This window comes from Denticeps clupeoides, chromosome 1 (genome assembly GCF_900700375.1).
Source record: "Denticeps clupeoides chromosome 1, fDenClu1.1, whole genome shotgun sequence".
In the NCBI taxonomy this organism is placed as follows: Eukaryota; Metazoa; Chordata; class Actinopteri; order Clupeiformes; family Denticipitidae; genus Denticeps; species Denticeps clupeoides.
Window position 1 is genome coordinate 22943948 of NC_041707.1, and position 72089 is coordinate 23016036.

General features: G+C 41.8%; 2 protein-coding genes across 8 annotated transcripts in view; one reads left to right on the forward strand and one right to left on the reverse strand.

Annotated features, from left to right (window-relative positions):
* Window positions 1–2192: 2192 nt before the first annotated feature.
* LOC114800454 (dachshund homolog 2-like) lies at window positions 2193–60036 on the forward strand. Of its 7 annotated transcripts, none has more exons than XM_028997851.1 (12): window positions 2193–2892; window positions 29682–29800; window positions 40646–40774; window positions 47555–47698; window positions 47842–48014; window positions 48314–48455; window positions 48887–48961; window positions 52469–52596; window positions 52937–53084; window positions 54261–54401; window positions 55753–55824; window positions 58849–60036. In XM_028997851.1, exons 1-12 carry the CDS (start codon window positions 2399–2401, stop codon window positions 58884–58886), a joined length of 1803 nt encoding a protein of 600 aa, XP_028853684.1. In that variant the 5' UTR covers window positions 2193–2398; the 3' UTR covers window positions 58887–60036. The 7 variants fall into 7 exon arrangements, with proteins under 7 accessions (XP_028853684.1, XP_028853721.1, XP_028853701.1 ...); XM_028997888.1 differs by having other exon boundaries at window positions 52511–52596; XM_028997868.1 differs by having other exon boundaries at window positions 48317–48455.
* A 9224-nt stretch (window positions 60037–69260) lies between these two features.
* cnpy3 (canopy FGF signaling regulator 3) overlaps window positions 69261–72089 on the reverse strand; it is a 5768-nt gene continuing 2939 nt past the window's right edge. Inside the window, exon 6 of the mRNA XM_028982756.1 lies at window positions 69261–72089. This exon is cut by the window's right edge and continues 116 nt beyond it. Within this exon, the coding sequence (XP_028838589.1) occupies window positions 71943–72089 (147 nt within the window). The 3' untranslated portion in view covers window positions 69261–71942.

Consider the following 72089-nt stretch of genomic DNA (forward strand, 5'->3'; position numbering starts at 1 on the left):
TAAGGTGCTGTCACAACCATACAAAGCTGTAATTAGTTGCAAGGAAAAAGGTAGAACCGGTATCTTAATTTATGGAATTACATGTGATTACAGGGAAGTGCTGCAGAGCTGGTGTTGAGGATCTCTAACTGAGCAGAATAAATGGTAATGAGAACAATCATACAGAATATACGACAATGCTTCTTATACCTGATACGTTTATTATAACTTGCATTCAGGGGCACTGGTAGAAAATGTTCATCTGCCTGTGCAAAAAGTCAGACTTTTCATTCTCATATTTGTTTTATTTTTGGTTATGTAAAATTTGTTGAATTTTGGCTTCTCCTCTACAAAGGCATGCATGACGTTTCATATAATTACTGTAAACCTTAATCTGTGTTCTAAAATTTCACAGATTACATGACTTTGTGTCTTGTAAGGTCATCGCAACATCGACAGAAATGTTGGAGGAGGTCTCCAGGATGTAGTCGAGACAGGGGTCCAGTTTATGCTTTCACTTTGCATAATTTATATATATTTTTTGCATTTGTTGTCCTTTATTACTGCTGTGTGCAGTTCTTTAAAATGTTTTACTGTTACTATTAAAATGTACTGAAATTTGTGTTTTAACATATTAAAAATAAAATTATTCATAAACAAGTAATAAGTGGTAACAAATAACTGTATCATTGTCATGTTTAATGGAACAGAACTAGTTTGCCACCTTTACAGCAAAACGGAGAGGTGTCTTAATTGTGCTCGGCTATTTTTCCAGCTGTATTCAATGTGAGTACATTTGTAACAGAAAAAAATGTGTTTACACCCTGAGCAAGACACGTAATCCCGGGTTGCTCCAGGGTGACTGTTTCTGATACTTACTGTAAGTCACTCTGGAAAAGGGTTTCTGCATTACTGCTAAATGCCATTAATCAATTGTAATGAAGTATCAAATAATAATAAAACATGAAATTGCTGAAAAAAGGGTGTGCCAACAATACCTGTTCTACCTTAATATTAACAAATATTTAATAAACCGGTTTAGACCTCCATCATTACTGGACCACTATAATTGGTCTAGCCCCTCCCACAACTCCAACTCTCAACGCATCGATTCTTGTGTATATAGACGATTCCGTCATGTTGCTCTGTGCAAGAAAGCCACCACAGTATCAATGTAATTTTCATATTTTTCATATAGCATTAATTTAATTTATTCATATGGCTTTTTGTGAAATGGTGCCATTACCCTCTCCGGCCGCCAGAGTCCGCCTGGGAGCTTCTTACGCGGACGCGCGCTCCGGGCTCGTATTGGACCGCATTTACAGGGAACAGTTCAGCAAAACCTGCTTTCACAATACGTACCTGCCAAAACCTACACGACAATTACAGTAAATTCCCATCAGCACAACACAAGCTGTATCCAGCCCACGTTCCACTGCTTTTCTGAAATTCTTTTGATATGCGTTTATTATTACTATTATTATTAGTAGTAAAAGTAGTAGTACTCGTTGCTGTTGTTGTAGTATTGCTCGTTGTTTGCGTCACACACAGACCCACACACACCCTCCCATCGCATACCGGCGTGGTCGCGGTGTTACACGGGGCGTCCCGCGGCTCGCATTCCCGAGCGCTCGCCGTGAGGCAGCGCGAGTCTCCTCGTTAATCAACCGGAGCGACGTCTGAATAGACGCGCACCCCGCTATTACCCCGCAAAAACACTCACACATACACAATGGAAATGATTGATGAGGCCTGCACAACACAATTATGTTAGCAGTATTAATAACAATAACGGGTGGTCAGGATTGATAGGCGATATGATTAAACAACTTTCCAGCTCTCTTGCCCTCGATATTTCTCATGTTCTGTCGTTCTACGCAAATAATCTAAAGAACCAAGTCTCAGTGTTGCCAAACACTTTTTTAAAAAGCCGGAAATAAACCCCGTTTTGTCTTAAATAAAGTTAGATTAACTTTTCTATATCGGGAACGTTTCGCCTGCGCCTTGAAAGCGACTATTTTGGAATGGGGGGGGGCAGATTTGACTCATAATAAGCGCACATGGCGGCAGCGCCGACGTCGGCTTCTTCTGATGGGACCCATCATTTTCCACGCTGAAGTCGGATCCTGCCTCCCCGGAACGCCGCTGTCCTGATTGGACGAGGCGCGTGTCAATCAACAGCGGTGGGCGGGACCAACGGCACGCCGACCGCGTCGCATCAGTTCTGCCTTCACACTCTCACTGGCGGGATAGTGGCGCCTGTCCTGGTAAGTTCCCAGAGAGAGAAAGTGGGAGAGAGATAGAGAGGTGGAGGAGGAGGAGGAAAAAGTGAGAAGAGAGAAGGCGCTTAAGAGGGGCACAGGACGAGAACGAGAGAGAGAGAGAGAGAGAGAGAGAGAGAGAAGGGGCAAAAGTGACCATGACCACCACCATGGGCGTCTCGGCGACTCATCCAGTCCTGTCCCCGACTTCCACGCCTGGTTCCGGCGGGCTGTTCCGCACCGACCCGCTATACTCCAGCCCTGCCGAGTCTCCGCGGATGTCGGGCGGCATGATCAACTCTTACATCCCCGGAGTCGGCGGCGGAGGGGCAGCCGTGGGAAACGGGAGCCTGTCCACGAACGAGTGTAAAATGGTGGAGGTGCACGGGGTCAAGGTGGCCTCGTTTCACGTGGACGGCCAGGAGCTGATCTGCCTGCCGCAGGTCTTCGACCTTTTCCTCAAGCACCTGGTCGGGGGGCTGCACACGGTGTACACCAAGCTCAAGCGCCTGGATATTTCCCCGGTGGTGTGCACCGTGGAGCAGGTCCGCATCCTGCGCGGACTCGGCGCCATCCAGCCCGGCGTGAACCGCTGCAAACTCATCTCGCGGAAAGACTTCGAGATCCTGTACAGCGACTGCACCAACGCGAGGTGAGCCGGGCTCGTCGAGTCGCTTCGCCGGCGTGTTTGTTCGGTTTAAAGTTAAAAAGAAGCGTAAATGTTGACAGTAGCCCGCGTCTCCTGCGTGTTATCCGAGCCGAAACCAGGAACGAATACAGAGGGCAAATAGATATAAAGTTTCAGCAACAAGTTCTGTCGCGGGGAACCACCGGTTTCTCTCCACCACACGAACCGCGGAATAAAACCACTTGTCGCGCTGCGCGTTGACGTTGTTGTCCGTGCGCGCGCCGTGTCCCCCCCAGAATAAAAGTGGCTGGGGGGTCCGTGAGGAGTAATTAGCGCGCCAGGGGGTCCATCGTGTGCTGGCCCGTGGGTTTTGGGCTCTTAAATGAAGTGAAATTGAGTTTTTTGTTGTTGTAAAGACTGTCTCTTCTTTATCGTGACTTGAATTAAGTAAATCTTATTCCTATATTCTTATATAAAGTAATTTTTAGTTTATTTATTAACGCGCAACAGAAATGCCGGTTGCAGCTACATAACTACTGAGCAAAAAAAAAAAAAAACTTTCTTCGACTTCAGGCGAAAATGCGTGAAAAAAGCGGACCTGGCAACACGTCGTGCGGCCAGAGGGGTCCCCTACAGAAGTTCTGTGGGGTGGGGGTCTCTGATCTCGGGTCATTCCGTATTGAGCGCATTACACCACACAGGTCCCACAGACTCTCTTTTCCCTATTGAAGGTGATAAATAAATAAAAAATTAATTTTAAAGTAAGTTATCTACATGTTCTAGAGTCTGCATTAGTATACTTTTCTACCCTGTGTGAAATTAATTCCTGGCTATGCTGGTGTAATTGCACACATGTTGACGCACAGTCTAAATAAATTAGCCGTTTGTAGTCATAACCCCTTTATGCTGGTGTACATTTGATTAGCCAATTTCCATACAGGCGGAATAGGATGTTTGTGCAAAAAACTCCGGAGGGTCTCCACAACACCCTGCAGGGTGAACTGGGGGGTTTTACGTGCTGCTGAATATCCTCCTCATCTTCTGGATGAAGCGACCACTTCACCACAGGAGAGCTACTCTATCCCAGGAGAATAAAGAAAAGGAGAGAAAAGGAGCAGGCCACGCTTGTGGGATCGCATGCGGGATTTATCCTTTTACCCACTCCCCCTCTTTCCTTCTGCCCCTTTTTGTGTGAATAGATAGTGAATGAATGCCGGCTGGTGTTTCAATAAATCAATGAGACAGATCAGAATGAATCACTTCAGCCGGTCATCATCTCCTCTCCTCTCCTCTCCTCTCCTCTCCTCTCCTCTCCTCTCCTCTCCTCTCCTCTCCTCTCCTCTCCTCTCCTCTCCTCTCCTCTCCTCTTCTGCTGGATGTCTGGGTGTTATTCTTAGCTTGTTATCATGACAGATGCATTAGTGGCCCCTGCGCTCTGCCAGCAATGTCAATGAGGAGAGGAACTTAAAGGGATACGAACCCGTTACCCCCACAGAAGACGACTCTTTTCGTGTGCTGCACCTATTCGATGTTCCGTAAAGAGCCTGTCAAGTGATATGTTCCTTCAGACATGAAATAGGCCATCTATTACTGAAAGAACAGAATCCACTGCATAATAATAGTTTCTCAATTAAAATGTAGAACAAAGCATGAGAACGTACATCTGAGCAGCTTGAAGTGAACCTTGACATTTGGCGCGGCGCCTTAATTTTTATCTCCCCATTAAAGTTTCCTTTAACTTAAGCGCGGTGGTAATATTACTGTTAAAACACACCGTAAACATGAAGATTCCGTCCCCACCTTCTTTTCCTTCTCGCTCAGAAACCTATCAGTTATCATACGGTAATTCAGAAGCTCATTACACAAACCCCGGCAGCAGAATTTTCCACGTTAGCGGCAATAAGAAAACAAGAGATCGAGTTTCCTGCCGGAGTTGAGTTACCTTCACGCTTTGTCCGTAATTGACAAAAGGTTAAAATGTGTCGCTTTGAACTTGACGTCCTAATCCCCTGCCATTGTTCTGCTCCATTTGTTGAACAGAAGGTAATTTTGTTGAATGGCAACAAGGGCGGATTGTCATCTTAAACCGCGTGTGTGTGTGAACGAGGCCTGTTTATGTTGCATTCTGTTTGCGCGCTTCACGCAGTGTTTTATTCGCCGCGTTTCCTGGAAAGTCGGGGCTTTGAGGCGGCGTGCGTGTTTGCGTTTGAGTGAAAACGGTGCGGGAGGGTGTTTTGTGTGCGACAGCGAGAGCGACAGAGGCGGCCGGTCCCTCGGGTAGTTAGGTGGCTTCATGCCTCACTACGTCCAACCAGACGCGCCTGGTCAAAACCAGCCAGTGGAAAAAGAAATGGAAGGAGGGAAAGGAAAGAAAGGGATAAACGTGAGACAGTGAGAGATATTACAGCCGCGCAGATGAGGGGTGTGCAGTGCGCGTGTGTGCGTGCGTGCGTGCGCCATACGGTGTGGAATTTCATTTAAACATTTTAGCTGTCTGGTCTGTCCCTCCTTCTCTCTCTCGCTCTCTCTCCCTCTCCAATGCAGGAAGATAAAAGATCGAGAAACTCTGCTTACATTAGAATCACTTAGTGTCCCTCTCCATATGGGCGCATTTGTATGTGAGAGACGGAAAGAACATGAGAAGAAGACAGAATGCATCGCGATGCATCGCCATGTTTACACGAAAACATTTTTAACACAACAGTTTCCTCATCTGTGTCAGAAATGGATCAGATGATCATCTAATTAATTATAAAGGACTTCATCCGTCTGCATAGCTTGCTGTGTGAAACGGGCAAAAATGACATATTTTCTCCATTTCCCACGCAATAAAATGAAAGATACTCACTTGGCTTTTACATATTTACAAATATTTAACATATTTTAATAATGCTGCATAATAGAGAAGAAGCAGCAGCTACCTAGAACTGCTTTTCATGCAATAAATATTATACCTGTTATATTAACATTGTTCTATAATTTCCTGTACTTCTGACAGTGTCTTGTCAGGCTAATAAAAGCTTTGTGAACTTAACACTTACAGAGAGAGAGAGAGACAGAGAGAGAGAGAGAGGAATGGTGTTTGTCTTGATGAAGAGATAAGAAGTTAATGATAAATGGACATGTGGAATGGATGGCCTTTAATGCAGCCCTGGCTCTGATTGGCCAATGCCATCACCTTGGTGACAGGCACACGGTGTGTGTGTGTACACATAAAGCAGCTGGCTGTCATTAGTACAAAGTGTCTGTATGTGTGTGAGTGCGTGTGTGTGTGAGAGGCTTGTTAGTATGCATGTCAGAAACATCCATGCATTCATAGATGTATTTATGTGTGTCAGATCCAGACAATACTTTATATCAGTACACGATTGACATATGTATTATCAGAATTCTTATAGGTTTCAAAGCTTTGCATGAATGTGTGTGTGTGTGTGTGTGTGTGTGAGAGGAGTTGAAGTTTCTGAATCAGCAAACACAGTTTGGCTCATAGGGCTCGGCCGTTTATGACTTCCCACTCCGTGAACACAACGGCAGTTTTTTTTTTCTTTTATTGCCTTCATTATTTATTAAAAAGAATTTGCAAGCCAAACAGCAGACTAAACTAGTTTGCACTTGGGGACTGCACTTAGGAAATTGGCTGGAAATCGCATTAGAGGAGAACATCTGTGCTGCTTTTCTCGCTCCTCTGTTTGCGCCTCCCTCCCTCCCTCTACCCATCTTTCTCACACTCCTATTTCCTCACCTTTCTGGATTGGATGGGACTTTTGGATTAAATCGGCCGGATAGATTAAGATTTAAAAATACCATGGACAAACAAGAGCCTTGGGGGAGGAGGGACAAGGTTTTATTGACGAGGATCTCTGCCGATTACAATGAACACAAAGTCCAGGCGACTCGATGATCCGCTTTCTGATTTCCTGTCACTCTCCACCTTCGATGAGGAACTCACGACTGGTGTGAAAACAGCACTTTATTCATTTCGTTAATCATTATTAGTGCCAATCTATCAATCTGGGGCTGAGTTAAGCACAAGGGCTTAATGGAAATTTCCACCAGCGCTGATTAACTTTAATTATCAGCTAATGTAAACCTGTTATGTTTTAGAAAGCCGTTAAAAATGAAATCTTTCCCTTTTGATCACCCTCCCCCCACCAACCCCAGCGGCTCCCCTGTTTTTTTAATCACTCATTAATTTAAACCACATGCTTAATTCTGCTGGTTGCCAGGGGTGCTCTTCCTGTCATCCCATAATGATTATTAAGAGACGAGCCACGTTTAAAAGATTAGATTTTTCAAACCACACATTTTAACATTTTAGCAGCACTTAAGTTTTAATGACGCACCCCCGCCGAGACCTGCGATTGGACTTGGCCCCTCTTCATTAAGGCTGTTTAATGTGCGTCGGCCACAGCTACACTGTTTCACGCCGCAACAGGCAAAGTTGATGTCGCACTCGAGGGCAAGTGCGTCTGTGTGTGGGTCTCACTCTTACTAACCAACATAATTGAGCACCACTAACACTGGAGAACCCTTCAGTGTGTTTATGAAAATGGATGGAGGACAAGTGTGTGCCTATTTATGGAGGCTGCTGTGCGTTTAAATATGTTCAATGTGTGTTTTAGTGTTAACCCACTTTGCAAAATTTTAGCATTAATGACATATTATGGCAGCATATATTTGACATATTAGTGGGGAAACATCAGGAGGATCACTCCATTCTCTGTCGTTATCGATTAAATGTAGTTAAGGAATTAATAACACAGGAGCTGTCTGGGGTGCTGATTTTTTTAAGGGTTTGAAGGGTTAATGTCAGGGTTGCTGTCGTTTTCTTTTAGTGTTGGTACTTGTTCTATGCCCATTGGTCTGAAGATTTAAGAAGCACCTTTGTCCTGGTATTGTAGCTAGATCAGGGTCAAGGTGACCATCAAATTAGATAATTTTACATATACTGTGATTATGAACTAATTATAAACACAGTGTCTGATATTTCTAGGATAAAATTGACTGCTTATAGGAAAAGCAGTTGGAGCCGGAGATGACATAACTTGTCACCACACAGCGATTACTTTTATTTTAACAAATCCTATTCAAATGGTTGTTCATCAGGTCTAGGCATGATGATGATGAGACTGTTTTATTCTGCCATATTTTATCCTACCTTATGATACACAGGTTTACATTTGAGGTGCATCACCTGACCTCTTTTCTTCCAAAAAAAGAAGTGTTTTTCAGATTTGAGAGTCAGTTTGAAGTAAGCGTGCGAAGCAGGAAGTGTGTTTCTGGGTAGCTGGATCTGAGAGCCAGGAGACATCACTATTTAATGATGTGATCTCACTGTTTGCAGACACATAAATGAATTATCACGTCTAGACTAGTAAGTGAGCGATTTGTTTTTCAGTTTGGTTTTCTTTTTCGTCCCTCCCCTCTCTTTTACATTAGTGTTAGGATTTCTTCTATGTTTCCATTGTTCTTCACATAGGCAGCGACGTATGAATGGCGTTCTACAGTATATTTCATGCTTGTTAATTTGATCTCAGCTGTGTGTTAAGGAGCTGTCTGTGTGTACTTGTGTGTACGTGTGTGTGTGTGGGGGGTATTTTGATGCTGGGGTGTGAAATCCGCCATTGATGTTGATTGCGAGCTTTTGCTCTGTAAGTGAGCCGATGCGTAACCAATGAATTTGAAACACAACAACAAAACACGTCATCCATTACCTACAAGCAACTGCTCTTCACAGCTTCATCTCACACATACACACACGCACACACACACATGCTGTTTTGACATTGTACAGATCCCCCTTGTGTCGGGTGACACATCTGTGTCCTGGCTAAATTTATCCCAGTCTGGTCTCGCTGATCACTGTGGAACCTGTGTTTGTGTGTGTGTGTTTTGGATGTGAGATGTGTTCATTGCGGGGATGATATGCCTTTTTATGCGTATGTAACGCAGCGACTTTGTGCTTCTCCTTGTTTTCCGCAATATGCTCCTGGTGATGGTATGGTCCTGTGTGTGTGTCTCTGTGTGTTTGTCTGCCTGTGGCAGGGTTATAATAAATGACACCAGATTCAGTACAGGGCCATTGCTTAATCACATCAGTATTACAGGCCCCAGGTCTGTGTCTGTATATGTGTGTGTGTGTGAGTGTGTGCACACACGCACATGCAAACGGGGCCATTCTTTAATCACGTTAGTATCAGAGCCCCTAGGACAGGGAGATAATTTAACCACGAACACGGAAATATGTATCTCTAACTTTTATGATTGAATTATGCAAATGCCGCTGCTCCTGTCCTTTGCCGTTCTAAATGACTAATTAGGAGTGATGTTTTAAACGAACGCGTGGTTTGCTCTGCAAGCCGCGGAAAATTAAAAGTGACGTTAAGAGAGAGTGAGCGAGGTTGTGAGTGTGAGTGAGAAATGAAGGGAATCTGGAGGTGTTATGGTCATTTCTGACCCTTCTGATCTTGCACTTGATGTTCATTAGTGCTTAGAATATTTTAGGCTGATTTTGGTAAATTTGCTTCATGGAACACAGTTATTATATGTTAATTATTTACTTTAATTTGTAATATATGACATGAATATGTTTGTATTTCAGATTGGACAACTGCACCTTTTTTATTCTTTGGGAAATTGATATCCTGCCTGTGAAAGGGAAAGAATGATTGATAACCTTAATATGTCTTTATCAGTTTTAATCAGTTTGTAAAAAAATTTAACGCTATGGTTGTGAACAGGACTGGGCTTCATACAGAAGCATAAGTGATGGCTGAATACTGAATAACATAAAAAGTATGCTCTGCTTGGGTAATTAGTCTTTGATTTGTACTATGATGACACATGAGTCGAGGTTAAACACACAATTTACATATTAATTTCATGATTCATTTGTTCAGAAATTTATGCAGATATAGATCACATTTGCACTCCTCTGGCTATTCTATGTTACCCACCCTATGTAATGGCCACGAGGATATATGAATATAAATATGAAATGTACACATACACACACAGTCTGTGAAACAGCCTACCTGAAGACCTCCCTGTGCAGGATAGCTGAGCGGTGACGGTGGCAGGGAAGACGACACAAAGTGGATGGCAGTTGGAGACTCCATTTTTATATATATATTTGTGTGTGTGTGTGTGTGTGTGTGTATATATATATATATATATACAAGTTTGTTTTTTGTTTTTAAAAATATAATTAATTAAACATAAGTCAACCTCTAAAATCGCCAGTAAAACTCCTCGCGTATCGTATTTCACTTCTCCATCTCATCTCATCTCATCTCATCTCATCTCATCTCATCTCATCTCATCTCATCTCATCTCAATCTTCTTACTAAAAACGTATAGTCTTTATAGACCTGGACCCAACAATTTATCAAACAATAAATTCATTTTCTTTAAACCAACATCAAAACATTTGAATTGCACAATCATTAATTTCTAAATCATTTTACATCTTTACCTGTAACCCCCTCTGCATCAACACCATCTTGGTACATTCTTAGCTCCGCCCCTTTCCCAGCACCCGGGAATTATATATAAAACTCACCACCCTCCTTTACTATAACTAAACAACCTGGTTAGGGTGAGAACTAAACATCAGTAACAATAGTTACATTTAATGGCATGTCGTTACAGGTAACAGACTCTGTTACACTGACTTGTAGAGTGTGCAAGTGTGTGAGAGTGTGTGTATGTGTGCGCCCTGCAGTTGGCCGGCACCCGCCATCTCCAGGGGTGTATATGGTAGGGCACGGTAGGAATTTATTAGAGTTTAGGTTGCTGGTGTGGGTACATAGGACCGCAGCAGATGTTACGAAGGTAGGAAGAGTTAATATGTCGCAGGTAGGGTGGAAGTGTAACTCCCTCACTGTCTCTAATTATGTGACTCATGGTAGTAAAGGTGTTGACAGGTCTAGCAGTGTCTCTCTCTCTCCCTGTCTGTCTCTGAAAGAGTAATGGGCTTTGGTGACATGGCTCTTTGACTCGTGGTCCAGGTGAATTACTTAGGTGTTATCGCTTGTTTTGGGTGCCTCCCCTCTCTGCGACTCTTTTATCTGCGGTGGAGAGAGGGGCTGCGGGAATGGTAATGGCCCCTTTTATCGCTGTCTTCCTCCTTGTGCACTCCTGTGTGCCGCAAATGAAGATTAAAGCATCCACAAGTGCAGGGGGGAACAAATTGGAATGATTTATTATTGGTGACATCAATATGTCACTGCTCAGGGGAGTGAAAAGGGGGCAGAGCAGCTGAGAGAGAGAGAGATTGGTGGAATGAGGGAAAGAGAGAGAATGGAAAGGAAATGACATGAACGTTCCATAGACAGCAGTTAGATCTTTGTGCTTGAGAGATACAGAGAAAGGCCCGGGAAATTAGTAATCGACTGTGTTATCTTCATTCCTCAATAGAAGGGTGGCTAATGGGCTGGTGAAAGACTACATTACCCAGCATCCCATTCCCACCTTCTGAGGACGGAATACATGAACCTGATGAATTAGTATTGTTGCAGTGCTGAACAACAATGTTCAACAAGTTCTACTGTCCCAGTTGGGACATCGGATCATAAATCATTTAAAGGGAAAGCGAGCAACCGAGGGAAAGAGAAGGAACGGAAAGGGTATAGAAATGGTCAGGACGTGAAATGCAGACCTTGTCACGGCGAACAGGCTGATGCTATGTTGTGATAACATTCTCAGGAAACACAAACTTCACTTTTCATCGTTATCTTCCAGGCTTGAACAGCCTATCGTAAAATACTCAATTTCCTCTTTTATGAGAGGACACACACACACACACACACACACACACACACAAAGTTTTTAGGACAGGGTCTGCTGTACGAGTGCTGGAGGAGGATTAAATCTGTGTTGATGGATCCATCAGTTGGTTGCATCACATATGCCTTAAACACACACACACACACGCACACACAAATGAATTCTCTTTTTGACTTTTCTCTCTCACTTTTCTTACGCTTCCTTATCTCTTCCTTTCACTCAACTGAATTTGCTGTCTCTCTGTTAGAAACGAGGGTTCCTGGGTTACTGGTGTTGTGTTCATATTGAAGGAGCAACACATGTGACAGGGAGCAACATGAAAATAATAGCAGTGAGGAGCAGCCAAAGGCTTTCGTGTTGATATGAGAGGGAGGTGGTCCGTTGATTGGTTGCAGTGCAGTTGAGGTGCAATGATTAATCAAATAGGCCGACCATAATCAATTGGCAAATTATTTGGCAAGTGATTGAACAGTTGATTATTTGTTTGTGTCATTGTGTGTTTCCTCATACTGAGCACGCCACAGGCTCAGCCAAGCTTCAGTCATTATGAAACGTTATTATCTGTTAACTTTACTGCAGTATACTGCGTAAACGTCTTTTCTGCTTTTTTATGTTTGACAGAAAAATGAACATTGCAATTGTTTTAAATCTTTTTGAAACAAAAGTTAATCAAAACACTGACTTGTTGAATTGAGGATTCAACTTCAAGTCTTCAACATTAATAGGAACTGGTTTTCGAATGGCCGATGTTTTGGCTCAGTAATTTGTTTCAAATTAGGCATCATGTAACTCTTTTCCTGCATATCTGCTGGTGAGGGGAATATAACTTTTTTTATTTGAGTTTACAAAATGTGCTTCTCTCTCTCTTAGGCTCACATTCATACTTATCCAAATGATCTGTACTCTTGTCCTACTAACCTATTATCTATGCCTGAAAGATAAATTGTGTGAGAAAAAAGGGAGGTGTGTGGTATACTGTATATTTAATATAATTATTAAGCTCAGTGTGTAATATTTAAGCTGGCTTTATGTCTCATTTCCACCCATTACCATTGGACATACTTCATTCATTTCGCTCGAAGCCATGGATGCTGGAGTTTAACCTGCAGGCTGTGGCTGATAAAGGTCTTCATTTGTGGGATGATTACTCTGGTGCCAAAATACACGAAGTAGCCTGCAGATAAATAAATTGATACTGATAAAAGTTATGCTATTGCATTAAAACCAACACATACTAACACATTCTTTTTTTACTGAGATTATAGCTATTGCTCCAAATTAAATAAACATACATTTTTGGCTTCTATTAAACCATTCATCAACAACCACAATTTTATGTAAATAGTTTATGGCCCATAAAGAAGCACAGGATCAATAAAAAACTTAAATGGCAAAATATTGAGACATGAGACTGTTATTTAAAAGAATAATTTTTAATGAGATAATGAGATCCCCAGGTAATGAGACAGTTAAGAAAAGTCATCAGTTAAAAAAAGAAAGTAAACTCTCTACATCTTTACTCATCTTCCCCCTGAGTGAGCCATCATCTTCACAAGCTCCAGGCTTTTTGCTGAAGGGTCCGGATATGCGATGGGAATATTTTAACTCTGTCACTCCATTAGTCATTAATGCTTCTTAATAACTATTAATAAAAAAAGGGATTTAGCCAGAAAATGACTCTTTGGGCCTCAGTCTATTAATTTGTCCATGTGTCCTTCTTGACTTTCTTCCCCTGGTCTTCTTCACCGCCTCCTTGAGGAACATGTGGAGTGACTGGGGGTTGATGTGAGGTATCAGCGCCCGTTGTGTGTGTGTGTGTGTGTGTGTGTGTGTGTGTGCGTGTGGGAGTGACAGATATTTCTAGCAGTCACACACAGTCATCTTAATTGTAAATTGAATAGTTGTGGATGTTCTCAGCCCTCTGTCAGGCAGTGTATGTGTTGGTTTATTAACATTTATGTGTGGTGTGTGTGTGTGTGTGTGTGTGTTTTGTATGCATTGTTTCCTATGAAAGCTAAATTACAGTAGCGTCCTCAGCCTTAACGTGTTATCCTCAAACTTCCTCTGACAAACCACACACAAGGCCCGTCGCCCATCAGATAAAATCCCATCCTCTCTGCAGCGCAGGCTTTTCATGTTTATTAAAACGCTTGACGTTGCACTTTGTCAATCATAACCTTTATTGTTCTCCTGTCTTGCGTGTTCCCATCATTATGACTATTATAATGATAATGATTTATTTTTTGTCAGTAGAAACTTGCAGGGATAAGTGCGTATTATGTAGTCAGTTCTGAGCGTGCTCAGTTCCTTTAAAGGTGCTGTTTTTCTGTTGCAGTTGGGCTGTGTTAATCACTCGTCCTCAGTTCTTTTGACCTCCGCCCCCCCCTTCTCTCTACCTCTCTCTCGCGCTTTCTGTCAGGATGGGGTCAGTCGCATAAAAGATGAGCTGACAGTGAGACATCATCCCCTCCCGTTTCTCCCTCCATCCCTCCTCCACTCCTCCTCTCCTCTCTGACACTCTAATCTCCGTTGGCCTGTCTGTGCTGCTCAGATGGATATCTGTGTCTTTATGGATTTATCACTGAAATAAATAGCCGTGCCTGGTCATGACACACAACTTACTTAGAGTACACACACACACACACACATACACACTCTTCATCCTCTCCCCTTTTCTTCTTCTGCTGTTTGGGACTGTGCCCAATTGTCTGCAGTGAAGGTTCAGGAGATAGTGAGCTGCACACGCTGCCGTGGGATTAGTGTAGATGTTACACTTATGACACTTCATGAGAAAAAAATGATGTCATTGATTTGATCACAATTCGCTTATATATTTACAATGGTGCATTTAATTAACTGATTCTCTTTCTCCTTTTTTCTCGTTCTTGATGGTGACCTTTGGCCTTGCTGTGACGTATCCACAATTTTTTTTCAGGTAAGTGTATCATTGTCTGTGTTTTAATTAATCACAACTGGTCTAGAATGAAAGAGCCAGTGCTGCAAACGGATGAGTGGTAAATAAGAGTGTGACTCTTTGTGTGTGTGTGTCTGTGTGTGTGTTCAAACGAGCTGCCCCATGGCCCTGACGTGTCACTCAGAAGCTCTACCCATAATGCCACTGGGTTTCAGGAAGACAGGTGGCAAGGGGTTCTGGGACAGAATGAAAAATTGAGAGAGAATTGAGAGAATGTGTGTGTGTGTGTGTGTGTGTGTTTGTTTATCAAAATGGTTCTTGCTTGTCTATGTGTGGCCAAATAAAGACGAGCGTATGCAAACATCAGTGCTTCACTGGGTAAGGAACATATGTGTGTGTGTGTGTGTGTGTGTAGCGAGTGTGTGCACGAGTGTGTGTGTGTAGCAGTGCAACAGTGTTTTCCTTGATTAGGCCCATGAGTGGGGTCAGTGACAGGGTCATCTCCTCAGTGACAGATAAAGGCGTTAAAACCATGGCAACCACCCTTTGCTTTTAACCGTCGCGTTCCTCTAAAACGCTTCTGTTTTAACCTCACCCGGACCTCCAAGAAGGAGGGAGGAAGGGAGGGAGGGAGAGCGGGAGCCAGGAAAGCAGATACTCCGTTGTTGAAAACTCTTGGACAAACACAGCATAATTGGCCAAGGCCATGGGGCTAATTGGCTTGTCCAAAGAGAGAGGAGTGGAGACAAATGTAGAGAGAGGGAGAGGGAGCGAGCAAGAGGAGGGGGGAGAGAAAGTGTTGATTTTGCACACTTTCATTAGAAAGATGATGACATCAGCAGTCCAGGGTTTTAATAAAAGGGGACCTTAAAAACAATAAACCTGGAATTTACTCGGCTGCGGTAAATAAGCTCCATATTAATGAAGATAATTAATATGCACTCCCAGTGTGTGTGTGTGTGTGTGTGTGTGTGTGTGTTTTGCGTTTAATAAATCAATATTTGGCTGAGTCAGAGCCTCGGGTCTTTAGGTGGTAATTGTGTCAATATTCTCCTCCTTTGCATAGACAGACGGGCTCACGCACATCGACGGATGGACAGACAGATTGACCACGCTGGTGTTGAACTTTGATTGGCGGTGAAGTCCTCGTGTTGACCAGCCAGTTCCCATAATGCATCAGCCACGACTGATGCCTGCACGGCTCTGTGTGAATTAGTGACTATGACGGGTGGCAGATGTGAGCTGTATGGTGAGAGTTAGAGAGCGAGAATGTGTTTTGTTCTTTATTCATTTTTAAAAGGCAGTCGGCAGCCTCGCTCAAATTCAATGATGCCGTGTTCTCTGAATGGGCGTTAATGAGGCAGGGGGCTTATGGTTGTTTAATGTTGCTTCATCCACCGAATCATATCGCCATCGCGCATTCTTCACAATTAACTCCCTGTTCTAAATAAAACACTGGGACCGTTACCTCACAAACAGGTAATCAGCCACACACTGAGGTGGGACTTAACAAGAGGGGTGGTCTTTCATAGCTGTGGCCAGGTTTCGGTTTGTGGTGTGTGAGGTGGCCTCAAGGTAGTCGTCACTTTCTAGGCAGATTTTTATTGCAGCACTCTAGCAAGCAACATTGTTTGGCCAATAATTTTAGCGACTAGAGTTGACCAATTACAGGTTCCAGGTTCCACCTAGAAGAACACGAGAGTAAAGTGTGTTGCTCAGGGACACAGTGGATTGTTAGAGGTGGACAGCCGTGCTTTTGGATCACAGCTGACAATGAAGACATAATCAGAATTCACACTCAGTAGTCATTTTTTCATACATGTTTACTCACACAAACACAACTGGTTATTGTCTGTACTGAAAAGCAGAGCCATTTTATCCTTTTTTAAATTATTGGCTAAGTGCACTCACAGTGTTTGGCCAATCAAACTTTTTCCCTGGGGAGCGATATGTCTCAGAGGTTGACCTTGTTCACTTGAACACACACTTGCACGCACACACACACAATGCATTGCCATTCAGACCCATTCCATTGTGTGTATTTGTGCCTTTGGCTCTTTTTTATTTGAACAATGAACCACCAGAGGGAATTTCAAACTACTGAGTGAAAACAAGGAATATGGAAGTGAGTGAGGAGAGGACAATGTGAGAATGTGGAATTTGTAAAGGAGAAATGGGAGAAGGGTGGGCTGATATTATATATATATGTGTGTGTGTGTGTGTGTGTGTGTGTGAGGGAGAGAGAGAAAGAGAGGGCATGAGATAAACAAGGGATCAGGCCAGTCAAAAAAATTAACATTTATTTTGCTGAATTTTGTGCTTGTGTCTACACCAAAATATAGTTTTCATGTTTCAAATAACAGGAGCTCATTAACAGCTCTCACACACCTTACTTACTCATTATGGATTATTAGAACCCACTCCCATCAATACATCACAGACACAAATGAAGAGCAAGATGCCATCTGCTCCAGTCCTGCATTGTTTCTCCTAGTTTTATTTATTTTTTGCTTGTATAATACACCTTGTACCAGACAAACACAATCTCTGCATCTTGGCACCCACATCCGCACATCTCAGGACATTTAATTAACTAGTACATGGGACTTCTACAAACTAATGTATATAGCACCTCAATGCCAATGGTGTTACCATAGTGTTATGTTTTTCAACGATTACTGTCAATCAAATCTGTCACATACAAGTTTGCACTTGTACACTTGAGACATGAGAAGCATGAGAACATAACATGATAAATAAAAGTTTGTTTAACTAATTTAACTGCATAATCAGGGAAATAATGTGTCCTCCATGACTCCACAAGACCTCTTAAGGTGTCTTGTGGTATTGGGGACCAACATATTAGCAGCAGAACTTGCGTTGGGAGGTGTAGCCTCCATGGACCACACTTTTTTTCTTTCCAACACAGCCCATAATGCTCAGTCACATTCAGGTCTCAGGAATTTGGAGGCCAAGTCAACACTTGATCCCGTGAAGGAGTGTTTGTGGTTTTCAGCAATCCTTAGGTTGGATATATAAAGCAGTTAGCTACACTTTGTTCCTGTCTAGGGTGGTAGTAGCCTAGTAGGTAACACACTCGCTTATGAACCAGAAGACCCGGGTTCGAATCCCACTTACTACCATTGTGTCCCTGAGCAAGACACTTAACCCTAAATTGCTCCAGGGAGACTGTCCCTGTAAAACTGATTGTAAGTCGCTCTGGATAAATGCTGTAAATGTAATGTAAATGTCTTCTCACGCCTTTCTGAGCCTTGGGTGCTCATGACCCTGTTGGTGGTTCACAAACCATCCTTCCTTGAACAAAATTTGCTTGTATGAACCGCTGCCTGTGCAGTGGCTCGTTGTAGTTGCTGTTTTAACAGCTCATATTACAGGAAGTTGGATTTCTTTTTTTTTTTGTGAAGTGATTGTCACATGTGATACACAGCAGCACAGCACACGGTGCACACAGTGAAATTTGTCCTCTGCATTTAACCCATCACCCTGAGTGAACAGTGGGCAGCCATGACAGGCGCCCGGGGAGCAGTTTGTGGGGACGGTGCTTTGCTCAGTGGCACCTCAGTGGCACCTTGGCAGATCGGGATTTGAACGGCAACCTTCTGATTACGGGGCCGCTACCTTAACCACTAGGCCACCATTTCTGTTTATGTGTGTTCACTCACTCACTTTAAAAGATGTTTTGTATTGTAGACACTAGTCCACTCCTGTTGTTGCTTATCTAGTGAATTGATAACTCTCTCTCTCTCACACACACACACACACACACACACAAACACACACACACCCTTTGTATTAGTATCTTTCTACTAATTAGTTTTCCATCAAAGATTTACAAGCAGACTTTGGGACTCACCAAGCACCCTTCACCCCCCTTCCATACTCATGCACACACTCTCTCAGTCCCCTATCGCTGGCTCTTCAACAGACAGACAATGAAAACAATGACCGGGTAGTTTTCTGACCCCCCCCTCCTCTCCCTCCCTTTTTCTCTCTGGCTCTCTCTCTGATTTCATGCCCCAGCTGTTGCATTCTTTCTGCTCCTACATTTATTTAACCCTGCTGTCCAGCCACGCACAGCCATGTAAGGCCCCGATTCATTCATTTAACCACAGTCTGCTTCCCCTCTTTTTTCTGACCTGCTCCAGCATGGAAAAGAGTGACCTAGTGAGAGATTTCTCTTTCTGCCTCTTGTTGACTTTTGTGTGCTGCTGAGCTTTACGGGGTTAAACCATGAGAGCCTGCCGTTAGTAAGTGAACCTGTATGTGTGCGAGTGTGAATAAGACGAGGTTTTATTTTCATTAGATCAGGAACACACAACTCACTGACAGGCTCTGGGTGGCGGTCAGGGTTCACGGGATAAATGAGGAGGTCTGTGAGAGTGAGAGAGAGAGAGAGAGGGGTTATGGGTGGGAGGAACAGGCTTTGACCCAGTGACAACTGGCCTCTTCCCTCTGAGCCGACACAGACCAAAACCGAAGTGAAATTAAACAAAGAGCACCACGGATGCATTTCCTGCCTTTGAAGATGAAAGCAGTTTATGTCTGATTTAATTGTTTTTCATTCTTCTTCTGGATCACCAACAACGGCATTCATGAATGTTTCATTTTGGTTTTACTTAAAGTACAAAGAAAGACTGGCGCAAACACACTGTTGAGCTTCTCTTCCTTTTTTATTCTTGTTTTCCCTAAATACTGTGAATTAGAGACCCTTTCTCCCTTCTTCATTTAATGTAGCCTTGGAGTAACACACTCGCCTATGAACCAGATGACCGCAAAGTCACAGGTTCAAACCCCACTTACTGAGACAGACACTTAACCCTGAGTGTCTCCAGGGAGACTGTCCTGGTAACTACTGATTGTAAGTCGCTCTGGATAAGGGTGCCTGCTAAATACCATAAATGTAAATCAATCAGTATGCATAGACTAGGGTTGGTAATACTGCAAGTTTAAACAACAGGATATGACGCATTACTGTACGCTACTGGGAGCCATGTACACAGAATCTTTCTGTGTTGTTAATATTAGACCTTAAAAAGTCTAATATTACTTTTTAAACTAATAAACTTTGTAGATTTCTTTGTAATTCTTTGCAAAATTATCTTTTATTGTCCTTTTGAAATTTCTTTAGAAATTTCTGAAATTGTTTTAGGCGTGTGAACATGATTGCATGATTGACATAAACTGCTTTTATACACATTGGCTTATATACAGCAAACATGTTTTGGGGCTTTGCACCAGTCATAAATACAGTACACACACACACACACACACACTCTGCCTTCCCTCTCTGCCCTGCTTTAAGTGGAGCGCTCGGCCTCTCTTCAAACCGCCCACTCGCCTGAGATAGGGCCCATGCTCCAAGACCCCCTCCCCTGCCGGCCTCCCCAGGCCCCCTGCCTCTGGCCCCTTCATTACCTCCATTCCACTGAGGTATTTATTTCAAAAGGAATCAATTAAGACTTAAGTCCCTCTTGAAGGAGCGGCTTTGTGGGAGCAACACGGGGGCCCAACGTTAGCATTCTGCAGTCCCAGCATATTCCCTCCGACCCCCAACTCTTGCTCTCTCTCTCTCCAGTTCTCTCTCCACCCTGTGTTGTTTTTTTTGGTAAATGTAGACTTAATTGGTTTTGGGCTCATGCATTATTTTTCTTTTAATCTATTGATTTCTTCCCTCTTCTTTCCATTAGCTATGTCCTTTTAAAGCTTAACCTTTACGTTACACCCAATGATTCTTTGCATTGATGGATGGCAGTGGGTGGAGTTGGAGGACGATTTCTTCTTCAGTTGGGTGGTTACACACACTGTCCGCTGTCGCTCCGTTAGAATGGCTGCATGCAAGGTGTACTGAACAGTTCGTATCATACTTTAATAAATGGTTACAGGAAATGGGCATACAATGTTCTTTATTCCCGTTTTCCTGACATTTATTTCTGTTTGTCTTTGTAGACTCACGTCCTCTTTTTTCCCCTCTGTCTCGCTTTTTTTCTCTGATGGGTAGAGTGGTCGTAAACAAGCTGCCGGTGAGGTTCAAAGGCTCTGCTGAGATTATTGACATTTAACTCGACGAGCTTTGAGCCAATTTCACGGTCCCTGTTGCCATGGCAGCTAATGAGAGCAGTAGTATTTACTGTGATGTGTGAGTGTGTGTATTTGTGCACATAGGGAAAACGTACGTTTGAGTCCCCCGATGTGTGTGTCATGGGACTGAACAATGATGAAAAGTGTGAACAAATAAACCTGTTGTCCACTGAGAGTTGCGTTTCTGTCCAACCTTCCAATGCAAGAGAGCTTTAATCACATCCAAGTGGATTCCACAGACATTATGTTTTATATGTTGAACACGGCGTATACTTCTGTAAAAACATTTGTTTTGTGACAGTACTAAAATGTCTAAACCTAACCCTAGCTGGTGCTAAGGCATTTTCTAAAATAAATAGATAAAACAAGAAAGATACAGAATGAGGAAGTTCGTCAGGCTACTCACAGATTAAACTCTTAAAAACGTGTTTTGGGAGACCGAACTAATAAAATACAAACCAAAAGGGTAGTTAAGTTCTCTTCATTAAGTTTCTGTCTTTATGCAAATCCTGCGTACTCTCAATACTGGCAAACAAGCCCCGTGCTTTGCACATAGAGCTGTTTTCTGCTGTTGTCGGTTTAGTTTTCTCAGCTTCAATTTTGCACTTTAAGAGAATCATAACCATTTTAACACAATTAATAGTGTTATTCAGTTCACTTAAAATGCAGCTAATTGCTAGTAATTAAAGGGATAACACTGGCCAGGTTATGAAAACTGTTCAATACTACAATGATTTTGAAATAAGATTATAACATAAATGCTATGCTGTTGCATATAGGCTAATCGACAGAATAATTCCAAGCGGCCTCTTTATATTTTGAATAAAGCAGCAACATTTAACATTTAACACACAGTCTAATGAACGTTGGAATTGATGATAGTTGACAGGAATATTCTATATGTAATTTATAGCAAAATATTCGGATATTTTACAGTGTGATATTTACATGTGATTGCTGGACTTCGTGACCCACTGAATGTTACTGATCACATCGCATCACATTAAAGAGGACTGGCTACTGATTTTCCATGAGAGCCACACTGGCAGTAACATCGTCGAGCTGCAGAAAGGGGCAGTGGAGGAATGGGATGTAAAAAGCGAGGGCCATGTCATAATAACAGCAGCGCAGCTTGCCGCTTGAACTAGCGCGAGCTAGAACTGCCATCACTCGCCCGCTGAAGAAGGGTTGAAGAAAAAGTTGCTTTTTAGTTCTGAATAGTGTTGCTTTAGCTAAAATATTAATGTAATGTGATCCTCCCAGGTCGTACACTGAATCTGGCTTTGTTTTTACATTTTCAGTGATCTGTAGAATATTGCAATATGTACTGTATTGTGATGTAATTATATCATGACGATACATATCATGATATATATATTTTTTTCTTTGTTAAATGAACAAGAAGCAAACGCTGGCATGTTTTCTCACTGAACTGACTTGAACAGATTTTTTTTTTCATGATGTTAATTGGTGAGGAGACAAAATATGGATTCTCTTTTATTACTATCCAGGTGAAGCATTTAAAAATCAGCATTCTGTGTGTTCAGAGACTTTCTCCAACACTAAACAGGAAATGACCACTGCTCCACTTGCTCCCAAAATGATTTCTAAATATTTCTTCAATCCTGACCTAAGCAGTCATGTATTCTTCATTTCAGACATCACAGCTCAGGCAAGTGACATTTGCCCATTTTTGACCCTGTATGTGTGAGTATGTGATGAGAAATGCAATTACTTTATTACTTTCTCTCTTTTGCTCTCTTTCGTGCTGTATCTGTTGCTGACTGTGTGAGTTCAGTAGTTTTACTGCTCTCCTCAATGTTGTATAAGCAGCTGTAAAGATCCCAGCTGACTAAATATTTTCACACTCAGTGGGTCAACTCATGATAATAAAAAACCAGAGAGCTTTATTTTTATACCGATCTGCATCCTGTGCACAATATAACTTCACAAGCAAGGTTAAAGAGTGTGTGCGTGTGTGTTTGGGCATGTGGGCTGCGGGTGAACGGCAGTGCTAGTGGCAAACTTTATTTTTATATAGACCTTCATCCTGAACAGAACATTACTACAAGGTTAAAGTGTGTGTGAGAAAAACTTTTTTATATTGCCTTGTGCTCTGCACTCAATATAATTTTACAGGCAGAGTAAACGTGGAGGATTCACCGCCACTCCAAGACTGACTGCCAACACGAGGACCGGTTGGCATCTCAGTGGCATCTCAGTTTGGTGCTTTACAGCACATATTGTATAGAATTGAAACTTTATTAGTGGCAAATGCTTGATATGTTTCTTTTGATTTATTGCAGACAGACAGACCAATGCATTCATTTGCATTCCCCTTGGTTAATGTAGTGAAGGTAACATGAGGCAGCATTACTAAAATCTCCATCCTGTAGAGTTTCACCAACTGCTTCAGTCGCCTGTCTCTCGTACCCACGCGCGCACACACGCCACACACACAGGGTCATCTATCTCGCCACCACTGGCTATGTAATATGTCATCCCCATGACGACACTGTGGATGAGTTGTGTGACAGTTGTTCCTTTAGGGCTTCTTCTCTAATTAAAGTTTTTTTTTTATTATTTCTGTCAAAATGTGAATAATTTCTGCAGGCGAGAGGACCACACCTTACCATGCCCATAAACCACTCTGCAGTGTTTCACCCTGACTCAGTTTGAACTTCCTAAAAAGTTGCACGAACATGGTATTTTTTTGTATTAGACCATCTGACAACATTAAATATAATTTGAAATTCATGGATTGGGCTTGGTGCTGCAGGCTGTGGTGGGTGAGAGGGTGGTGGCAGCTCAACCATCATGTCTGAAGATGGTGGGGGGGTGTTTGTGGGGAACTGGAATGGGTGGCTGATGAAAAGAGTTGTGGACATTCTCTGCAGTGGGATGGATTGCTGCACTACTATCCTGCTGGGGAATGTCCAGGTGGAGGTGAAAGTGAAAGTGAAGTGATTGTCATTGTGAAACACTGCAGCACAGCACACGGTGCACACAATGAAATGTGTACTCCGCATTCTTTCCCCCTTCAGCCCTCGGTTTTGACAATTTATTTAATTTTAACAAAATTTATTTGCACATATTCACAATGGAGGTGTAGTGTGTTTATCTGTAACAGGAAATATTTTTTTTATCAGAAGAAAGAGACATTCCAGTCAAAACTGCATATGTGTACATATTATGGTATTTATGGTTCTTTGGGTTTTTAGTTACGTGTTTCCCTGCAAAGTTGATCTTTCAAAATAAGAATATACATCAAATGGTTATTTTTATACAAAACCAGAGACTATATTAGAGAACTATATAATAATAAGAATACAGGTACTTTCCGTCCGTAAATGCTGTGCTTTCACAGACCTGTGTGTGTGTGTGTGTGTGTGTGTGTGTGTGAGAGAGAGAGAGAGAGAGAGACCAACCCTGTTACATTGATTATGGACTAAACCCTTAATTTTACAACTTGAGCTAACAGGCATGTGTGTGAGACTCTGGCCAGATTGGAGATCATCAAATTACCCCAACAGGCCCATCATCCTCTCCAGTTTCCGTGTTGTTAGAGAGGTGTGAGTGTGTCTGCATGTGTGTGTGAGAAAGCGTGTGTCCTGATTTCTATGACATCATGCCTGCTGCTTTCAGTAACATATCTTCTCCTTTTGTAGTGTGTGTGTGTGTGTGTGTGTGTGTGTGTTTGTTTGTACCAGATGTCGGAGTTAGGAGTTACTCCTCACAAAGACTTTGAAAGTGTGTTTTGGAGAACTGTTCCACAGGTCTTAAAACTCTGAAAACATGTGTATAGAACATGTGTGTGTTTGTGTTTTATAGGCAGACGGAGAGAGAATGTATGTGTGTCTCCTGGCATATGTTGTAGATTAAACATGCCTTTAACAGTTTGCATGTGCTTGGTACATACAATGTGTGGATCAGTGTGTCTGTGAGTGTGTCTTTGCAAAAAGTTGTAACCTTGAGAATCTCGAGGCTATTTTATACTGCACAGAATGTGTGTGCACTAAAGTTTATTTTGTACATTAGAACAGACACACTCTCTCTCACACAAACACACACACACTATGCCCTCCCAAACCCCAGTGACCCACATTCCTGGCACTGAGTCAGACTCATTTAAATATTTAATCAAAACTGGATTAAATATTCATGATTGTTTTTGAGTAACCTTCTAGAGTAGCACCTGTCATCTCATCCGGTCATAGAGAGAGCGGGGACAGAGGGATGGAGAAGGGAAAACTGGATAAAAATGAATAATAACCTTACAGTCTTTGAGCTGATAATGAAAGGAGCTTGTGTCTGTAGGTGGAGACGGATGAACTGAGCCTCGGCGTCTGCAGCGCAGCTGTGATTGGCTCCTAAACATCCTATTGATTTTGCCCCATTTACTGCTGAGCTTCAGCCACCAGGGCACATACGCACACACTCTCTCTCACACACACACACACACACACACACACAGAAATACATATACAATCACACATGATACACATAGATGGGCTATAACAGACATGCACACACAACACCGATGTTTCAAGTAAGTGTGTGTGTTTATGTATGTGCGTGTGACGGCTGTTGAAAAATGATGTAAGCCTCCATCAACTTCCTGACATCTTTTAGTGTCTGACCTTTGACCTTTCATCTAGCCCCCTCTAATGCAGTAACAGACTGTGGACCTGATCAATAATTACAATGACCATGGACCATATATTTGTGTGTGTGTGCCTGCGTGTGTGTGTATTTGGAACAATAATGACCAGGCCTCCTGAGAAATCAGCCTTTGACTGTCATACGCTCTCAGTTTGAGGGCTGCTGGATGCGTGAGGGGATTGAGTGAATGACGGAGAAGTGTTTATGTTTTCCTGTTTGCTTCCGAATGAATGAATGGCCTCTTTGTGCCACAAAGAAGTTACACACCAGAATAAGTGCACCCTCTCCCTTTCTCTCTCTCCCTCTCTCTCACACCCTGTCTCTCTCATTTATGCCCAATTCCCCTTTCATTTTCACTACAGACCACCAGTGTCATCGTTTGTGCTTCATCTGTGTTTTTTTGTCTCCCATCTCTCATCTCTGATCTGATTCTGTTCCTTCCATCCCCCAGTCCCTTTTTTTCAGCACTCCTCCCTCCATTGAAATAAATAGTCCATCTCTTTATTTAGCCTCTAAAAAGACACTGTCTGAGAGTGTGTAGACCCAGTAGGTGGTGTATGACTTTATTTATCAGGTTACTGGAAATATGAAAGGGAAATGGAACAGGTGGGCAGGGTCTCAGATCAATATGGAGCCTTTTCCCCCCATAAAGTGAGAAGCATTGAGCTCAACCTATCAGAGCTAAGAAAACATTGTCATATTGTTTTGTTAGTGTGTGTGTATGTGTGTGTGCGTGAGAGAGCGAGAGCTTTCGTAATCAGGGTTTATGATCCTGAGGGAACATCTTTCTTTCTTCCACCCATCACTAACAGTGACAGGGCATTGATCAGGGGTGTGTCACCATAGTAACAAGATTATCAATAAACTCCAGTTATACTGTTCTTCTGTTCTGAATCGGTTGCATTTTTATGTGTGTGTGCAGTTGTTTGTGTGTGTAAGTTATTGATACTGGTGACACACATGTCTATTTTGTAGATTCTGTGAATGTATCTGACACCACAGGTGTGTATTAGTGTGTGTGTGTTTTCTGTACTGTGAGAGTGTAAATGTGTGACAATGTAATGCTCTGTTGCCTGCCTTGTTCTTATTATGTGTTAGTTGGTTGATGTACTGTAAGTATTGCATGTGTGTGTATGTGTGTGTGTGTGTGTGTGTGTGTGTGTGCGCGCATGTGTGTTCGCTGCTGGAGCGCCATATGTCAGGCATTAATCGTTGTCACACGGCAGGAGTCATTAAGCAGAACAAAGAGAGAGAAAAATGAAGAGAACCAACAACACACCAACACACACATATGAACCCATAAACACCCTGCAGAGACACAAAAATACACACCCACATAGGCACACACACACACACACAGACACACACACCTAATCATCTTCCAAAGTTCTACACGCATTTTAACTTTGTGTTCCATTATTTTTGTAACTGAGTGTAACTGGTTCAGGGTCAGAAACAGGAGGGATTGTGAGACAAAGACAGAGATGGAGAGATGATAAAAGAGTGGACTGCATCACTGCACAGGTGAACAGGTGGTGTGTGTGTGTGTCCAGTTTATTAGCGGGTCATGAAGAGTTTAGCCAAGGAGTCATTTACCAGTATTCTCCCTCTCTTTCTCCCTCTCTCTCTCACTGCCTCTCTTTCTCTCTCTCTCTCTCTCTCTCTCTCACACACACACACACACACACACACACAGAGGTAATGTGAACTCTTTCAGGTGTTTATATTCAAACAGTAATGCAGACTGCAACCTTCGGAAAGGAAGGAGAAAGAAAAGCCTGTTCATCCCTCATTCCTTCTCCACTTTGTCCCGTCCTGAGTGCTCACACAAAAGTGCAAACGAGGAAGCAGAGTGGGGCGAGTGACAACAGCGTGGCTATATCAGTCTGAGGTGTGACTCTGATAATTGAATAGAAGAACAAAAAAAGAAAACCTGAGACCCTGAGAGAGCGTGAGAGAGAGGGATGAACTCATCCCGGCTCCTTTTCCTCGTTTTACACCAGTCAGCTTCTTTAACAGCTGCAGCGTGTGATCATCACAGAGAATGAGGGCCACTTCCTGTCTGAAATCAGACCAATGCCAGATAAACCGACAGGAAAAGCAGGACAAAGTCCTAAATTACAGGTCATGTTAATAACATCAGATCTATGTGAATCATTGTGTGCAGGAAGTGTGTGTGTGTGTGTGTGTGTGTGTTTCATGTGTCTGTGTTTTCTTTTCTGACCTCTGCATGACTGCATCCCTCCTCCCATCAGCACCCCTCCTTTCATTTAATAAAAGCGAGGGATTCTTTCACTCTTTTAATAACGGAGGACAAAAGATCTGTTGTTAGGAGGGCAAGATTAGATGGCCTGTGTTCTATATGAGTGTGTGTGTGTGTGTGTGTTTATGGGGAGTTTTCTTTCTGCTTGTAAATAGTGTTGGTTATTTTCTTTTCTTCTTTTCTTCACACTCACAACAGTATGGGCAAAACCTTAAGGTTATTTGTGTGTATGTGTGTGTGTGTGTGTGTGTGTGTGTGTGTAAACTAGCAAACATTTATGTGTTAGTACCTACCAAAGAAAGAGGGGAAAGCCTTTTTAAATGTTGAATTGAGAGTTAATTTGTGAAATGGAGGTAGGTTTATGTTTAGAATGGATACAGTAAAGAGATGAACATGTTTACTGTTTGTGTGTGTGTGTGTGTGTGTGTGTGTGTGTGTGTGTGTGTGTGTGTGTGTGTGTGTGTGTGTGTGTGCATAGCATGGCCAGTTGGCTCATAAAAGTGAGAAGCTACACACATCATGTTTAGTTCCAGCACAGATCATTAATGTTGCATATGTCCTGTGAATCTTTAACCAACACAGAATTGTGTTTTATTGCATCCTAATATTTCTTTTTCCTTTTTCTATTTTTCACAGACTTTGTAATTTTAACATGCTCACACACACAGATCATGTTCTGCAGGCAGATGGCTGCTGGTGTGGATTTTGCTGTGCTGGTCGGGCTTTTGTTGACTGTTGAATGTTGTCGTTGCTGGACGACGTGTTCATTGTCACTCGCCACTTCTTGAACCAGCTGCATGCTGGAAACTGAATATAATTAAGAAAAAAAAATTCCCTCCTGTATCCTCTGTATTGCTGGTATCTTCATGTAATAACCACATGTGTCTTTCAGTTAGTGGCTACACACTATGCGTGTGTGTGTGTGTGTGTGTGTGTGTGTGTGTCTTTGCTTTGCCATCTGCTACTGGTGCCCTGTGGGACCCCTCACAAACTTTAATAATGTCCTGATCACTGTTTCTATGGGGAAACAGAGTGAAGGGGTGAATAATCTCACACATAGTATAGTATGGAAACACGCACACACACAAAACATTTTGTAACACACAGGCAAGAAGGTGTCTGGGTGCCATAACAAGTTTGTGTGCACCTTTAAGTATTGTGTGAGTGTGTATGTGAGAGAGAGAAAGAGAGAGATTGTGTATAATAGAACACAGCTGGGTGGAGTAGTTGTAGTTCTCTGTTGTCTTTTGCTTCCTGTCCCGAGGCAGTGGAAATCTGAGTCTAATTTTACACAATATACATGCATACATGCATGCACGCACATACACACACACACATTTTGTAACAAGACTTTTCTGAGCTTAAACCTAACCTACCCCTATAATTACTCTAGTGCAGAACAGGAAAATGTCCCCATATTTTTCTTGTTTTTGTGAAGACATTGTTAGGTCATCACTATGATGACCTAACATTACAAAAGACACACACACAGTCACAATGGCCCCTGAAAAAGGTGGACCTATAAGGCTGCAGGTGATGTCATCTCTTGAAGTTGAAGCAGAAAAACTGGCAAAATTAAGAATCTGAAAAAGGGGAGAAGGCAACCCAGCAGACACAGCCTGGAGCTTCTAGATGGAAACTGTGGGACCTTCATTCAAGAGGATGTTAGATACCTAAACACTGTTGTGAATAAGTACACCACTTTCATGGTGTACTAACTGTTTTCCCTGAGGCAGGACCCTCTTTCAGCAGGATAGTGTTCCTTGCTGCAATGTAAAAGTGGTTTGAAAATGGTTTGAGGAACAGTATGAAGAGTTCAATGTGTTGGAAACAGGTACCACAGAACAATTTCAGCGTTTCTGTGGGAGTTCTGCTGTAACAGGTCAGGGTGGTTTTGGTGGCGCGACAAGGACCTACTCAATATTAGGTGGGTGGTGTTAATGCTGCAGACTGCGAAGACTACAGATTTACAGATGTGTAATAGTACAGTCATATTCTGAACTGAAAAGTGTGTGTATGTGAGTGTTAATGAATCACGAATTAGCTTTCAGCCACCCTGCTAAAACTTCCTTCCTCTCTGTGCCCCAGCAGCTCCCGACCTGGCCGTCCCCCGAAGCGTGCACTTGGGGTGGGTATGCAGGAGAGCTCCAGACTGCTGCACCATGGGGTCCATGGCCTGCTGTCCCCCAGCCTGCTGGCACCCACTGGTGAGAGTCGTCCAGCTGCTCGCATACTTTCATTCACTCACTGTTTATCTGTGTTTATGTTCAATTGAATTGAATCAGCTTATACTGAATCAGTAGACCTCATGACACGTATTTGGATATGTGTCTAACTTTCTATATTTCTAGTTTTATTTCTGTCAAAAACAAATAGAAAATCTGTATGCAGATTTTCTTCTGTGTGTGTGAACTTGACAAAGGAAAAGAAAGACCGGCTTAAGGCTGTTATTGTCAGACTCGTTTTCCTCTTCTGCTCTTTTATTGCTGCTGACGCAGACATTGTGTTCAGAGGGAGACAGAATGAGATGGGCAAATAGGACCGGATGTGTTAATGGCATTTTTATGAATGTAAGCAAGATACAGAGCACAGATGACTGTGTGTTTCTCTTTCTGTGTGCATGCGTGAGTGTGTGTACGTTGTATATATTTGACAGATTTGCTACTGTGTCACAAATCAGATCCTTCCTTCCCTTTTCTTCTCCTCTTTTTCCATCCTCCCTCTCCCTCGCTCTCTCTCAGTTGGAGGCTCTGGCTCTATGCTCTGTGTGGTGATGTTGATGAATGACACGTCCCACTGTGATCACTCCTCCATCTGCTGCTGTCCCTCCTTCCCGCCCTCTTCATCTCTCTCTTCCGTTCACGTCCATCCTCTCCTCTAACCATCATTGCCATCCTCTTCCTACCCTGACTCCTTCTGCCCTAATGAGAACTCCATCAGAACACACACACACATGCACTAGACATCTCCAAGTTGGAGCCAGTAAACTGGCCATTCTCTGCCACTGTGGGCTCCAGGTCACCTAGGAGACGTCAGTTGGAGAGCTGGCATGGCGCTTGTGCCAAATGTCATCTGTCATCACGGATCTTGCCAAATTTGGTGCATGCACGTGCATACACAGTTTTTGCATGCGTGTGCACATCCATACAACACACACACATACAAATTAAAATACACATGCACGAGCTGTTAACCTTGTATGTGTGTGCATGTGATGATACACACACATAAATACATACATACATACATACATATAAACTAAACTAATCACATATAGCTCAATAATGCACACAACACATCATTAGCTCAAATTAGCTATAGTTCTGCTGAAAAACTTTTTGAGTGTAACTGCTCGTTGGAGCAGCAGTTTCAAAGCAGTGGGTGGTACTGTGCATGATAAGAGATTAGTTATGTTTTCTACGGCAGGAGGGCCAAAAGAAATCACAGAGCTCCTGGTAATTGATTCTGACCACACTGATATTAGCAAATGATCAGGAATCTTCACCTGCCATCAGCCGTTAGGTCGATGTCATCATTGTTAAATGATCATAGAATCATGCACGCTCATTTACTGCAGTAAGGCCTGGAGTATTACTGACAACTCAACTGATCTTATGGAAGCAATCCCACAATTCTCTGTTTCATTCTGTTCAGCAACCATGGCGACGCCATTGGCCTGCCTGGTGACTTGGAGCATTTGTGCGTCTGAGTGTGTGTGTGGCTGTTATTGTTTATGACTGAAGCAAGTGGCAGGGGACCGGAGCCGGTTGGTCAGACAAGTGTAAATCACAGCTACAGAGATAAAGAAAGAAAGGAAAGGCGAGAGAGGAGAGGAGAGAACCCCCCCTCCAACTGAGGTGGGTGGGCCAGCAGTCTGCTTATTATGGAGGGGGAGGAGGGAGAGCTGTAATCTGTCACACAAGCAAACATTAAAAATACGCTCTCATCAGCAAAGAGAGGACAGAACAAAAATTCTCAGAATGCACAGGAGAGCACTTGCCTTGATTGTGTGTGTGTGTGTGTGTGTGTGTGTGTGTGTGTGTGTGTGTGTGTGTGTGTGTGGTTACAGGTTTAGACAAGGAGACGGTTTGATGGCTTGCAAATAATTCTGTGTCCCTCAGCATCATTAACAAGTCAAATTCTCGCATGAGAAAGCTGAGAGAGTGCAGGGGAATGCTCTCCTTCAGGTCCTCTTATTAAAGCACAGACCAGCAGGTCAAGGCTGCTTGTGTGTCTGTAGTTGAAGGAATAAAATTATATAAATTATTAGGTTGAATTCTTCATTAAAGTCAGTCAGTCACACAGATTCCAGTCACTTGTCCAGATGAGGGTTGTGGTGGTAACAGGCCGAGCTGGTCAGACCAGACCCACCTTAACCCAGTAACAGTCTTCAGCCAATCCTGGGGGATCCCAAGGTGCTTCCAAGAAATCTGTAGCCTCTCCAGTGGGCCATAGGTTTCGGCTCGATTATGACATACTCAAACCACCTCAGCTCCTCATCCTGTCAAGCAGAGGAACTCCAGAAGCCATACAGAGAAACCTCATTTAAACCTATTGTTCTTTTGATCATTACTCAGAGTTCATGGTCATACAGTGGGGCAAAAAGACAATTTGGCAGCCATTGATTGTGCAAGTTTTCCCACTTAAAAAGACGACAGAGGTCTGTAATTTTCATCATAGTTACACTTCAACTGTGACAGACATAATCCAAGAAATCACATTGTATGATAATAAGTAATAAGTAAGCACAGATTCTCTTTTAATGCTTTTTAAATAGCCACTCCTTCTTTACTCGGGCATGTGTTTAAGATCCACCTATGTTTCATCTGGGTTTTTGCCCAAGATCTCATGATGGCCCCATTCATCCTTTCCTTAATACGGATCAGTCGTCCTGTCCCCTTTGCAGAAATGCAATCCCAAAGCATAATGTTTCCATCCCCATGCTTCACAGTGGGTATGGTGTTCTTGGGATGCAACTCGGCATTCTTCCCCCTCCAAACACAAGTTTGATTTTGGTCAAACCTCTGACCACATGACATTTTCCCAATCCTGCTCTGGATCATCCAAAATGGTCTGGACATGTGCTAACTTAAGCAGGGGGACCTTTCGAGTGCTGCAGTGTTTTAGTCCTTGAAGAATACTGTGTTACTGTGGTCCCAGCTCTCTTCAGGTTATTGACCAGTTCCCCTGTGTAGTTCTGTTTCCTCACCTTTCTCAAGATCAGTTGTACCCCACGAGGTGAGATATTGCATGGAGCTCCAGGTCAAGGGACATTGTCATTGATTCCATTTTCTAATATTTGCTCCAACAGTTGATCTCTTCTCACCAAGCTGCCAATTGTAGATTGGTTCATCCCAGTCTTGTGCAGGGGTGCAATCTTGTCCCTGGTGTTCTTAGGCAACTTTTTGGTCTTGGCCACGGTGGAGGTTGGAGTCTGACTGTTTGAAGGTGTAGACAGGTGTCTTTTATACAGATAATGAGTTCAAACAGGTCCCATGAATTAATACAGGTAACGAGTGAAGTATAGAAGAGCTTCTTAAAGAAGAAGTAACAGGTCTGTAGGGGTCAGAATTCTTGCTTGTGCTAAATATTAATGGTAAGTCAAGAGCCACTAAAGTGGGAACGCAATGGACAGGAACTCAATGAACTTAATTCATTAAAGGTTATACAAAAATACAATTATAGAGAAGCAAAGCTAGTCCACTTAGAGAATTCTGTCTAATTTCATATTCTTACACTTACTTATTGAACACCACAAATATTTGGTTCTCTACGTACCACCATTGTGGCTGGCATAAACAGTAGCATAGTCCTATTTAACTAATTAACACAGAAGGCCATTTTTTCTGTGTGTAGTAACTGTACAACATATTAAGAATAATAACTACACTGCATTTAATGCAGCACTTCATCAGTCTTCTAGTATTCCACTGTAACCCCAAGTTTCAGAACCAAGGCTCTATTGGAATAAATAAATGTACAAAAACTGCAAAACTGTAAAAAGTAAAAGATAAATATTTATTATTTGCTGTACTAGTTAATTTTTGAGGCATTACTAAACTTGTAGTTGTCACAAGTGGCAGAAATTACATACTTACAGTGCATCCGGAAAGTATTAACAGCGCATCACCCCATAATGACAACATGAAAAAAATTTACCTGAGGTTTTGGCAAATGTATTAAAAATGTAAAAAACTGAGAAATCACATGTACATAAGTATTGACAGCCTTTGCTCAATACTTTGTTGATGCAACTTTAGCAGCAGTTACAGTTTATAGCCAGTATTTTTGAATATGATGCCACAAGCTTGGCATATGTATCATTGGCCAGTTTTGCCAAGCACCATCAGGTTGGATGGGCAGCGTTGGTGCACAACCATTTTAAATTTTTCCAGAGATGTTCAAATTCAAGTCTGACTCAAGTCACTCCTTTGATATCTAGGCTGTGTTGTTGTTCTGCTGAAAGATCAACTGTCACCCCAGTCTGAGTTCAAGAGCGCTCTGGAGCAGTTTTTCATGCAGGATGTCTCTGTACATTGCTGAAGTCGTCTTTCCTTCCAGTCCCAGTTATCTGAAAAACATCCCCACTTTTGCCACCACCATGCGTAACTCTTGGGATGGTATTGGCCTGGTGATGAGCGGTGCCTGGTTTCAGAATTCGGACCAAAGTATAGTCTCCACACACTGCTCCCTGGGCACCTGACATTGCTGCCCACTGCTCACTAAAAGTGATGAAACAAAAGCAGAAGAAACATTTCATTGTGTGCAACGTGTGCTGTGCTGCAGTGTGTCACAATGACAATCACTTCACTTTCACTTCCAAACGTGATGCCTGGCATTCACACCAAAAAGTTCAATCTTTGTCTCATCTCATCAAGATAATTTTGTTTCTCCATGTCTGACAGTCCTTCAGGTGCCTTTTGTGTCTTTTACTGAGGAGTGGCTTTCATCTGGCCAGTCTACCATACAGACCCAATGGTTGCAGAGATGGTTTTCCTTCTAGAAGGTTTTCCTCTGTCCACAGAGGACCTCTGCAGCTCTGACAGAAACTGTCGGTTTCATGGTTACCTCCCTGACTAAGGCCCTTATTCCCCGATCACTAGTTTAGGTAGCAAATTAGCTATATGGCCAGCTTTTTCCATTTACGGATGATGGAGGACAGAGTGCTCATTGGAACCTTCAAAGCATCAGGAAATTTTCTGTAACCGTCCCCAGATTATTGATGTGAGACAAATCTGTTTTGAAAGGTCTACAGACAATTCATTTGACTCCATGCTTGGCTAATGGTCTGACTTGAACTGTCAACCTTGGGAACTTTTATAGGCAGGTGTGTGCCTTTTCAAACATTGTTCTTTACATAGGTGGACTCCAATTAAGTTGCAGATGATCGGGGGAAATAGGATGCACCTGATCTCAATTTTGAGCTTCATTGCAAAGGCTGTGAATACTTATCTACATGTGTTTTTTCAGTTTTTTTATTGTTAATGAATTTGCCAAAACCTCGAGTAAATCTTTTTCATGTTGGCATTATGGGGTGTTGTGTGAATGTAATCCATTTTGGAATAAGGCTGTAAGATAACAAAATGTGAACAAAGTGAAGTGAATACTTTCCAGATGCACAGTATATCTGAAAATATAAAGACTGGAATTCTTATTAGTAAGATAAGTCTAGCTGAAAAGGAAACAGACTCGTAATCGGAAGATTGCCAGTTCAAATCCTGAATCGCCAAGGTGGCACTGAGGTACCACTGAGTAAAGTACCGTCCCCACATACTGCTCCCCGGGTGCCTGTCATGGCTGCCCACTGCTCACTAAGGGTGATGGTTAAAAGCAGAGGATGCATTTTGTTGTGGGCTGTAGTGTTTCACAATCAGTGTTTCACTTCAATTTCACTTTCATTTATTGTTGTTAACATTAAAAGTTGTCACTCATGATACAGCAATAGCACAATATACTGGCCATGGCAACAATGATATCACATTACTGCCAAAACAGCAATGTCCAGTGTATTACTGTACAGTTGCCCGTATTATGGATCACCATAGCATCAATGACAAAGGAAAATACTTTAAGTATGTTTTTTTTTTCAATAAATCATTGCATTATTAAACAACAAGAGAACATTTTTTACTGCTGTATGGCCATCATTGCCATCAGTACCTCCCTCTGGTTTTTGTCCTGTAAATACATCAAAAGGCAGCATAGTTATAAGGCAAATTTATTGCCATACGCATATAAAAGCTTGTGTTTGAAGCTTTCTGGGGACCTCAACAGCTGTGTGAATCTTCAAGTCCCATTAGGTGAAGCAATGTGATGGAGGTGAAGGATGAATAGAGAGATAAACTGGATGAGTTTATGTATATCTCCAGCTCTCTGAGTGATTTTATTTATCTCACCTCACTCCCAACTGCATACATTACCCACGAGTCCCGGCTGTAATTTCCTGTAAACATCTGCCCACGAGGCGTCCAATCAGGGCCTGGTTCTGCCTTCCCCTACGGCTGCACTCTTAATCAAGCCTGTCACCGCGGCAACCAAGGTATTAATTTTGTAATTACCCACACGATTAGCAATGGGAGATGAGTGACATATCTGAGCTGTCAGTTGGGAGTTTTGTGTGCATATGTGTGTGCATGTGATTTGTGGAGGTCCCATCAGCGGAAACAGCTGTAGGATCTACAGTAAGCTAGATGGAAACACGTCTTTAAAGTTGGATCACTCCAATTTACAAGTGCTTCTGTGTGTGTATGTGTGTGTGTGTGTTTGAGTTTAAGAAGTGCCTGCAAAGCAGATCCACTTTAAATCCATTTCAGAGAGTGAGAGGTGGGCTTTGTTGGCAAATGGAGGGTGACACACACACACACACACACACACACTCACACTTAAATCCTCGCCTCTCTCTGCTCTGGGGGCTGTGGATTAGGGGGATCTCATGGTAGCTGAGCGGATTGAAGCTTGTTTTACACAGAGAGGGGCTGGCACCCCATTCAGCACACAGACAGAGGGAGGGAACGAAGGAGGGGAACTGAAGAGAGAGAGGCTGAGATTGACAAAGAACACATTTCTGTTTCTCCAATTCTTAATTCAAATAAAACTTGAACTACATGGAAACATCACAGAAAAGTATCTCAGTAGCATTATCATAAAAGTGAAACATTGGAGCTTTTACAGGGTAAGTCTCCTTAAAAATTAAATATTGATAAACACATTACTGTACTGATTCTTGTGCAGAGAGCTTGACTTGCACAAATCCTGCTTCCACCTCTATATCCCTTAGAAATACTTAGTTTATAGTGGAAGAGCAGCAGACAAATGGAGTATAGAAACTAAAGGATAATAAAACTGTGAAAATTGTGATAGAATCTACTCAATAATTGATCTTAGATTGTTCTGCGGACATTGCATGAATTGGAGGAGTATTGTCTAGATGTCCAAGGGCATTAAAGGACCATTAGATTAGTTACTGGTGCTACTTATACGGACAATAATGTTCAGTGTAATTTGAATGCTAGATGGGTTTTTGACGATTTAATTTACTTCACTTCACCAGAGGTAATCTGCCAATATGACCTGAAGGCCCTGAGCACCCGGCAAAATAACGCTCACCAAAACAGTGTTTAAGGAACCATCACACAGGTTACGTGCATTGCATCAAAGTGCCTACCTGATTGTGATAGTTTCTCTGTTTTCAATTGCATGAACTTTTCTTATGTTTAACATATGTTTACTTAATATCAACATAACACAATTATGTTGAGTATAAAATTTTGGACACAAAATCAGCCAAATCAGTGTTTGTGATGTGTGTGTGTGTGTGTGTGTATAAAGGCACTGTAAAGTTTACTGATGCAGGACAGATGAGAGAGGTGTCCTCTAACTGTACCCGCTTGTCCGCATCAGCAGCCATGCAGGCGTACGGCGTTAGCTTTGTTACCAATGATAAAATGGGACTGCAGGTTTGCTATGCTAACCTTGCCTGGTCCCTCCTCAGCATAATTAGCCCTGACAGGCCCGCTATGTAAATTCAGCCTCGGCTGCCCGCTTTCCCGGTCGTCCCTTGCATAAGATAACACAGCCGTGTCAATACCGAGTCGATGGGCGCGGGGCTAATTTTCGCCCTGTTCCTGAGAGTTTGCCTTCATCTGCACTTTTGCACTCCTCCTCCTCTGGTCCCTTTTTGCTTTTTGGCACAGAAAGGATCAGAAGGAAGGTCACCCTGTCTGAAGGAATCACAGAGAAACGTGTCCAGGCCATCGCTAGCTCGCTCTCCCTCCCTCTCTCTCTCCTTCTTGCTATCTTTTGCTTTCTGTCCTTTTTCTTTCTCACATATACATGCATATTGAATTTCGATTACTGTCTTGCTCACAATCCTTCTTATATTTTACTCACACCCACACACACACACACACACACACACACACACAGAAACCCTTGCACTGCTGTTCTTGTGTAACAGTAACTCCCATATGCGTAAATTATATAATTATATAATTATATGTGCGTTTATGTTCATAGTAAAGTGCCACACACACACTTGCATGCCGTTGATACCCCAGCATTTATTTTATGCCCTCTCTCTAACACACACCATGGGGGTGAAATACTATTGTTGTTTTATATTGTTTAGGAACCCAAACGTGGATGAGATAAAGGAGAAAATAGAACATTGGCTGAGAATCATGACCGCTGTGTGCCTCTGAACGTTACCTGGGTGTTATAAAAATGTTATTCATTCTGCCTATGCATGTGTTTAGTGCCTCTGGTGCACAGTTAACATCTCTACACTGTAATGGTCATTGTAATTATTGCTCTGTGTCTCATGACATTTCCAAATCTACGCAGTCAGCACCAGCTAAACACACACACACACACACACACACACACACACACACACACACACACACATTCAAGCGAACATACATTAAAGCCTATACATGCTCCTTTTTGGACACGTATTTGAGGCTTATACAGAGTTTTATATTGATTGAATATAGTCATTGCAGCACAAGCATATTAGGACAAGGGCTAGGCTTCGAAATGTATATTCAGAGGTAATTAAACATTGTACTTGTGTTACACAGTTTTTACCTGCTAAAAGAAATGTAAACCAAAATATGTGTGTGGAAGTGTTGTCATAACAGGCAATCAACATTTATTTGAAAGTCCTTTCAGTATGGAATAATAGAGTCAGAAATAGAGAGGAAACGATAACACTTTAAAGCTTGTAACTAATCAATGTCTTCCACACGTTTCCACGGAGATGGGTGATCGACCCCAGGCTAATTGCACTGGTGCATGTTGGTGCATCATAGATATCTATGATTGATTTAACAGAATATATCAATTTAATTTAAATTAGGCTGAGCTTTATTATTATAAATAAATATTATTATTATTATTGTTGTTGTGTTTTTGCTATGATTCTAGTATGGCTGCTATCGGCTTCTGGTTGGACGTGTGTTGTGTCATGAGTTATAACACAAGAGAGACTGCTGTTGTCATTAGCTGAAAATGCACAGCTCTACCGTCTCTCATCTTCATGATGGAAAGATGTCCTTGACCTCATATTGATTCCTGTCCTTTTCCTGCTCAAGTGAAGCATGTGTCTATGTACGCTGTTTTTATGTTACATGCCATTTTTATGCTTGTTGAACCAGAACTAAAGACATAAACAAAAAACTTTAGTTTTACAATAGTTTATACATGATGTGAATGATAAATATATAGTTTGATAAGATAAATAACAGTCGGTGCAGACAAACACATATCAACATATCACACGCTGTACATTTTTCTTTGAAAATCAAGAAATCAAGAAATCACAGTTTTCCATTGCAGAACTGCAGCACATTGAATCACTCTGTACAAGCTCTCAGTCTCATCTGTGACAGACCTTGGAATTTAAAAGGTTTTGAAGGTAGGTCCAAGGTTTTGAACCTAAAGTCATGAAGCAGCTATATTTTGCACAGAATACCTCAATTGTTCCCACCGTTCACAATTGGCTCTTTATGTCTTTATATTCCCACCAACGAAAATGAACAGGACTGAAAGAATACGAAAGGGAGGTTAAATTTATCTTATGCACACGATTTAGATCAAACAAGGAGTACCTTATGTACGATTTCCTTAAATTATCAGTATTTGAAAATGGTCACACGCAAAGGTACAATTTGGTTCTGTAAGGAAAACTATAGCCGTCTTTGTTGCTCGTGATTTATGTGTTGCCAAATTTGACCACATTGCACATTTTGGTCCAGTGAGGTATTTGAAGACAACTGGTTTAACAAGGAGGTTGAAGAAGATTGTTGAAGAAAAGCCACATTCATTTTGCCCCAGCGAGGGTTTTTTCCACCTCAGATCTGTGTTTGAACTGTTGATGGGATTGTCTAAAAACCTAATTGTAGTGTGCTGGTGGTGTGTGATGTTGATGTAATGTAACTGTGTTCTATGCAGCAGGTCTGTTTTGTACATACTGTGGAATTATCTGTGATGAAAGATTTTCAAACCAAACTCTCTCTCGTGGTCACTTTCTCAGATGAGTTCAAAGATATTCCTCACAGTCTGGTAGCCGTGTTGTGGAGTTGTTTACTCCAGGTCACTGGGCAGAGCTGCAGGGTTGTTAGGCTGTCTGGGTGCTCTCTGTCTGGGTGTAATGGCTTAGATTCTCGCCTAAGGCAGGAATGGGGGCCTGGAGGGTAGGCTGGCACAGTCTCTATCATGCACACACAGACACACACATACACACCATATGCACCTCTTTATAAACCATACCAGGGATTAAAAGTATAGAATAACATTGAAGGAGGTGGGGTGTGTGTCTGTGCGTCTGTGCGTGTGAGTGTGTGATGCTGTAAGCCCCTGGTGTCTAACTGAACGAGTTTATTTGGCTCTGGGTTGTTTAACGGAAATCATTACTGATGTAATTGAAGGCAGTGATTATATTCCCCAGTTATGGAGGGAGAGGGCTTTTGTGTAAAACTGATATGTGTGTAAGTGTGTGTTTGTGATTTATATGATTAACCATGTGTGTGTGTGTGTGTGTCGGTCTTCAGGTTTGACTGCAGCTGCGATGGCAGAGGCAATGAAGCTGCAGAAGATGAAACTGATGGCAATGAACCTGCAGGGAGGAGCAAGCCAGAATGGCACCGAGTCTGAGACGGAGGATCTCAACTCCAATACAGGTATCAAATGAACCTATATTTTGCATACACTATACTGATGCTCTATTACTCTATTATAGTACATTAAACCACTAATAAAAGTACATCAGTGTGCTGTTCTGTACAGTTTCTCTTACACTAAAATACAAGAACTTTTCTTGCTAATAGTTCTATTTCCCAGCAATTCGAGTAATACCGTCCATGGTACATGGTACCTGGAAATGGAAGATTTTCCACCTGAATGCAGAATATGAGTAATGAAAACAAAATTCAGTTCTGGAAAGGTTTGCACAGATGTGAAATTTAAATAATCTATTTTTGCTGTTTACATGCAGAATTGACTGCTTTAAGTGGAAGGATGTATCTACTGTTACATGCATCATATATAACAAACAACAAAGACGCTGAGAAAGATGGACTTGTTTGTTCAACGCCTGGTCATATTAGAATATGCATACTTTTTATTGATATTTGCCAACCCATCATTCTGATTCCCATGACAGTGTTTTTGGCTTGAAATGCACTAGAATATGAGATTCAATATTTGGCCAGTCCTGCTGCAGCTCGAAGGCAGAGGTTCGGGTATATTTCTGCTCATTCATCGTTTTTGCGGGCCAGCAGCTGCATGATCTGAGCTTGTCTCTTGTCCTTCAGGGATTAGCCAAGGCAGGATAATTAAAAAATGTACTGATGTCACACAAGCAATTCCAACTACCAAGAGAGATGAAACTGAAGACAGCTCTGTTCATACGACACATGAGCTTCAAACATTCATTAATGAACATGCTAAGTGATACTACATTAAAGTTACCTGATGTTCTTAATTTTTATCAGACAATATGTTTTAATACTCATATATAATCGTTTTCTGCAGTTATTGTGTCAAAGCCTCCTTTGAAAATTTGTAGAAAATGCTGTTCTGTACTATAACATTTTACTATACTATTACTCTACCCCTGCTTATAACTGTGCAGGACCAGCAGATAGAGACATAGATGAACCCACCATACTGTACACCTCCACCCTTTCCTCATGCCGTTTGTCTTGTGTCTGTATGAGAGGTGACAGCTTGTTTAGCTGTTGGGCTATGCGTCTGCAGGTGGGAGGCTCTGGGCTATAAATCACCGGAGCCTCCTCGGTGAGCCGGGCCCCATGGCAGAGCTCGCCCACTGGGCCCAGGTAATTGGGCTCGGCTGCATGGTCCTGCGTGTCTCATGCACAGTTTATTGCGACTAATGGCTTGCTTAATGGCTGCAGCCTGACTGGGCATTTAGATAACAATTTTGGAGGAGCTGCTGCTTTTTTGATGCAGAGAGAGAGAGAGAGGGGGAACTGATGATTTTAATCCTCTGTTTCCCAAAATATATGGTTGAATAGATGAGATTTAGCAAATGTCAAGAGGGTTTAAAATCTGTTTCTTGTGCTCCACCTACTGGAAAAGGTCCCTCCCTCTGTCGCTTTCTCTCTCTCTCTCTCTCTCTCTCTCTCTCTCTCTCTCTCTCTCTCTGTCTTTCATCTTACCCCACCTCCCATGTATAGCGATCGACGAGTGAGACCACTTTTTTTATTGAGATTAATCGCCTATTCTGTTTGTTCTTCCCGAGGTCAAACTTCGTCACAATTAGTAATTAAGTATGAAAATTAATTCAGCGCTGCCTCAGTGGGTGATACCATCAACTATAAAGACAGTCACTCCCCGTGCTGCGCCGCGCTGCTCCACTCTACGCTTCTGTGCCAGCCTCCTGATAAGAAAACTTCGATAGAGTCATGGATCTTTGTTCCGCATTATCTCTGCACTGGAAAGTTAGAACAGTAGCTGCTGAAACACTTTATCTCGAAGTTTTAAGACCCCGCTAGCTGTTGTGGGCGGGTGTTTGTGACACGTTTTCAGCAAAACGAAAAAGAACAGCTGCAGAGGAACTGCGCTGTAGAATGATGGGAAGAGAGATGGAGAGGACCCAAAAAAAACCTTCATCAGTGAAATGGATGCAGTCAAGGAATATCAGCATCAGGAATGACATCAGAAGAAAGAGGGAGGGAGCGTGGGATGGAGGGAGGACAGAAAGAGTGATAGATCCCCTTTTTCTCCTCCTCTGACAAGTTGAAAGAGAAATTCCATGCATTATTTAAAGCGATGGGCAAACCAGTCGTACGGGTGATTGCCGCGTTAGCAGAAACAGGTGTGTGTGTGTGTGTGTGTGTGTGTGTGTGTGTGTGTGTGTGTGTGTGTGTGTGTGTGCGCGCACGCGCACATGTCTGAGTCACTTTGCACAAGCATGCGGTCAGCATTCTCAGTCTCTCTCACTTTTTCTTTCTCTTTTTTCCCCACCATTTCTCCCTACTCTGGGGTACTGTCTTTTGAAGCTCATTTTTAGGATGGATGTTCTGGTTGTTTTTCCTGTTACTGTCTTTCACACTGCCAGTGTGTCCGTGTTTCTGTATGTGGGTGTGTTTTGATGTAAGTGTGTGCTAAAGTGTATTTGTTAGTTTACAAGTGTCTGAATTTCAAGATACATCTTTCGCCTGAGTGAAGGTGTGTGTGCCTGTGTTTGTGTGTGTCAGCCAGGCATGGCTGCACCTGCCATCTTCACGGTCACACACACAAACACACATGCACGCACGACAGGAGATGAAACAGATTGGTATCTCAGCAGACTCATTGCCGTGGCAACCCCACTGGCCTGATCGCCTTGGTAACTTGCCTGCCGTAACCTGTGATGGCCAGCTACAACCAGAGATATCCCATGAACCCACAGTACCCCCACCAGGTGTCAGCCGATAAACACAGAGGGAGCGATTTCCCTGTTCGCTGTGCAATTTGTTTTGTGTTTAGTGTTGATGTGGTAGGTGGGTAATGGAGAGACTGACTGGTCAACTGCACCAGTCATAAAAACTTGTGGATGGAAGGGGAGGCGAAAAGTAAAAAGGAAAAAAATACAAAATAATTACAAATACAGGTACAAATACAAGTATAAAACAGTAAAACAGAAGATTGTGTAGTTTGTTTAGCAAAGAGAAGCCAATGACACAAATGAAAGGAAAGGAACAAAAGTCCCCAAAGCAGGTCAATACCGCACGCATTACTGGTCTCTACTGGCCCAGAAGAAGGGATCAATACGTGCTGATGGAAGACCTTGGCTTTGATGGGATCTTGAGTGTCAAGGACTCAATTAGAAAGCAGAAATTCACCAGAGAAATGTACGCATGTTACACGGTTCCCAAACAGAATATCTTAAGAATGAGTAATGGCGAACAAAAAACATTCTTTACAATTTTGTGTCTTATTTCAGACACAGCTAACATTGTTTTTGGTGATGTTTTAAAGGGATAGTGGTGGATAAAAATATATTGTCTTTAGTAATTCCTAATAATATTGTGCAGATTCAAACTAACTCTTTTTTCCATTCTGTTCTGATATAAATAGATAGACACACAGACAGCCAGACTGTTGTCTCAGAAGTGAAATAACACATATGAGGTTATGCAGGATACAAACTTTTAAACAAAAAACAGAGAATTGACACAAATTAATCACTTCAGTCATGTTAATATTTGTTTCCTGTATTAGATTCTTAAAAATGTTCTCTCTCTTAGTCTCCATAGCTTCCATAGTGTATGTGTCCAAAAATTTTGACTAGTATTGTATGTAAATGTAAAGACAGATCTCCTTCTCTGATCTACAGTCTAATATCCATTAACAATGTTAAAAGAAATAATTATTAGTGTGTTTTCCATTTCTGAACTTTTATGTAGCTGCATGTCTTTTGCGCAGGACTCATTGCTCATTATCAGTCACTGGTTCGAAAGTAGCTCTTTAAGCAGCTCTTAGATATCATTGATAATGGAGACATGTCAGATCCCAAGTGAATGTGCATCTCACTCATTCACCAAAGTTTCGGTACAGAAGAAATTGGGAATTGGTCCCATAACTGTCAGTTCTGGGGTTTTGTAATGGTGGCCTACAGAGTCTGCTTTTCTTATTTCCATTGGCCTCGATGTACAACAAACAACATGTATGAAAATCTGTGATTTTAAGGCTGTGGTTTTGTTCTGCTTGCTCTCAGTACTTGTCAGATTGTCCCTCCTTATTGACCTCCTGAGGAATGAAGAAGTCACATTGGGACCATGAGCACCGTCCTCATGGAGAAAGCTGGGATTAGCAGTAGCATGGCGCGGGCAGACGTGCACACGGGGAAACAGCTCATTTTTGCGTTAGCTTAGGCCTGTTCCATATGGGGAAGGGTTACATTAGCTGCGACTGAGAGCTCATCTGGCAGCGTGTGTGAAATGGTGTGTGACAGTGACAGAGCTGATTAGCGGAGCAGTGTGGGTAATTTGATGTGATGGAGGGGGGCCGGTGTGCAGGGGTGTGGGATTCACGCCGTAGGTGTGCGATGCTTCTGTTTTGCTCTGTTTTACCAACATTAAAGCGTGAGTGCGCAAAGGCCGCCGCGACCGCGTGTGCGTCTGTGTGCTATGTCTATGTGCTTTATGCGCGTGTGTGTGTTTGACCGAAAAGGCAGCTGCACAGCTTGTCTCCTCTGACTGTCTGTTCCTCTGCTCCCATCATCCATCTTCATTTGGGTGTGATTACTGTGAGTTACTTCAAATTAGCAGCCCTCACACAGTCAATCCCGTGCGTGTGTGTGTGTGTGTCTGTGTGTGTGCGCACGCACTCATTTGGTGTCTGTCCAAAAGTTGAGCATCGCACAGCTGAGAGTGTCACACAGTTTTGTATGTTTCCACGTCCTTCCTTTGACAGAGGATCTCCAGTGAAAGTGTGTGCCTGTAAAAATAACAAGGTAGCGCAGGTTTTTCTTTTCTCCACAAAGCGCTGACATGCAAATGAATAATCAGCAGTAAAGAGAAACGACAGCTGAAAATGCAGCGTGTCAGCGCAGTTATTATTGTGTAATTATGGATTATATTAATAAGTGTTGTTCTTGTTTATGTCAGGACATAATTACTGGCCTGCATTATGTGTGTGGTGTGTGTGTGTGTGTGTGTGTGTGTACAAGCTTTGTAGTTGTCAAGAGCAACTGTCAGATTCCCTTAAGTTAACAGAATATTTTAAAAAGGGGGAATAAAGTTTTTAATGGAGTATATTAGCATGTGGTTGTTTGTTTGAGAGTAAACATACTGGTTTCCACAGGCAAAAGGGTCTTGTTCCCATAAACAGGCCCTACTAAATGTTTACGACCCCTTTCTTCCAGACACAAACATGCATCACTCCTGCTCACTTGGAATTCATGTGGGCCACCCAACGGTAAAGATTGCGACCCACAATCCCCCTGGGCCCCAGACAAAAGCTATGGATGCAAGTTCTCATGATGCCATGTGTACATACAATTCATTTGTCCCGTCAGCTACTGAGAAATGAGTGTGTTTGCCTAATAAACTGATCATCAGCAAGGCATCAGAAGTGGAAACTGCACTCCAATTACTTTGGATCCTGGTGGCCTGTTGTTGGAGTGGACTGACTCAACCCAAACTTGGTCATGAACAACATGCTATTAAAAGATTTTTTGAAGGGAAAAGAGAGTGCAGTGGGAAAGACATTTGCACATCTGTGGAAAAAAACATTTGGAAAAATTCATTTATAGCGGGGTCAGCGAGCACAGGCCCCTCTCCCATTGGATGCATAAAACAAATACCTCAGCCAAGTGCTCTTAAATAGATTCTGTAGTGCGCAAACACACGCAAATCTAATTTTCGGCATCCATCCGCCCCCTGGACAACCCAAGTGTGTTTAGGAGCACAGGTGTTGGTTGATTACACCCTGTCTCTTTTATATTTATATCTTTTTCCCTTTTCTTTCCCATCTTTCGCGTCTGGTGTGAAGTGCTCCCTGATTAAACTGACTGGGGAATCTTCAGAGGCCGGGCTTAATTCACATTATTATTAAGAGTCTCTCACTGCGCGACTCAGTAGCGAAAACACCATCTGCTCTCCTCCCTCCATCCCCTCTCTCAATCTCGATCCCTCTCTCTCCCTCTCTCCTTGTCTCTCCCAGGAGCCAGGCTGCTGATGGGGCACAATCACTCCCATCATTTCCTCCACTTTCCTCCTCTCCTCTCCTCTCCTCTCCTCCACTCTCCTCTCTTCTCAAAATTTGTTGGTATACTTAAATTTTTCCAGTCTTCGGTCTTATTCCGTTGAGGCGTGGTGAATTTTGGACCTATGAATTGTGTGCAGGTTTGTGAAAAGAGACTTTGTATGTTTAGAAATTCAGCAATTAGGTTCAAGAACATGCAGCCATTTCTCAAACACCTTTCATGTTCATGATTCATTCCATTTTCTTTTTTTTTTATTCCCTGTTGCTTCTCTACAACAATGAAGGTCTGATGTGACTATGTTTGATGGGTTTAATAGGTCTCGTCAGAAACATTACTGAGCGCAACAGTTAGCAAGCTAACACCTTCCTGCCGTTCATGGCACCCCACAGCATACTTGGGTTAAATGGAGGGGTCACATTTCATCAAGTGTGAACAGTGGGCTGTGCTGCGTGTCCACCAATGACAAATAAAGTATCTGGATTGTACTGAAGTCACACTTCACTACCGTGGCCTCAGCCGGGCAATTCAACAGCTCCAATTCCCACTCATGCTAGATCGGCAGGGGATAGACTGTGTTGCTCCCCTTTTTATACCATCAAAAAGCGCTAAATGCACGTCTTATTGTCTCAGCCCCAATTCTCAGCATGTAAATATCAGAAGACATATGCAGACCTCGCTGTAGTTTTTACAACTGAGGCTTTGTACTCCACAGAAACGAACCTCTCTCGTTTCTCTGTTCACACAGGTGGAAGTGAGTCTTCCTGGGATAAGGAGAAGCTCCAGTCTCCATCTTCAGGGCCAGTCCAGCACGGAGTGGCTCCCTCAGGGCGACATGGCATGTCCAGCTCTCAGATCAGCTCCTTGCAACAGAACCACCTGCTGGCCAACAGTGAGTTCTCCTCAGCAAAAACTGAAGCAAATTGAGATCACATGTGCTCTTGAGAGCGTCCCTGGTAGCTTGTTGCATGATTTGTTTTTTTGAGAGGCGATCTGTGTTTATGATGAACATCTTGCTGAATCTCACTCATCCAGGACTGGAGCTACCGTTTATGATGATGCCCCACCCACTGCTGCCTGTCAGCCTCCCTCCTGCCTCCGTTGCCATGGCGATGAACCAGATGAACCACCTGAACACGATCGCCAACATGGCTGCCGCTGCTCAGATCCACAGCCCTGTCTCCCGAGCCACAGGCTCTGTCATCAAGGTAAGACACTCATTTACACATGCTTACAGATGCACGCAAACACACACACTTTGGGCTGCCAGTTTGTGTGTATGTTGAGTCTGCTGCTCTGAAGATCGTTTTTCCTTCGGATTCTACTGGATAACAGTCATTACCATAAATATGCTGCTGGTTGCTGTTTTATATGAGCTCAGCACACCATTGCATGTTTATGTGTGTAGGTTTGCGTTTTCTGATTCTGTGTGTGGGATATATGCTAAGTGGCTTTGGTCTACTACTTTTTAATTTGTGTGTTTATTACTGTATTTGTCTCCCTCCAGCAGGAGCGGGTGCAGGACAGTCCATCCCCGGTGCCCTCTATAGATGGAGCTCCAGCTCTGAGCTCTCAGCTCTCCTCCCAGGCCAGCAGCAGCGCCTCCAACTCGCCTACATCTCATCCACCACTTTCCCCACACCATCTGGGTCAGTATGCATAAACGAACAATCACACAAATACAGGGGATCTCACTATTACATTACGCCCTTATCCAGAGCGACTTTCAATCATTATATAACAGGGACAGTAGTTACTGGAGACAATGCAGGGTTATGTGTCTTGCACAGGGACACAATGGTAGTAAGTGGGGCTTAAACCTGGGTCTTCTGGTTCATAGGCAAGAGTGTTACCCAGTAGGCTACTAACACACTATGGCTTGGTCAGAACACTAATTCCCACATTGATTGGAATAAATCACATAACACTATGTAATGTGTGTGATATTACATGCATATTATTAGTTTATTTAAATAAGTACTGCAGCAGTCAGTCTAGATACAGTTAAACAGTTTGTGTGTGTGTGTGTGTGTGTGTGTGTGTGTGTGTGTGTGTGTGTGTGTGTGTGTGTTGTCTACAGTGATGAATATTCCTGATGGAGAATTGGGTGATAGAGAAGGTATGCTCCACATGAAGAAGATCTCAAAAGAAAAAGGTGTGTATGTGTTGTGTGTGTGTGTGTGTGTGTGTGTGTGTGTTAGAGGTGTGAACCTTCACTGGTCTCACAATTTGATTTTATTAGGATTATCAATGCCTCAATTATCGATGCATGAATTCCATAATTTTTTCTACACAATTTCACATTATGTTTCAAATATGTCGGTGAGATGAGAGTTAAGGCCTCGTTCACAAGGATGTCTGAACCAGACATTTTTCTGCTCATGGGAGCAAATCAAAGCATCCTCATGGCCTTGGGGTCAATTTCTGTTGAAATCTCAAAAAATCTTAAACAGCAACAAGCTCCGTGTAGATGAGACCGAACTTCTACCCGGACAAGTGCTGTACTCAGATACATTTTGCACTGCATCAAATGCAGAATATCTTCATCGCGATGCATCGATTATGACAACTACCTTCACAGTGAGGATTATTTTACAACTGTAACCCACAAGCCCGATCCAACCGACTCTTCGTAACCTGCCTGAAATATGATGACAAAACATTAATCTCAAAATATGTAAAGATTCAAAAATTCTCTTGACCAAGTGTGCATGGAGGGAACAATAAATCACCACAATTCAAATATATTTATTTTGTTTGTAACATACTGTACATACAGTTGCGCCTTTCACATACTACAGATTACAGTCTGAATTTAAAATAAAAGTGGTAATGAAAGTAATAATAGTAATAATTTTGTTGGTTCCGTTCTGTTGTTTTTTTCCACAAGTCAACTGTAAGGTTGTAATTAGGATGAGATGAGCACACATGAAAAAGTCGAGTGCTGGTGAATCAGCGCAAGTCGTGTGAGCCATCGTATGTAGCTATGCTGCTGCGTTTCTGTTATATTATCACACACTGGCCAGCTTTATCTCATAGGTGTGTACATCTGACATGAGTAATGAGAAGTGTGTGTGTGTGTGTGTGTGTGTGTGTGTGTGTGTGTGTGTGTGTGTGTGTGTGTTTCCAGAGTGTCAGTAATGTAAACGTAAACAGTTTTCTGCAGCCTCTCGGGGTGTGTTGACCTCTGTGCAGAGCAGGACAATGTTGATGGAGGCAAGCTGTTCAGAGTGAATAATGCATCCAGCACACTGCTCAATATTTAACACACACACACACACACGCACACACACACACATTTTTTTTGTGTGTCATGTGCAGCACACACTGACAGACGCTCCATTTTCATCCCTCTGTTTGACAAGGATGACACTTTTGACCCACCTGCACTGTTTCTCCCATCCACTCCTCCCTTTCTCCCTCTCATTTCCTCTCTCTTTTCTCTTTGAGTGCCCCCACCCCTCTGTATGCATCTGTAAGTGATTCCCTGAGCCAGTAGTTATACTAGGAATTGCTTTATACACACATGCGGTGATAGTGATAGCAGTCATAAAGGCTGCTCTGTTTGTGAAGGGGAGATAAGCAGCCTGCCCAATCAGTATCGTGAGAACAGACAAAAAGTAAAGTTCTGCGTTCTGAAGAGAGTGGAGGAGAGATGTGAAACACCCCCCTTCCCCCCAAAGTGACCCACTACTATCCTTAGAGCCCTACCCCCTTTGGCAGAAATCTGCACTTTAAACTGCAAGTGCTTGGCCAGGATTCAAAGCTTGTTGCTACTCAACGTGTTGGCGACAAGATGCAGTTGCTTTACACAGGGGCATAAACACACACACATAGTGACTGAACTGTGAGTGAACATGTTGGAATGGTGCATCCTAATTTAACCTAAATCAATGATTGGGACTATGTGTGGATGTGTGTACTGAGAATGTACAGTATTGGTCTTATTTTGTGTGTGTGTGTGCATGAGAGAGAGAGAGAGTTAGATTTTGGTGTGATTGTCGCTCTGAGCAACTATGTGATGCTTTAATTAAACTGGCCAGCGTCCCTCTTCCCAGAACAAATGACAGAGGGAACGAGGGAATGGAGGAGAGGAAGTGGGAGAGGAAAAGGGTCACAAGGAAGTTTTTCCTCTTATGGCCTTAAACTGATTAAGAGCTTTCATAAAAAAAAAAAGTTAAGGGAAACAAGAAGCACTGAAGAAAGAGCCTAAAGAGCGATGATTACCTGATGTTTACACTTCATCACACACAACTTCAATACACACTCTCTCTCTTGCTCACACTTTTAATTACACACTCACATATTACAAACATATGTACAGACTAAAATATCACACACATGCACATTCATCACACACACACGCCCTTTCTCACAATTACACACACCACATATGGGACACAAACTCACACTTATCATACACACACACACACACATTCACTGATAGCACACAATACACTTGCATCCGAAAATAAAGCTCTCATTAATTTACCAGTGCACACAGACATGCATGTTTAGATGTATTAATCCCTGTCTCCGTTAAGGTTAAGTAGGGCACTTCTGACCCGTTAAATTCCGTACTTAATATTCCACATTTCCCTCGTTAGGCTAATTGGTGGAGAATTTAAAATCATCTCATTAATGTTAATTTGAGCTAATCATTGACAGCTTATCCAGACAGCCACTGTTACAATTTTATACATGTGCGCACACACACACACACACACACACACACACACTCACACCTACATGCACACACACGCAGCAGCAGACCTGGCTACGTTTGGAAAATGGTTGTAATTAGTGCAGTCTCTTTCAGTCGTGATTTGCGTGATTTGCTCTGTACCCACACACACACACACACACACACACACACCTGCATCTGCATTTCAGCGCTTAATGCTGCTACTCTTGCACCATCATTTGGCCTGTGTGTGTTTGTGTTGATATGTTTAAAAGAGGAAGCTAACAGTACATAACTCTCAAACAGATCCTGTTAAATTCCCTCCACGTACCTTGTTCTTTTACCATGTGCCCTCCCTGCACATGACTTTTAACATAATGCACTGTAACCCCCACCGTCTTCCTTCCTCCCTGCTTCCATCCCTCCTTTACTCTTTTCATTTTTTTTTACATCCCTTTTATTGTCTAGCTTTCATCTTGGTAAGAAATAATTACTGTTTGGGGTTTGGTCCTTCAGCTCATTAGGTTGGGCTGTGTTTGGTGAAGGAGACTGAACCTGTTTTTAATGTATATACAGAGCAGGAGCAACCAGTGAGGGACTGTGTCTCAAGACAGCATGTGGGCTCATCTGAAAAAAATCTGTCCTTTCTGTGCATGTTTGGCACTAAAAGAAAGTTGTTGTTTTTTATTATGCCTGCTTATAATGAAGAGTGGGCATTTAAAGTCCTTCAATAGTGAGCTCTGAAACCTTTATGCGATGTTCAGAGACCACCCATGGAACTGCACTTCATGATGTTTTGGCAACATGATTTAGACACAGTCTGCTAGGACAAAGCAGAAATCACTTTATACTGTTTTCATTGCTGACCTGTATTCATTTCTAAATAAATGAGTTTAAACATATCACCATTGATGGGTAAGTGATGTTGTGTGTTGACTGAAACAGTAAGTAGCTGTTACTTTTGTTCTCTCTCTCCAGTTGAGGAGATGAAGCCTGAATTTGAGAAGATTTCTCTTGCAGCTCAGACTCTTCCACCTGGATTTCCTGCTCCATTCCTGTTTGCTGACGGCATCTCCTCTGTAGAAACGCTTCTCACCAACATCCAGGTAGAGCAAACAGTCACAATTCCAAATATTTATCTGAGTCAAGGATACATCGAGAAAAACTCACAAACACATCATAAATCCCTTCATGTATATATAAAATTGATTAAAGGCACTAATAACAGGTTTTGCCCTCTCTAGAATCAAAAGGTTATGTGCCATCATCAAGGTGCCAAGAGAATTAGCAGGGTTTCAGGGACACTCAAGCATGCTGTATGCTTTTGTGGGCTGGTTGATATTGAATCATTGACCACTACTAGCCAATAAGATGTTGTATGGAAGTAATCTGAAGATGTAAAATATTCATATTGTGAGTGTGTGTTTGTGTGTGTGTTTTTCTCAGGGCCTGCTGAAGGTTGCAGTTGAGAATGCCCGTGTGCAGGAGAAACAGATACAGCAGGAGAAGAAGGAACTGAAGATGGAACTGTACAAAGAGAGAGAGATGAGAGAGAGTCTAGAGAGGCAACTCAGCTCAGAGCTGCACAGCAGAGGTGAGGCTGAAGGCGGGACCTTGGCGATCCCACCCTTGGTTACAAAAGCTGGCTTTAGGGACTTGGAACATCACCTCTCTGATGGAGAAGGAGACTGAATTAGTCGGGCTCAGCTCGATGCATGGCGTAGGCATTGGAATAAGTCTACTTGAGAGGGGTTAGACTCTCTTCCACTCTGGAGTTGCCCTTGATGAGATGCGGTGAGCTGATGTGGGCATACTCATTGCCCCTAGGCTCAGGGCTTGTATGTTGGGGTTTACACTGGTGAACAGGAGGGTAGACTCCCTCCACCTTGGTGAGGGGGGATGGTCCTGACTGTTGTTTCTACCTTGGGAGTTTGGTGAAGCCATGGAAACTGAACAGATTTGAGGTGATTCTGGTCCACCATCTGGAGTTTTAGGAGGGGGAAGCAATATTCTGTCAACACTGTGTACAGTGGGGATGGTGTGCTGATGACCTCAACTTGGGACGTTGTGGTTCGGTGACAAGAATAATTTGAACACCTCCTCAGTTCCACCAACATGTCTTCCCATGAGGAAGCAGAGTCTGAGTGCTCAGGGGTGGGCTCTTCTGTCACAGTGGTAGAGGTCTCCAAGGTGGTTAAAATGCTCTGCTAAGGCAGGGCAGATGACATCTGCCCTGGGTTTCTCAAGGCTCTGTATGGTGTGGGTCTGTCTTGGCTGACACATCTCTGCAACATTGCGTGGATATCTGGGACAATTCCTCTGGACTGGCAGACAAGGGTGGTGGACCACCTCCTAAAGAAAGGGGACCAGAAATCTGTTCATAATTTTTATGGACAAAATTTCTAGGTGCAGCTAGGGCATTGAGGGAGTCTGGTTTGGTGGACTCAGTGTCAAGCCTCTGCTTTTTGCAGATGACTTGGTCCCATCAGTCCATGATCTTCAGCTCTCACTGGAGCGGTTTGCAGCCAAATGTGAAGATACTGGGATGAGGATTAGCACCTTCAAATCCAAGACCATTGTTCTTAGCCAGAAAAGTGGAGTTCCTTCTGGTCGGGAATGAAATCCTGCCCACGTTGAGGATGTCATTTATTGTTCTTGTTCACAAGTGAGGAGACAAAGGGTGGACAACCTGGAGAAGACGGCAACGAGAATTATGATGTGCTACATTTCTCTCTATCTGTCTCTCTCTCATTCTCTCTCCCTCCCTTAGCCACCATTCAGAAGCGGTTGAAGAAGGAGAAGAAGGCAAAGCGGAAGCTACAAGAGGCTCTGGAGTTTGAGTCCAAGAGAAGAGAGCAGGTGGAGCAGGCGCTACAGCAGGCTACATCACCAGATACACTACACATCAATGGTGAGACACATAAGTACAACAGCAATGAACAACATCAACTGTGTAATACATAACATCACAAATATACACACATAAATGGCAGATACAGAAACTGTCCCATTGTGAACTCACATACACCCTCAAAGCTCTCTCTGATTGTATGACATGTTGGTGATGACCAGTCATCACTCTGTCATCTGTGAGCTCTTCACGCCACTGATAAGAGCAGAGGCTGATTACACAAGCTTTAAACACGAATTTGACAAAACAATAAAACTCTGTGATAAATAACCTGGCAAATTGGCCCTGAGATGCATCGTGAGAAACAAACCATAACTAGCCTACTATGATGTCAAGTGACGTACATGTCCAGCACTAGTCACCATGTGGCACCATATTTGTTGCTGTTGGGTTTTATTACTATTCATTGTAGAGTCAAACACAGACATAATTTTATTATGTAACTAATTATAAACATACTTTCTGAAAAGAATAATTGCAGTTGTTTCTGTACACAATCCTCACTTGCAAATTAATTAAGACAGTTTTGCTGGTATTTATTACAACAGCAAGTATTAGGGTTAGGGTTTTACACAGACTTTTTATGATTTAATACCTTGGTTGTCAAACTGTGATTTAGATTTATTTCTAAATAATTAAAAATGTATATAATAAAAACAAGATCACTGAAATTGATGTATATCATCATCATATTAAAGTTAATATCTTCCCCTACATAGCTTTCTGCCATGGATGCAGATGCATTATACAATTGATGGGTGCATGACAGTCATAAAAAATATGCATATTAGTAATACAGTAGCCTCCTGTGTAAGTTATACAGTTGTTACGGAAAGTATTCAGACCCTCTTCATTTTTTCACCCTTTGTTATATTGCAGCCATTTGCTAAAGTCTTTTTAAGTTCTTTTTTCTGCCAATCTGTCAATATGGGGTGCTGTGTGTACATTAATAAGGAAAATGAACTTATTCATTTAGCAGATGGCTGCAGTATAACAATGAGTGGGTTATTTAAGGGAATCTGGATACTTTCCGTACCCACTGTATGTGGTTAAATGGGCTTACACTACTGTATTTTAATGCTAGTCTATGGATTTGTGATTTTGTCAAATTTTTAAACGAAAGTTTCCTAATATCAACCGAAAATACACCGTTGAAATGTAAAACAAGAGGTTGGAATTTTGCTTACATCCCGCACTTTTTCATTTTTGCCCTTGAAATTTTATGTTACGCTGTTCGTTTTACAGTTATTATCATAACGGTGGTAACTGGAGAGTCGAACACGAAACCAATGCATTAACAATGTGTCAGAAAACTCTGACACTCAAACTCATCTTTGTTTTTTCTTTACAGAAACAGTCATTCCCAAGGTTGAACCGGAGCATAACGGCAGCCTTCAGGAGAACTCAGCCACTACTGTACAAGGTACTGATCTCAGCCTCCTTCAGCATTGCTGCAAGATCATATTTAGGCTTTCTAAATGAATTGTAAATTGTGAAACACTTCAGCATAGCACACGGTGCTAGGGTTGCCAACTGTCTCAACCTCAAATGCGGGACACTTTTTTCTTGCATTCGACAAGGCAACTGAAGCAATGCATTATGGCATCTGTAGCTTTTTCGTTATCAGCTCTTCATATCACCAGGCCATAATAATCGCAGCGAGTTTCAGCCCTGACAGTCTATAATTTTGTCACCTCTCACCACTAGTGGCCAGTGCACATACACACATATCATAGCAACGTTTGCGTGAGTTTTGCATACCGTTATTGGCTGATGAGGCTCTGACTGAAAGGCCCCGGAAGGGTCAAATCAAAATCATATTTCAGGATGTCCCGGACACTTCAGAATGGTTGGCAACCCTATATGGTGCACACAACAAAACATGTCCTCTCCATTTAACCAATCATCTTAGTGAGCAGTGGGCAGCCAAGAAAGGCAAATAAGGGAGCAGAGTGAGGGGACGGTGTGACCTCAGTGGCACCTTGGCTGTTTAGGATTATGAGTCTGTTTCCTTACCTGCTAGGCCACCACTTCCCCATCTCTGACCTAAATGTGCTGTCTAATGAACACACACATGCACACACACACACACACACACAGTGTCTCACACAGTCTCAGTGTCACCGTAACGGTTGGTGGAAAGGTGAATTGAAATACATAAAATGAAAGATATAGAACAATACACATAGTCACATGCAGACAATTAAACCTGCTTGTGCACACAAATTTGCCAGATGCTGACAAATGAATTAAACACACAACCTAACCAGCTGAGCTGTGTTCTGTCAGACATCACGCATATACAAATACACACACACACTTCTCTCACTGCTTTGCCATCTTCTTAATGCTAATGGAAACACACAGGAGAAGAAGTGCTGAACACGAGGAATTATGACATCGCATTAGAATATCATTAGGACTTTAGAGCGAGGGGTGGGGGCTGTAGAAGAAAATAAAAGTGTCACAGATAAAAGACGGCATTTTTAACACCACTTATTTTAATGTTTCTCAGATCCCCTACTGAAAATGTGCCAGCTTCATGTTGTCTGAAATTCAGGAAGCTTTTCTAATGTTTTTGGTTTTTTAACACTCCTATGCTCAGCGCTGTAAGGGGTCGGACTCTGAGGGGCTGTTACTGGCTCTGCTAGCGTCAGACGCTAATTAGCCTCTTCATATGCAGAGCAGGCAGAAAAATAGCAAACGACCAACTTAAGTACCGGAGCTATGCTATAACCGACCCTGTGTGCACAAACACAAAGATGCACACACACTCAACAAACAGGGTCCAACAAGGCTCAGGGGTGTCGTCCTTTCCCCGGAGCAGGAAGTGCAGGCACTGGCTAATTGGAGTTGGCGTGGAAATGAAGAGAAAAAGGTGGGGGGATGTTCAGGTTTAGGGCCGTGGAGATGCAGAAATGTAAACAGTTGTGCACTGTTTGCAGAAAATAATGGGGCCATCGAGTTCTTGGTGTATGTATCTTTCTCCGTGTGTGTTATATGTGTGTTTTAATTGGATAGATTCATGATTTTTTCACTTAACCTTTACATCTTAATATAATTACAGCCATTACACTAATAAATCACACCATATCAGTTTGTATTGGTAAGAAGCTTTTAAATAACATTATCTCTTCAAACGGTTTATCAGAAGAGCTTTTTTCATCCATTCGGTCTGGTACAATGACAATATTCTGCAGCCTGTTCCCACAACATCCGAGTCAATGCTTCTGAGATTTACTGAGCTTCCTGCACATAGAATGACACAAATACTGGTTTCTTGGCAATGGACCCAAAGTTTCAATGTTTTGTTCCCCAAGCCACTTTGTTATCACTTTGGCCTTATGGCACAGTGCTCTATCATACTGGAAAAGACATTGTTCTTCACCAAACTGTTCTTGGATGGTTGGGAGAAGTTGCTGTAGGATGTTTTGGTACCCTTCTTTATTCATGGCTATGTTCTTAGGCAAAGTTGTATGAGAGAGAGCATTCATGACCACGAGAGAAGAGTGATGGTAGCACTTTTTTTTCAATTTTTCCAAACAAATGGAAAGGTGCTTCATCAGAGAAAACTTACCCCAGTCCTCAGCAGTCCAATACCTTTACTTTTTGTGGAATATCAGTCTGTCCTTGATGTTTTTCCTTGAGAGAAGTGGCTTCTTTGCTGCCCTTCTTGACACCAGGCCATCCTCCAAACGTCTTCATCTCACTGTGCATGCAGATGCACTCACACCTACATGCTGCCATTACTGAGCAAGCTCTGCACTGGTGGCACCCTGAACCCGCAGCTGAATCATGTTTAGGAGACGGTCCTGGCGCTGGAGCAGGGCTTCCTGATTGTTAACAAGCAAACCTGACAAGTACAAATTGTTTTCACTAAAAGAAATACATCTGTGTATTGCTGTAGCCCCAAGTGTTTTTGTATGTGTTTCTTAGAAGACATTATTAGAAAACTGGAAAAATCTTCATTTACATTTTATCACTTGAATAAAGATGCTATCATGTATTTGTATCATGTATTTTAATAGTAATTTAAGGTTTTCCTACCTTTGCGAGAGTATTACCAAATGCACTACACCACACACATACACTTCCTGTTCTCCCCATCTGTTTCCAGCTGTTTGTACTCCATTAAGCTCAGCTCACCCTGACAGCAAACACTCCATAATGGATCACTTGTATTATGCCCGTACACTAATTGGATTTAAATAGAGCTACAGTGCGTGGGTTGTCTGGGCAACAGGGCAGCAGAAGTGAGTTTCTGCTTGAGGGTTTTGATTTCCAGTGTATGATGTTCCGGGTTGACTGAGAGGACTTCATTTCCCAGGTGTCATCAGTACAGCATTACAATTTTGAGTAGATATGGGCTTTGCAGTCAAATGTTTTCAGTGTGGCTGTTCTGCTGAATAGTAATTTTGTTGTTATAAACATTTTTTTTTTTCATCAGAAAACAGATCATACCTGAAGACCCCAATAATCTTCTGAAGCTCAGGTGGTACCTGGAGAGGATATGGATTGGGAGATTCAGGCTGGGCTGGGCGTTTGAACTCAATTTCACTGGCTGTTGGACTCTGCTGTCATTGTTGTACATGTAAGGCTGTGTGTGTTTTAAGTCAAGATTGGTTCCTACCTGGGTTCCTGTCATGGTACTTTTATTTCTGTGACAAAGTTTTCCTGATTTTTATGACAAACTCCAAATCCTTGACCTTCACTCTGATTTTACCTCTGATGGACTCTGATGTTGTGGATGACCAGAAGACCACATATTTTTCTTCTTATCCCAACTCTGTTTTTGATTCCTCCTCTTCTGATCAACCTCTCTCTCAAAAGAAAAGAGCATGGACTGAAATGGTGTGCTTTCAACCCAGGCCAAGTATTGGACACATTATTCCACTGTGGGACAGGCTCTTATTGCCAGGAAATGTTGAAAGTGAGAAATGGAAATGATGAAGTGATGGAATTAATCCAGAATGGTGAATGGTGAATGTCATGGCTGGAAGACATCTTTTAGACAGTCAAAAATAGTTGATTGTGTGAGATTTTTTCTTATCTATCTATCTATCTATCTATCTATCTATCTATCTATCTATCTATCTATCTATCTATCTATCTATCTATCTATCTATCTATCTATCTATCTATCTATCTATCTATCTATCTATCTATCTATCCAAACTTTACCATCATTTTTTAAATGAAAATTTTATTCAAATGTTTCCCTCACTAATGTTTAATTCTATCAGGATCAAATGAATTTTTATTTTTAGATGTTTCTTTAATTATTATTATTATTATTTTTTGGTGTTTTATTCGATTTGATTCGCTTAATAAAATTTAGAAAGAGGCAGAGGCAATATCGACACATATCTCGTAGATGGCTAATGTCATTATATTTTTCTCTGTTGTACTGTATTCAACTTAAAAACCACCTGCTGACAAAATGTTTTGCTATAAAATTCAGTATTATCATACTTTCTCTCTCTCTCTCATAACATATAAAAAAGACAGAAAATACTCAATGTGTGGCTCTCTTTTTACTTTAAATATTTTTATTGAAATATCGGATAATAGATATGTTTCACTATGAATATTGGCTGATCAGTTGTTATGTTGTAGAATAAAATATTGAATGATAGATGTGCGCTGTGTGTGTCTTTAGATGCTCGCTTAGGTAAGTATACCGTAACATCATGGTCCCACAGGACCACCAAGTGACACCATTGCCTTGATTCTCTTATTGTCTTAAGACAAATTAAGATTTCCCTTGTGTTTCCAATTCCCAATTACCATACCAAAGTTTAGTCATTTCTGGTTGCTCGTCTGTGTTGCATGTTTCTACGTATGAACTGTTCTGTTCCCATTTATTTCAAATAACTCCCGAGATGACTTTGCGTTTCTGCCTTTTCTTGCCTATTTTCATGTTTTGTTTATGTTCAGTTTCCTTCACCATGTTGACAATTGTAATGATAGAATGGGTGACCCCCCCCCTAAGAGGTGCAGCCGATTTCTTCCATTGACCAGCACATCAAACCAGTGCCAAGCACCCAACTTACCATTCTTGACTGGTTGTGTCAGTCCACCAATAAACTGTCCACTGTTCCAATGGTTTGACTCCCAGTGCCTTGTGCAGCAAAACTTGTCCCATTCCTTGGCATCACCTGGTCTCAGCATGGTTGCCAGGTTCACCACCAGATTCCTCTCTTCACGTCCTGGCCATGTCTTCGCCTGAGCTTCAAGCTCATCAAGGTTGGCAGGTTCAGCACCGGTTTCTGCCCCTTGAAACCTGACCATGTTTTCCACCATTCCATTGGTTCCAGTGGGGTTGCCAGGTTCAGTGCCGAGTTCTACTCTAGCCTTGCTCAAGCCATAAGGAGGCTGCCAGTCCAGTTCCACATGTTGACTGGGAACAAAGCTTCCTTCTCTCCTCTCTCCCTTCTCTTTTTGTGTCTTTTCTTTCTTTATCTTTTTCTTCCCTGTTGTTCTGCAGGGGGGACAGTCTCCTATAGTCTGGTGCCTTGTCCGAGTTCTCCAGCCCCATATGTCACTGCATATGTCATTGCACCAGCCAACGGCTGGTCCAATGGGTCCCTCAGTTCTAGCTTGGGGGCTGCTCAGCCCAAGTAATTATTTGGGGCAGGGTGCTATATGGACATGGAGAACTACTCCCGAGGCCTGATGGAGGAAGGGCAAAGGAGCACCTCACAAAATACAAGATGGAACATGAACATGAACATGAACCTGACTCTAACGTCCTGCACCCTGTGGCCCACCAGGTGGTGCCATTGCCCTGTTTGTCTCATTGTCATAATCCCAACTAAGATTTCATTTGTATTCCATGACTATATACAATCCCAAATTTGTAATTTATTGTAACACCTCAAAGTCTGAGATTACATGATATTGTGTTTCTGCCATGCAAATGTTTAGTTTCTTTTTATGTTTAGCGTCCTTATTAAACTTCATCATGCTGTGCATTTGTGCCTGTGCACAATCACTTAAATGTGACATATTCTCTTTGATTACTAACATAAAAGGAAGGAATTTATTTGTTTTGGCTAATAATTGGCAAATGAAACATAAAGAGCTATTAAGTAAAGTTGTGCAATAACAGTGTAGGTACACAAATTCATGTAGTGCAATACAGCAATCTGCTGCAGAGCAAGGTAGACAAAACATGCAGAACTATGCACTGACCTTTAAAGAACAGCTGCATTCTGAAAGTACTTTTCACTGATTGATCCATTGAAGTTTGGTATCATTATGCTAATTCCCTTCTTCACATTTTTGCTAAGAAGGTATAGAAGATGATGCACTAATCATGTTACATAAACACTAACATGATGTGGTTGAAATTGATTGTGAATGTGGTATGATTATAAGAGATAAGATAAGATGATTCTTTATTAGTGCCACAAGTGGCACATTTACATTGTCATGGCAGAAAGTGGACAAACCAAGATAAATAAAAAGCATAAATACTAAATATCCTTATGCCGACAGTTTAATATATGTAGGTGTGTATGCATATATACAGAGTGAATACACACACACACACACAAACACACACACACACACACACACACATATATATATAACTGTACAATTTAACCATTTTACAATGTGCTTCAAACTTGGAACAGTATGTGCATATCCAGTAAGCAGGACCCTTGAAAAGTGAACCTGCATCCCACGATCATTTGTATTTGCATTATATGCTTCTCACTCTGCCCACAACCTAAGTGTGTTTTTTCTGGCCAACAAGACAAAGTTCTTTTCTGTTTGTTTTTCATGTATTAAAACATTGTTTGTGCCACCCGTGTTGAGTGTCTGTGCTTCACTGACCTATTGAAATGGCATGACTATCGTCCATGCTGGTTTTAAATTTTCTGTTGTGCAAAGGTGAGCTTTAACCTCTCTCTTTTATACTAGTCCTCAGTATATTTTGTATCATTTGTCACTGGGTCCTGTCATGAGGGCTAATTTTGTGTAATCACTTATGAGGTGTAATTTAGTATCGTCTCTTATGCAGTGTAATTCAGTCTAGTTCAATATTGGACCATTTTGAAGTGTTACGGTTGAAAGACTAAAGCAATGATCTCATTATAATCCCCCATTATCTGACGGTACAGCCAGTAGACTGGGGTGGAGACAGGAACTAATTGAAAAGGAAAGGCAAGTAATTGTGTGCGTGTGTGAGAGAGCAAGAGAGTACTTGAAGTTAAAGAACAGCAGCCTTTGTCAAATAAACAGAATGTGCTGTTACTCTTTTTAAATACAGTAACTCAGAAGAACAGATGTTAGATTCTTCTTTTTTATTCCTACATCCTGTATCAGAACCCATGTTTATTAGACACAGATGAGTTTCTGTAAATGTGTAAATCTGACGCGTTTAAAGGTGAAGACTAGATTTTCAAACGGATAACTGTTTTACCATGTACACCAATGAGTAATAAAATAACCATAATAACAAGGGCAGATAATTAAATGAAACTGCATGAAGTTACTTAGCAGCTCACATCCTCTCCTGCCCTACAATATCTGAAAAGTGCTGAGGCTGGACTGAGATTCATTAGAAATAACGTTTATCTTTGCATGGAGGAGAAAACGGGAAATGGGAGTTCTGTTTTAACAGACTTTGAACAAAAAGAATGTGAAACTTTGTAAAGGCACATGTGTTCTTCTAATGCAGAAATTTAGTAGCCAAACCAGCACATTATACAACACAAAGGAAGTTAATGAGTGATCACTGTCATGGGCTACGCTGCAGGATAAATGGAATTAAACAGCTTGACAATTTGACTCAACAAAAACCTTACATCGCTTAACACATACAGACCATGACCACTGTCGAGCAACATTGTTGTGAAAGATGAAAGATTGGGGCAGTGGATAGGAGCACAGGGGTCTGGCTGATGAACATTTTAAGAAGATGTTACATGAGTGACTTTTTCCATACAAGTCTTATAACATCTGGAGTTCTTTTGTGTAGCTCTGCAGGCAAATAAAGGTACACAAGGAAGCCATCTAGATAAAGTGGCTACCTGGGGTGTGCTTGTTAAAATAACTGCTAATGTTTTAACTGCCCTGTATATTCCTGTTTTGGAACAGGGTCGCAGTGTCACACTGAACAATCACAGAACAATGAGAGCATTGAGAACATATGATTCATGAAGTTATGTTTTTTATATAATCAGTGTGTGTGGTGGGTTAGCAAGAGAGAGAGAGAGAGATGGAGGATAATACATTTTAAGACTGCACCAGGTCCACACAATTTTCATCTTATTAAGAGGAATCTCTTTTCTGTGTATGAGTGTTTCTGTCTGTGTGTGTGAGTCTGTGTGGTTAATAGGTCATTGAAGCCATTAGATGAAGCATAGCACAGCTGTATGTGGGTTAGACCTCAGCAGGAGAATGTCATAGAGGCTCAAGACTGATTCCTCCAAACCACAAACACACACACATACACACAGACAAACACTTTATAATTGTGCAATTGACAGCACTGATTCATGAAACAGGATCCTTATAAAAGTGGTACAGAGCTCTGTGGTAGAAAGAATGATAATGTGGAAACTGTGTATCTGTGAATTTGTAAGAGAAAACAGAGATGGAGGTCACATAATCACAGATTTGCAGTCATGTTTTGATCACCTGACAAGAATTTGATTATATTGATTAAATGACAATCATAATTGGAGATGTCTGTATATAGGACAATAATTATTTATATAGATGCAGTGTGTATAGACAATTGTTCATTAGTATAATTAATTGTATCTGAAATACATGTTTACTTTATAAATAATAATAATTCATTATTTAATAATAATTATTTAAAATTGAATAGATTTGGCCTTATAGAGAACCTCTATGGGTTCTGAAATAATCATATTGTGATATTCATTGAGGACGTAGCACTGCAATAGTTTCTGTTAGCAGTTAATTCCTTACAAATGTCTTGTGTAATTTACTCTTGCTGTATATTGCAGCAGGATAAACCAGCACACCTCTCTTACTCTGTACATTCATATGACAGCAGGGATTTTAAAATGTCCTGTGCACTGCTTTCGGTATTTCAAATGCTAAAGTTCTGTAGGGTTTCTTTCAGGAGGGTCACCTTGCGTAAGGTGGCCTGTGGTTGCCTTTCTGCTACCACCAGTTTACTGTGATTGATGGCAGCAAGTGACGGGTGACAGCTTGCACGTTTGAGGACAATGTTAGGGGAACATCCTGCAGATCGTTGAGCTAGCAGCTTCATCATCAGAGATGTATGTATTTCCAGACCATTTGTGTCTGTTGTTTAACTTTAAACTTCCAGAGATAATTTGGTCTCTGTTGGGACCCTTTAACTTCAGAACACGATGATCCATTATTGAATGAATATTTGCACTTGGAAACAATCCCTCTTCACGACACAAGCCTGATCTTCTGTGAGCCACAGTGCAGGACTGTGGTGTATTTATAGAGCTCTGTAGACAAAGCCACGGGGAATGCATGAGAAGTACTGAGTGTCGGCTAAACTGGTTTCTTATGATTTACTCTAAATTAGAAAGCTTTTTCTGAGTGAAGATAAATGAAGCTTGGCAGATGGATGCTTTGGGGAGAACATCCACAAGTTTTAAAAATAAAAAATATATTTTTGAATACTTTTAACCCACAAACACAACAGGGGTCAGGCAAGTTGTGCTTCTCTGGGGCTATAACTAATGAATATTTTAGAAAACAAAATATGACCTGTTATTTTTTGTTTTCATGCAAAATGAGTGAAATTCATAAGAACTTCCACGTTATAAACAGGTTATAACTTTGTTACCTGCCTACAATTATTAACTGGTTACATGGATCTTAATTTAGATTTTTAATATCTTAACATTTTGCAGCTGAGGCCTATCTCTACAAAAGCATTGCCCAGCATGCCCTGCGCAATAGTGAGAATAGTTGGGGTGTGTACAGTACAGGCCAAAACACAGTTCACATCAATGAATGTGAACTTCAATGAGAAGGTGTGTCCAAACTTTTGGCCTGAACTGCATATTTATGATATATGTTGTAAGACGTGTACGTTTTGGTAAGTTGGTAATGTTTGTTCACTTACTGTCTTTAGTGTGGTTTAATAAAGCATCTGATCGCACAGACAAAATGGCCTCTGGCCTTTCCTCCTCTCCCTGACATTGAGTCTCCACATACAATTTTATATCTAGAATTGTTTAGAGAGTTATGATGGCAACACTTACTTACATCTGCAACACCAGGTAGCTTTTGTTTGTACGACTGGAAACACCATGAAATACCATCATGATGGTAAAAACTCCTGGCTTTGTACTGTTCTTGGGTTCCAAGTTATGGGGCAGCGCACCATTAATGGTATTTTGAGCATGACATGTAGATGTTTACTGTTTCTCATGAGTTGTATTAAAAGATGACACAGACACTGGAAAAGTTAAACTTCCCTTATTTTGGTCTGATTTTAAATCAGTCCAGCCTCTCATGAGAAATGTAGTCATTTCACGGGCCAAAGGATCTAAATAAAAACAGGGATGGCGGGGGAGGGCTTCTAAACAGAAAAGAAGATAAGAAAAACTTCAGTAAACACAACGCTGGCCAGATCCTGAATAAATTTGACATCATGCAAGGATTCCCAGGAACTGTTCAGATCTGGCAAAAAACAGAAGCGGTTGAGTAGAGTACATCTGTGATGCTGGAAGTGATGTAATTTCCTGCAGTAATACAGGCATCAGTAACATAGTGAAGCATTTTACTTTTTAATTGCCTTGTGTTCATTGCCTGAATCAAAAGCATGTACATCAACTACAAATCCCTCAACTGATCTAAATTATGTTGCTGACTAAAATCATTTTTTATGGGAATATATAGTCATTGTCACAATGCAGTCTTTTTCAAATGTACATGTACATTTATGGCATTTAGCAGACACCCTGATCCAGAGCGACCTACAGTCAGTAGTTACAGGGACAGTCCCCCTCAAGACTCTCAGGGTTAAGTGTCTTGCTCAGGGACACAATGTTAGTAAGTGGGGTTTGAACCTGGGACTAGTAGCACAGTAGTGGCAGTTCAGGAATCGAACCGGCAACCTTCTGATTATGGGGCTGCTTCCTTAACCGCTAGGCCACCACTGCCCCTAGGACAGAGGAGAGAAGCTACTTTGGACCAAAGTTAGAGAGCAGTTTGAGTTGGACCGCTACAGCCAGGTAGTACTGGACCCAACCAGGTTTGTTTTTCTTTATTGGAAAGACTAATTAAGGTTTAGTGCGCTCCACATGAGGATTAATATCCTAAAATGTGCTCGTAAAAACTCCTCAATAGTCCCTTTGCCTTTCAGGAGACTCAGCAACTCTTTGAAGTTCCCTTTCTTTTCTCTTGCCCTCTTTCCCTTTCCCCACTTCACTGTGTACATTCATTTAACAAAGCACTTTAGGAAACTGTGTAGTGGACTTTTTTTTCTTCCCACTCTCAGTCTCCCCCTCTCTTTCCCTGTCTTCCCTTTCTTCCCCCCTCCCTCCCTTCTCATTTGCTTTGAAGTTGAAGCAGGAGAGAGCGGCGGTTGTCAAGGGCTTCTGAAGGGGCTGAGGGGTAGGGCAAGGTTTTGTATTTTTTATGTAACCAAGAGCCCTCTGCTACTTGAGAAACAAAGCAGTACGCAGGGAGAGATCTGTATCAACATGCAGGAATCATTATCACTTCATTTCCCTCGTTTAACATTGGTTAACGTTAAGAAAGGAGGAAGGGCGAGGTTCAGCGCCTTTAATCATTCAGAGGAGATTATTCGAAATTAAATACTACCAGCCCCCCACCCCAAAATAAACTCTGCTCATCAACAGACCTTTAACTGCACAGAGCAGAAATGTCTGTGCATTCTGTAAAGGACTTCAACTCTGGCCTGCGTGGAAGTGGGACAATAGCGCAAGAGGGCGACGCAGGGGATCACTATTTTTGCGAGTGCTAGCCATGGCGGTGTGAACCGCGAGGACTGGTGACTCTAATCTCTCTCCCCAGCTGCTGAAACATGAAAAGGTCACCTGATAATAATGAGACGCCCAGGGGTGAGAGATGATTCCCAGCATGCTTTGCTCTTTTGTCATCCCTGCTAATTACCCAAGATGCCTTTGTCCTCATGCTGATGTCCAATGGCGATGTCAGCAAGGGTTCTGCTGCCCTGGAAAATTCTACTGGCTTCAGAGACACACACAGTAGATTAAAGAAACTGTTTTCATTTTGAAGCCGATCAAACTTTTTGTCTATTAGACTTTTCCGTCCTCAGGAACAGGGAGAAGCAAATGATTCCATTTGCAAACATCATGTGGAAGTTCAGCTCTGTATCGCTCTGCGTTACCTGACCAGCAAGCTAAACACTGGTCACTAGAGAGAAAGAGTTTAACGACCCAGGCACTTTCTTTCGTTCTGTCGCCACACTGTCCGTATTCTGCACACGGCGAGCAGCAGCCGAGATAATGCTAGTTGATGATTGCAATGTAAAAGATCAATATTTCAATTCTGGCCCTGCTTTTATTCACAGAGATTAGAGAACTATCAAATTCTCCATTTTCTCTCACTCGCTACAGAAATAAAATAAACCATCATCCATTTAATACGATAGAGACCCCGGCCGTGGCGTTTCATAGAAAGTGAATGAAAGAAAAGCTTCTTGTTTTTTTTTCATTCTAGTCCCGGTTGCAAGATGTTTGTTTTTCTGAATTATTCATTGCAATCTGTTTGTGCAAGTGAATAGCCACTGGCTCCAATATCACAGGGCAAATAATACAGATTGTACAAACAAAAAAAAAAAAGTTACTGGGGAAGTGGGGTGGGGGTTTAGCCACACTCCAAAGAAACTAGAGATGAGGGACAGGACAGACATCAGCTCTGTGAAGAGAGACCCATATTCTGTCCCCCATATGCATCCAAAGGAATGCAAGTGATACATATGTGACATTTACATTTATGTTAAAAATACAGCTGACAGCAAATAATTCCTTTTAATAAGCGTGGTGATTTTAGGATTGTCTTTGTCCTACAGTTTAGATACATTTGTACAAGAAAAAGAGACCATGCATTTACGGATGTTAATAGAATTGTGTTCATGTGTTAATAGTTTAAATTGATCCGGCAGATCTGGTTGAACAAGTAACTTCCTACATGAATGACAAATGAGCTTAATTAGGTCAGAGGCGCTGCTCCATCCTGACCCACATCTGACCTGTGATGTTGTGTCATGTGATCAAAAATGAGAAAGTCTGTTGTAATGTAAATCCTCCTACACTTCTTTTTGGTTGAGTAGCTTTGACTGGAACGTTTGACCAGGTTAGAGTATGTTTTTAAAGAGCAAATTAAACCAGTGTCCAGCATAATCAGCCAAAGCTGTTTAATGTGATTAAAATGGTGGACGAAATTTGACCAGCTTGCATTCACCCAGTGAAAATGATCTGCCAGCATTTATAATGTTGTTTCCAGCCAAAACACACTGAGCCTAAATCAGTCAAGGACTCGTACTTTTGCTACAATTTCTCTTAAAACAATGAATCAAAAGAAAAAAAAAAATCTGCTTCCAAATAATCTGCTTGCATGGGTTTCTGGTGGATGCAGCAATGATGCTGGTCATTTGGCTTCTTCTGAAGTCCAATTGAAACCTGGCCTCTGCTTCCACCTGCTGGAGCAGCACGCCTGTGCACCTGCTAGCAGGCCTCACATCTGTCAGTGAAACTGCAGCGCCTTCTCTCTGATCTTTATGACCTGCTACTCAAACGTGATGATACTGAGCAGCATTACGCACACTGGCTTCAGTACAAAGGACAGGAACAGCACACAGTGCCAGTAAACTCAATTAGGGGTCAGCAGAGGGGGTCTCTTGCAGCAGTATTTTATTGGAAGCTTCACTTCACATTTTGAACAGTGAACCAGCTTTCAATGCATTATTTTTTATTTATTAAACCAACAAATTCTGCCAGACATGTATTTTTTCCTCATAGCATATATCGCATTCTCTCTTAAACAGACTCACATTTTAAAATTTGACAGGACAAAGATTGTATTCAAACGTGTTTTGTGTGTGTGTGTGTGTGTGTGTGTGTATGTATAAACATACACACAAGAAGGCATACATCTGTACCTAAATAAAGAAATATACACAACACACACACACACACACACACACTCTCTCTCACATAGAAACCAGATGACATACATCTTACGGCAGAGAAAATTCGATATAAAATAACCAGTAAGAAAGATGCCAAACACACAAAAAAATAATAATAATAATAAAATAAAAAACATAAATTCACTTCAGCACTGACTTTTGATTTTCAGTCCACCCATTTAAGAAAATTAAGAATGTTATTGTACCTGATTGTACACCTTTAAAGATTTACTTGCAGTTGACGCAATTAATAAATATGTTCTGGAAAAATGTCAAATCCAATCCAGACAAAAGTTGCATTATTTAAGCACATTTATGTAAATTGTCAACACTAAAAGTCCCCTGTCATGAACATTTCATTAATTTAACATTAATATGAGTTCTCCTAGCCTGTCTATGGTCCTGCAGTGGCCTGCAGTGATAGGTGTAAAGCATGCTTTGGCCATTCTGCTTCACAGTTCAGAGAGCGGCAGTTCTGGAATTTGGCCTCTTATGTCATCATAAGGGGCTTTATTTTTTGCTAGAAACTGCCTACACGACTTCCTGTCTGCACCAAACATTGTGGTTGGTGAACAGTGTTGATGACGTAATTTCCACAAATGCCCCCTCAACTTCTATAGGCCCCTTTCCTCCTCATTTGCATTTAAAGCTACAGAAACTGAAATGGTGCATAATGGGGAAATTTAATTGTGGGACCGTCTAAAAGTGGCTGTAATTCGGCACCAAGACTGAATTTCAGAAAGAGACTACTAAGACCGATATAAAAGCAAAGACAATTAATGTCAGGGGACCTTTATAGGTTTCGTCGTCTGAAGCTTTAAATGCTTTTTAATTGAGACGTAGAGAGGGGGGGACAAGAAGGAGAGTGGCCAATAGAAGTGCGGGGGCATTCACAGAAATGACTCCACAAACACCATTGACCAACTATAATGTTTTCAGCAGAGAGGAAGTCGTGTTGGCTTTTCCAGAAGAATAACAGAATATTCTATAACAGTAGAATAACCAAAGCATATCACCATTTCTAGCCACTGTAGGACCATAGACAGGGTAGGGGAACTCATATTCATGTTAAATAATCTCATAACTTGAAATTTTCAAGTAAGTGGACCTTTAATGCACTTGATAGTTAGAAGGCGGGCATTACTTCATGGAAACCAATGACTGCTGCCCAAATGTTGTATGGAAATTAATGGCATGAGAAAGTCATATTATAATATATTGCTTCACATTTTGAAATAAACACCTTCAACAAAAGCAAGAAAATAAATACTTTTAAGATGAATGTCAGACTCCTGTTCTAAAATATAATAAACCATCAGTGCCTGTATCACACTAGAGGTATGAAATGATTTGAAACTGAACCATTCCCATAAACAAACACAATTAAAAATGTAACATTCCACACAAAAAAAAACTAAACAAAAAGGCAGCTTTAAGCAGAGAAGCGGAAATGCAGGAAGGAGAAAACACGGCTGTGGTTACAAACATGTTACAAAGACTGAGGCAGTTTGGTTAAGAGAAGGAATGCAGATAGGTTAGACAATCTCAATATATGACCAATAATGGCATATCTTGCAATCTGGAATGAGAAAACATTTGGAAAAGTTGTGCAATGCAGCAATTTACAGGCTTTTCAGATCAGATCATCTTTATTTTTATCACAGCATCAAATAAGTGTTTATTTTTCCCTTTCTGTGATTCAATTGATAAACTATTAAGATTTAACTTAAAAACAATGTTTGAATTAGTCTAAAACTGTTTCAAAATCTAAACATCATTAAGTGTGAAAAATGATTCAACTGGTCGTGAATCATGGTGAATTAAAACTATAGGGTTAGAACACTGAATCATTAGAATCAGTTTTGGCTTCTGGAAGGACACAAGATTAAAGTACGGATCAGCACTGGAAGGACTCAAAGAGAACTCTGGTTGTTGTGACTAACTGCACAGCGTATTCTTAACTGCCTCCATAGTTCCGCAGCCAGTGTGAATGTGCTGAAGAGATAAGAAGTCTGTAAATGGGCAGCAAGAGCTGCAGAGGCTGTGGTAACTAGGCAAAATAAAAACTCTTCAGCATCACAACTGCTGAGGGTGACTAGTAGATGGAGAATATGAGGTTTTTCCCTTTTCTGATTAATGATTTACCAAACACAAATAAAGAGAGTTAGACAGACAAAAGAAAAAGTCATAATGATATACTGACTCTTAGACCGAGAAGAGGAGAGGGAAAAAAAAAAATATGATATGAGGTTGTCATGAGCAATGCATGTCCATGCCCACTCAGCAGTTGGGCTCGGTGTTGTCTTCTGAAGAAAATAGTCAGGAAGTCGATTGTTCTTCTTCAGTTCATCTATTCTTTCTTCAGTTCCCTGGACACCCTCCAGCCCTCACAGCTCCGCCTTCTCGTGGTGAAGAGGCACTTTTTTCTGGACGTCGTCGCCTGATGACTCCTCCAATTTAACTCTGGGTCGTTCTTCTTCCACCACTTTACTCTTTTTCTTCTTCTTTAACTTCTTTTCTTTCTTCTTACCCGT

Coding starts and splice junctions, on each gene's coding strand:
- LOC114800454 (XM_028997851.1), top strand. CDS start 2,399: ATGACCACCACCATGGGCGTCTCGGCGACTCATCCAGTCCTGTCCCCG. Junction 53,085..54,260: donor CTCAGAGCTGCACAGCAGAG/GTGAGGCTGAAG, acceptor TCCCTCCCTTAG/CCACCATTCAGAAGCGGTTG. Junction 54,402..55,752: donor AGATACACTACACATCAATG/GTGAGACACATA, acceptor TTTTCTTTACAG/AAACAGTCATTCCCAAGGTT.